At 43.2% G+C, this 72,089-nt stretch overlaps 1 protein-coding gene across 1 annotated transcript; it reads right to left on the bottom strand.

The window, feature by feature from the left end:
* Positions 1 to 21,086: 21,086 nt before the first annotated feature.
* Positions 21,087 to 45,582, bottom strand: LOC147443852 (uncharacterized). The gene is made up of 3 exons (XM_086526662.1): positions 45,429 to 45,582; positions 21,484 to 21,572; positions 21,087 to 21,401 (listed from the first exon to the last, which is right to left on the bottom strand). The coding sequence occupies exons 1-3, from the start codon at positions 45,459 to 45,461 to the stop codon at positions 21,251 to 21,253; spliced, it is 273 nt and encodes a 90-aa protein (XP_086382788.1). The 5' UTR covers positions 45,462 to 45,582; the 3' UTR covers positions 21,087 to 21,250.
* Positions 45,583 to 72,089: the final 26,507 nt, after the last annotated feature.

Here is a 72,089-nt window from a genome sequence, read left to right as displayed (position 1 = left end):
TGGACCAGAAAACTAGAGGAGATGTCAAAACAAATCGTTGAGATTGCTAAAACGAGACCTTCAGTCAAGAAAATGGAAATTTGGTGCCCCAAGTGTAGATTCAAAGATCATACGTTCAATGAATGTTCACAGTGTACTTATTGTAAATCCTATGCCCCAGGAAGTGGAGGAGTTTAATATTGGCTCTCAGAAGAAAATCCCAGAATGATCAAAATCAAGCCAGAGATTAAGGAGAAAGCCAAGGAGCTGTTATAGAAGTACAAAGACGTATTTGCCTAGGAACACACGGATTTGAAAGGAGTGGATCCAGAGGTATGTCAACATGAGACACCATATGCCAGACCAGTTAGATTACAAAGGTACACAATGAATCCCAACTATGCCAAGAAACTGAAAGAGAAGATTGATGATCTTCTCAAAGATGGGTTCATCACAAAAGTTGCAAGTAGTGACTGCTCTTTCCCATAGTGGAAGTACCTAAAAAGAATGGGAAGATACGGGTACCCGTGACTATAGGAAACTGAATGCACAAACAATTAAAGACCCTTTTCCACTACCCTTTACAAACATGTTGTTAGATAGGCCACGAAATGTATAGCTTCATGGATGGATATACTGGCTACAATCAACTCAGAATTGCACATGAAGACAAATCCAAGATCACATTCATCACTGAATGGGGAGCCCTTATGTATTTGGTAATGCCATTTGAGTTATGCAATGCTCCAGCAACCTTTCAGCAATGTATGATGGAGATTTTTGGTGAGTTTTTGCATAAGTTCTTGGCTATCTGAGGGTTGTTCAAAAACTTCATTAAGAAATTAGCCAGTAGATGTTGATTTATTTCAAACTATAGCTAAGGAGGAGCCAAACCCAGAGTGGCAAGATGTCTATGAGCTGGGACGTTTTCCAGAAGACTCGTCTCAGAATAAGAAGAAGACATTGATCATCAAAGTCTGATGTTTACCATCATTGTTGGAGCACTTAATAGATTAGGAAGATAATGTATTTTGTAGATGTGTGCCAATGAGAGGATGAACGCAGATAATCATTGAAGTTCATAATGGAGATGTAGGAGGACACTTCTCAATTGACATTACATATAAGAAGATCCTCCAGGCAGGGTTATGGTGGCAGACAATGATGGCCAATGTCACAGCTTTCTGTAAGACTTGTGATATTTTCTAGAGGATGGGAAGGACAACAATAGCTAATATGACACCATTAATTCATGTACAACCACTGGGAATATTTATGAAATGGGGTTTAGATTTCATGGGGCCATTCAACAAAGTCACTCCCAGGAGGAACAAGTATATTGTTATGGCCACATGTTATGTCAGCAAGTGGGTTGAAGCCAAGGCCTTACCAAACAACACAGCCACATATTTGTATGAAAATATTATATGCAGATATGGATGCCAATCAAGATTGTCTCATATCATGGGACTCACTTCATCAATGAAATCATTCAAATATTGACTGAGATTTTCTCAGTAAATCATCAAAAATCAACTCCTTCCTATCCTAGGCGCAATGGTCAGGTTCAAAGCAGCAATAAAACTATCAAGAAGGCTCTCACAAAGATAGTTCACAAGGAACCACAGAAATGGGGTTCCAAACTCCAATCAACATTACGGGCCTACAGAATTGCCTATAAGGTTACAACTAGAATGACACCTTTCAGAATGATGTATGGCACAGAGGCAGTAGTACCAATGGAGTTTTCCGTTCCCAATCTCATACTGGAAATAGAACATGGCATGGAATTTAACTAGGATTTGAAGAGTAGGTTAGATGAGTTATTGAAGTTGGATGAGGCCAGACAAAGGGCAATGTTGGAACAAAAATTTATTCAGCAAAGGAGAAAGCAATGGCATGACAGCAAGATCAAGGTCAAGGAATTCAAGAAGGGTGACCTATCATTCACCTTCACTATGTATGGGCAGGAGGAAACTGTCTGAGCAGATGAAAGGCACAATTGAAGAAAGTTTTGCACAAAATGGATCCTTGATGGGTTCAGTTGCTAAAGCAATCAGTAAAATGGCACACAACAAGATTGCTAAGTATGTGTTTCACAAAAAAGGAACAGGCTAGTTGAAGCTATGGCGCTTGGAGGTGATAGTAGATGCATCCAGGATACCATTTGATGCAATCATCACCCAACAGGTACTGGCAACATTCCATTTAGACAAGGGAATTGCAATAGTCAATGGGGTTTCACTAGAATTGACCATGGGGGAATTGGTCCACGTTTTCAAAAATACGAATGTAGCAAAACCTACACTAGCCACTGTTGATGCAGTTAATAAAGTTTTGAAGGAAGATGAAAAGGCAAACAAGAAGAGAAAGGACAAGGAATTCCAGTAGTTGCACTAGAATACACTTCAATATATAGGTTAATAGGTGGAGCAATCAATAACCATACGTATTTGTTTGAGAAGTTCTTTTCCATGCTACTTGCCAAAATTCAAGATGTAGAGGCTAGCATTAATATCAACGGGTTTTTATATACCGGTGTTTAGAAGCCTTTTCAAGGCTTGGTATGTCTGGCAGTTTTTATACTGGGCGAATCAGTGCACTCTAATGTTCAAACTATCATCACGGCCAAGGCTAAGTTTAGAAGCCTTTTCAAGGCTTGGTATGTCTAGCAGTTTTTATACTGGGCGAATCAGTGCACTCTAATGTTCAAACTATCATCTAGGTCAAGGTAGCCAAAGAGAGAGCACTCAAAATTACAGTTTCATCCTATGAAAGACGTTCAAAAGGGCCAAGGGGACAAAGCAAAGGACATTGCCACAAAGCTGCCAGTAGAAGATAAAGGGAAAGGGATAATACAAGCTGGGGTGCGAAGAGACCATCAACTCACGTAGAGATAGGGTCATCTAGTTAAAAGCAAAAGACAATAGATTTGTTGAAGAAATTTTAGGTTAGGACACAGAAGCCAGTAAGCACTAATGAGCCACCAGTTGATACAGCCCAAGGATAGACTAGTGCATAGTAAGATCCTAAGGAGATCACTGGCACAAATACCAGCACAGATCAGGATCAAACTAATGCCCAGATAGATAGAGAGAAGAAGCAGGCATCGGGTAGTGGTTCAAAAATGGCCCCAAACACCAGTCCAATTCCAATTGTCATATTGGAAAAGCTTCATCCAGAAGCAGTTGTTCAAAGGATGACTAGTTATGAAGAAGCGCGGTAGGGTTGCAGTGCACTATGCTTTTTCCCATGACGGCATATGAGACGGATTAGACAGATCCGAAAGTCATTACACAAGGGTGTGTTGCAGCTATCTAGTTTGGTTGGAATACAATTGTAAATTCAATAGGCCAGATGATGGAAGCGCAGACATCCATTTCCAATATTGAAGTGGACAACCTCAAGAAAGAACTAGAAAAGACCAAAGTTGAAGGAACCGCTCAAAAAAGAACGCGTTGAAGCAGCAGCAACACAATAGAGAAGTGGACACTCTTCAAAAGAAGATAGATAAAGTAACCACTACAAACACAGTCATGGAGGAGGAGAAAAGGATTGCTCAGCAAGCAGCTGAACGCATGGAGGAGGAGAAAGGAATTGCTCAACAAGCAGCTGAACGATCCAAATCAATGTTGATGAATGCAAAAAAGGCAAACTATAAGAAGCTTCACCAAAGGCATCATGTAATGAAAGAAGGCATCCTGGAGAAATACATTTCTCATTCCTTAGTACATATAATAGACAAGAAGGGAAATCCCTGGAGAAATGCATTTATCATTCCTTAGTACACATAATGGACAAGAAGGGCAATCTGACATTAAATCTGAGTGACCTAGAAAATGTAATCGAATCAATCAAGTTTGATTTACAAGAAAAAGCTAGTGAATACATTACAGCTCTGGTCAATGAGGCTCTCTCTGGCTATTTGGACAATCAAAAGAACAGAGATGAAGAATATGATAAGGAGGATGATGACCAGGAAGATACAGTGGGAGACCAGTCTCCTAAAGATGATGATGATGATGATAATGATGATGAGGATGATGCCCCAGGGAACAACAGGCGGCTCAGCACCTACACGAGTACAGAGTTCAGACCAGACCAGAGATGGTCAAAATAAACATCCCCAACCCACCTACAGCAGCTGGCTCCCAGCAGCACGACCCACCTGCCAACCAGCAATCGACTGGACAATAGGTAGTTAGCACAAGGATGCTGAAGGCAAGAATGTTGTTATAGAGTCTGACTCTGAGCCTGACCATACCTATTCAACTGAATTGATCACGCTCAATAAGTTCTTGATGAAGAAAAATCATCTCCACATTCAGAGGTATCTAGATGATGAAACAGTTTACTCGAATCTGGATTTTAAATGCTATATGTGGGGGCCAAGCAGATGGCACTAGATTGGAAATCCGTGAGCTATCATTATCAGGCAATATGCAAACTTCCTTCTTCAGCTAACATTCAAAGCCGTGAAGATACCTAAGAAAGACTTGGCTAACAAAGCATCCTCTGAACCTCAGCTCAGAGAGATGGCTGAAATTTTGTTCGAAGCCCAAATCAAATGCAATCAGCCACTACCTCAAGGATGGATGCACACAGCTTCCTACTGTCATAAGTTTGTGAGGGCCACGCTTACTAGGGGCAAATGTACATTGTATGACACCAAAACCCAAAATTCACTAACACCATATGAAGTAGAAATGAAGACGGCAAGAAAAGACCAATTGGAGTAAGAGGCTCTCTACATGCTAATTCAGAAAGATAATGTTGTTTCAAGTGCTTCAGAAACTTTCAAAATACTACACAAACCCCCTAAGCAAAAGGCACCAAATAGCAAGAAAGTCAGTTGGGATAGACACTGGATGAAAGCAGTTGACTTCTTGAAATTTTGGTACATACCAAAATTCAAGAAAGGGGAGGAGGAATGTAGACGGCGGGAATGGCCCTTAGCATGCGGATAGTGAATGGTTGGAGTGGAGTCTTCTAGAAGTAGTAAACAATGGATAGTTACCATGATAATTGATACAGTGCTCAATCAGTCAGAACCTAGTCATGAGGACTATAATAGGACCCATTACTTCATATCAAGAATCTGATCCTTGAGTCCCCAATCCTGAGCTTAGCATCTTTGTATATTAAGCCAAGAAATGTTGTACTTTGTAATCTTCATCAAGCTAGAAGCTCACTTGTTACTCTGACTTCATGTACACTTACTGATCTAATTAATACAACTCCAGTTTCAGTTTCCAATCTCCGTGTCCATCTCTTTTGACTTCCAGTTTTGTCTTTCAGTATACTTAGAAGTCTCTTATCTAATCTGAACTAACTCTAATTGCCAATCTGGAATAGCTGTTTGAAAGTGTCTAGCTCATTCCAAGTAACTTATCTTTCATTTGTGCATTGAACAATACACTCTCTTTTCTGTGCCTTGAGCTTCTTCATCTTCTCCAAGTTGTGTGTGTTTCATAGATTACGGCCTTTTCAAACCCTTCCCACACCCCAAGCCTTTCTCCTTCTTTTGCCCTTCCTCTTTGTTGTGGTTTACGTCTCTTGTTTAGCAAGAGTAGCCTTTTCGAAGTACGTAACCTTTGCGGTGGTTATGGTGCATGCTATTCTTCTCTCTAAAAGAGGTCAAGTTACAAATGAAGTATTGGCCTTTATATAGTCAAGAAATAAAAATAAGGGCAAGTTCACATTATTAAAGTCAATTTTAAACATCATCTAATTACTTGCTAAAAACTAACCTAGGGCTAATTGTGATGCACCCAAACGCTCCCTTAGTGGATCCTTGTGGCACGCCATGTGCTATGTCTTTGTGGCCTTCGAGACATATGTGTGTCAATAGTTATTAATGTGGCAAATTCTTTGAACTCAATTAGCAATGGACAAATTATAAGCACACTCCCTAGTTCAAGCGCACCCAAAGGTAGTCCAAGAAAACCAATCGAACATCTCAACAAGATAATGAGACAGTGTATGACCTCTTCCATGGTGGGTATTCTTGCAATAGACCCCCTTTGCATGGCAATGAGATTTCTCCATTCCTTGAGTGCTCTGCATATATACCAATCCAAATAATATGTATTGCACACATCCCGACCACACATCGTCAACTTAATAAACAATTTGAAATGTTAAAAAAGGGAGATAATTAACCATGTAGTGATTTATAGACTTCTCTTGCTATGAATTTACGACAGCAAGAGTAAGTTTGTGTAGGGACTTTTTAAGCTCTTACAGTTGCTATGGAATTTTTCTTGAAAGATTCATTAGTTGTTGTGGAGTTGTACTCAAAAGATTCATTGATTGCACCATCTTTGCGAAATATGCCAAATTATTGTTGGTCCCATTACATTGAGAATACGCATTGGCGCAGTTGCACGTAGACCGCACCTTTTGAAAGTAAGGTCTTGTTTTATCACCACTCATAAAATTTTTGAACCAACTCCCAAATGTTGTCTCTGCTATTGTCTACTAATAAAGAAACGTGACCCTTTTGACAACCAATAGAGTTGAGTAATTTTTTTATCTCCCTCAATGAATCCATTGAACACTTAGCATTTTCTATTGTGAAAGCATATTCAATGTGCCGCATAAGCAAACGCTCAAACACTTGCATAAATGCATGAAGCGCACAAAAGTGTATACAGACTAGAATAATGAGATTCTAGGAGCTATCTTTTACAAATCCATTGGTTTCTGAAAGCATCACTTAAGCATTGATCCTTGCCAATCAGCTATGGACAAGTCTTCCTCATATGTGAATGGTCTAGTGTTTTTTTCTACATCACCTTTGGAATTTTGCTTAGATTTGTACCCTCTAGTACAAAACGAACAATGCAAGAGGGTGTTTGCACCCTTTGACAATCTAAGCTTCATCCACCTTAAGCACAAAACTCAATTTCCCTCCAAGCACTACAAAAGTACAAAAACTTACACTTTATCCATTCCACATTTCCCCCCTTGGGCAAGGGTGGTGGCTTTAGTGTTGCTCTTCCACAAGAACCGTTTGATAGGCTTCAAAAATTGTTTCAACTTGGGTTTGCTCAATTTTAGCAACGGAGACACAAATAATGCAAGGGATCATGAAAGCATTGATCACAATAACTTTGATATGGAAGGGGAAAAGCACAAAATCTTATCTTCTCATTTTGCTATTGATCTTGTTCAAAAGCCAGTCGAATCTCTGCTTATCCATTATGCACACCCCTAGTGGGGTGCCTAGGTGCCTGAACACAGTGCCCTTACCAATAACTTTCCGGTCTCTTTCAGAGAGCAAAATCAATCTTGATTTCTCAATATTGCACATTGAGCCGGAAGCAGTACCAATAGTTGGACAATCTCAAGGACTCTTCTTAGTATTTCTAACTTGGCTTTTAAGGAAGAGTAAAGAATCATTTGCAAACAACTTTGTAAGCAATTGTTTACCTCCAGGAAGTGACTAACCTTGCATTTCCCCTTTTGCCGCACTGTTCTCGAGAGCGAGGTTACTAGAGAGTGAGAGCCAATAGCAAAGAGCAGCCCCGGGCAAGGGGGCAGCCTTGCTTGATCAATCACTTGATCTCAAACATTCTAATTATCTTGTTGCTGGAGAGCAACTCGGAGTAACTTCCCTCCCCAAGTGTGTGAATTATTGCACACATTTCGGGTCCTCTAAGTAACTTCCCTCCCCAAGTATGTGAACTATTGCGCACATTTTGGGTCCAGAACCCCAAAGCCTTCATGACATCAAGTAGTGCTTTGGCCTCAAGGCATCTCTTGTGCTCCACCTTTGAAGCTCTTCCTTCTTGCTTTCTTTTGGAGAACCCCTCTACTTCTTCTTTCAGCTCCCTATTTGTGACCTCTTGAGCCTTTTTCACTAGAGGCCCTAGTCGTTTTGTCGTCGCTAATTGGATGTTACGCACCAAGGAGGACCAGGCACAAGGGTCTGTTGCATCCACATCATGCTTCAATTTGCAAAGAGCCTTCTTAACAAGGGACCTCAAGAGAGGGTCCGCAAAGAGATGTTCCCCAAAGACTAGTTTCTTCTTCTTAAGGGGAAAGTGATCATCAACGAACTCCTAGGGAACACCTTGCTTACCATGAGCCATGGCCAAAAATAATTACAAAGATAATATGTAGTTCTGGGCTTATCTTATTAATGTTCAATAGACATAACGGAAGATAGGAGTTTACGAGAAAATGATAACATGCAAAGGTTTTATAAACCCCAACTATTTCTGTGCAGGCTTCCATGTGCAAAATCAACACCAAATATTTACGGACCTTGCCAATGCTACATTATTATGGTAGTGATGTCTATAGACACTACGGATCATCGGGTACCAGGAGGGTTTTTTTTCCTTGTCATTGTATATACGCACATCATTCTTGAACAACAATAATTCTTGTGCTCATGCCCTACGTTATATTATCGTGGTGTTGTTTGCTTTGAGCTTCTCCTTTTCTAAGGTTTTGTGCATTCTTGCAAGACTTTAGCTAGCATTTGGTATAGGAGTGCACTATAGGTTCTAAAGCATTATCGCTAGAGCGCAACACGCTTTGCTAAGAAACTCCACCATACCAACACATTTGGTGTGCAGATGTGACAGGTAGGCTAGGAGGGCTTCCTCACAATGAGTCTTAAACAACCCGAAGAGAAAGTGAGAACAAGGGTCTTGGGCGGGGCTAGGGCAAGAAGGGGCTATGAGCCCACATGGCATGGCAAGGGGGCTTAAGGTAGCTAAGAGGCTATATAAGCAATGGATTTGCAGTGATATAGTATAGTGATACTATAGTGATATAGTATAGTGATATAGTATGTCAATCCCTCTCTCAATTCAAGGTAGGACACTTGACCTTTCCCTTGAAATCAAAAGTGCTAGCTAGAAATTAAGCGTACTGTCCATAAAGACCTTTTACTCATGCCATTGGAAAATGGACCCTCTTGTCACTTATTGGACCCTAGTAAAAATCCTTTAAATAACAAATGATTTTGAAATCACAAGCCTTGCTCGTTGGTTGTGTGAAATGTGAAAAGTTTAGGAAGAGGCATGCAAAGATAAAGGTTTGAAACGTTGTTAGCATCTCTAGCAATGTTGGTCATGGATCTTTAGTAAAGACTTAGGTTTCCTCTCTCTCTCTACAAGCATCAATCTTTTCTAATATGTCCCAACGATTTTGCAAGCAGGTCTCATTAAAAAAAATCTACTAAGATGCTCAAGTAGATTGGAGGAGAAAAAGGCACAATTGTCACATGGAGGAGATAGATAGGCAGAGAGAGAGAGGGGGGGGGATTGTCGTGCATCAGGAGTCCGTTGAGAGAGGGATAGATTTTTGTTGAAGACGACGCGTGAGGTACATAGGAGGACTCGAGACGATGCGCAAGGTACATGCAAAGTTGCGGCTCTGAGCTCATACGCGGTTGTTTGCTCTTGAGACGGTTCAGGCATCCAAGGCAGCATGTCCCAGAGAGAGAGAGAGAGAGAGAGAGAGAGAGACAGAGAGAGAGAGAGAGGGAGAGAGAGAGACGGGTTGGCGAACACCCGACTGGCAAAGAGGTATGCGCAGGCCGTGTTGAGTGAGTCGAGCATCATTTTTGAGTTTATGGCTTAGAGAGTGCATTAGGAGAGCATGGAGTGGGAGGCAGAACTGGCGTGAGGGAGGAAAGGCCGGGGCTACAGAGGAGAGCCAACCAGAGCCACAAGGGGAAGGGAGAGCAAGAAAGCAATTTGGTGTGGCCCTGCAACATGATGAATGCAGGCGACGAGCTGCGGAGGTATGGTCACGACCATAGGCAGGTGTGTGTGCAGAGCCAAGATGCTCGCAGGCTTATGGAAGAAGCGAGGGGGCGTCGAGTGTAGCATCGCGATGCAGGCGACTGTCGATGCCGATCGCTGAGCAAGCGCAGGGGGACGAGGGGGAGGGTGTGTGACGTGGAAACTCACTTTTGCTTTTCAATTCATGATTCCAAAGGAATCATCGACGAAAATTAATTAATGGTGTACAAAAGGACCCAATATGGAGCAAATCTTTTCTAATAGGTGTGTTTAATTTTGCAAAGTGCGTTTATTTGTGCAAATGTAAGAGGATGCTTCTATGCCTTTGAGTGGAAAATGGGAGCAAATGGGACGTGGAGGGGAGAGAGAGAGAGAGAGAGAGAGATTTGTGTTTCTTTACTTCTATCGTTTGCAAGTATCACTCGTGATGGTCTTGTTGTCTTGCTCTATCGCAATGCATGTGCGAGGCACTGCTTGCCTTGAAAATTACCTGCCTTTTACATTACTTAAAATTTTAAAAATACATCTACGAAGAGAAAAAATTATGTCATATAAAAAAGTTAATTTTTAAATCAAAGAAGTATTCTTAAAGACTAGATAGAAACTTCAGAATCTCATTTAAATGCAATATCAAAAATAGAATATACAAATCTATAATTGATGGGCAAAGCAAATTTATTTGATTATAAGAAATCTTAAACAAAGGAATCTCATCATCCTTCTTGTTAGAGAAACAAGAAAGCATTTTAACTCACGGATACAAGTGTGTAGCTCGTCCTATGGAGGGGGGAGGGAGGGAGCTTCCCTTGCCGCGGGGGGGGGGGGGGGGGGAGAGAGAGAGAGAGAGACCCTTTTCTTGCTCTGAACTCCCCACACCCAAGGCTTCCTCTTCTTCTTTCTTTGCCTTGGCCTGCACTGGCCTTCAAGGTGCATTAGATAATATAGAGATTTAGTCAACTCACCGCTAAAACAAATGATCATTTTGGCCTTGTTCATTACTTAAGAATTCTTTTTTCTAAAATCTTGGAGAAACTACATGACCAAAAAAATTCAAGACTAGTTCAAAACAATAATCTTGCAGTTTTTGGTGATTTTTCTACACCTAGTCTAGTGAATTTCAAAGTCTGCAGGGTAGATTACACTAGACCTAAAAATATGATCCTCCAATATAAATGGGGGAATATGTGACCAAAACAGGCCTAAAGTGGGAAATGTGTTGAACAACCATGAGTGTGCCTGAGATCCTTGTCCAGCAAGTGTACGGGTGGCCAACACACTGTTGGGGTATAAATCCCAATATGGTCGCCCAGGTAAGTGGGCGGGCGGCCAAGTATGTACACATATTCTTTTGTTAAAACCTAATAAGAACTCACTATGCTCTACACATTACAGTAGAGCGAGTTCACCATATCCTCGTGCTCTTCTTCTCGCACTCTCTCTCGCGTCGCACTTCCACTCATACTCCTTCAACTGGTATCAGAGCTCAAATCGAGGCTCGGGGCAGCACTGCAGGAGGCTAGAGTCACCAGCTCAGATTGGAGTGAAATTCGACAGGCAAAGACACGGCCCCAAATCTCGTGGGACCACCCGAAGGGCTATGTGTTGTCAGAATTTCATTCTGAGGTCATCTCGGCCACCGTTCGGCTTCGACAAAGGTCTGCGCAAGCCATTTTCGACTACGTGGTCTCGACGGGTGCAGATCCGCCGACTCTGCAAATTTGGGGTTTTCGGCCTACGACTGCAGGTGCTGAGGATATCGACACTCCCAGAGTGTTGATTTGTGGTTGTCTACACATCGAAGGACGGCTCACAGTTCTTGGAGGCGTGTCACATACGACACGGGCGCATCTACACACAGACTGTAGGCGACATCCACTAGTTCATCGGGTAGCTTGTGTTTGCTGCTTGATATTCCAGATTTGATCCTGACATTGCAGGTACTTCCACATAGGATGAATTGTCAGAGATGATGTATGTCTGTTGAGGGTTTGCTGGCTGTGAGTCACGCAGCAAACAACCGCCGCAGCAGGTACAGCATACAGTGGGAAATTTGTGGATGTATGACTTTGTGGGAAGTCTATGTACTGTCAGATTTACTGCAGCCTTTGTTGAGGGTCGAGTGAGGTTTTATTGAGCTGTGGGATTCTCGAATGTTGAGATCCTTTCGGTGATACAGGTCTCCGAGCGATCCCTCAAGCACCCTTAGATAGGCAGCTAGGATGTATTGACTGTGAGTTAGACAGTTGGGATTGCATCTTTGCTTTACTGCCGTTGAGCCATTGTCGCAGTCTATGCTCATAGGACAGTGACAGGATAGTGAGAGACAGTCCAGGTGCAGGACAAGTTTACCCGCAGCTTACAGTGTCAGAGAGACAGTGTTTTTTGAGCTATTTTTTGGTATGTTTTTAGTACACCAGAGCCATTTTACAAAGGAGACTCTGCCGAAATTTATGCAGAATCTGAAGCTTTCTTGGTTCATTTGACAGGTTGATATTGGTTCAGAGGTCAGTTTATAGGGGAAACTCTGCCGAATTTTTCCCAGGAAAGTAAACCACTGTGAAGCGTAGCTATGGCTGGATCACAGGACACTGCTCTTTACAATATGAAGAAGCTAGATGGAACCAATTTCCCATTGTGGAAAAAGCAGATTTGGCACGTGTTAGTACAAAAGAAGCAGATAAAACCTATAAACCTCAAGGGGATAAAACCAGAAGATATGGACGAAGATGAATGGAGCGAAATGGATGAATTGGCACTTTCTACCATTATGCTAACTTTGGCAGAAAGCGTTTACTTCAATGTAGCAGACGAGATGTCGGCTTATCAAGCATGGTTAAAGCTGAGTGATCTTTATGAGAAGCAGAGTGCAGCTTCACAGGTATACTGGCTTAAGAAGCTTGTTGACTTGAAGATGAAAGAAGGGACACCTATGTCCAATCATCTGAATGAATTCAACACAATCTATAGTCAGTTGTCAACTCAAGGTGTCAAGTTTGATGAACCTGTTAATGCTATGTTCCTGTTGATCACATTGCCGGAAAGTTGGGACACTTTTCGCACAGCTTTGAGTAATTCTGCACCTCCAGATGGTTTGAACATAGCAGGTGTAGAAGAAAGTCTGCTTACTGAAGAAACCAATAGAAAGACAATGGACAAAGGCAAAGGAACAGCCTTAGTTTTCAGGGGAAGGACAAAAGAAAAGTACAAAGGTGGAAAGAGGAATCAGTCTCGTAGCAAGTCCCGCAGTGCTAAAGGCAAGAGTGACATAGAATGCTACCATTGTGGCAAGAAGGGTCACATGAAAAGAGACTGCAGAGAATGGAAAGCAAAAAAAGGCAAAGAGAAAGCTGAAGACCATGGTGAGAAGAACAAGTCCTCAGTGAAGATTCAAGAAATAAATGTGACAAACACTATTGCAGAGGATGACAGTCTAGTGTCAGGAGACATCTACTTCTTGAAGAATACGATGGACTCAGCTCTTCTTACAGCATCTGATGGAAATGCACTGAGTGATTGGATTATAGACTCAGGGGCATCACTTCATGTGTCTCCAAACAAGGAGTGGTTTACTTGTTATGTGACCACTAAAGATCATGTTCGGCTTGGCAATGGGCAGACATGTGAGATCTTAGGTGTTGGAGATGTTCAATTGAAGTTTCAGAATGGCTCTTCTTTCACGCTGAAGAATGTGAGACATGTTCCCGCAATTACAAAGAGCTTGATCAGCACAGGTTTACTTGATGATGCTGGCTACGTCACCATTTTTGGACAGAACATGTGAAAGATATCCAAGGGTTCTATGACAGTAGCACATGGAGTAAAGTCATGAGGACTTTACATGATTAAAGTATCAAATGTCTCTAAAAATGTAATCAATGTAAAAGAGCAGCCGAACGTTTCTTTGTGGCATAGCCGGTTAGGACATATGTCCAAGAAGGGAATGGAAATCTTGTCTCGTTCTGGTTATTTGCCTAGCTTTTCATTTAATGATTTTGAATTCTGTGAACATTGTCTGTATGGTAAGCAAACACAGCAGCCACATAAGCATAGAAGCAGTAGAAGAGATACACAGTTGGCACTTGTTCATAGTGATTTGTGTGGACCTATGCCTAACCTATCTCTAGGGAGAGCTTCTTACTTTATGACATTTATAGATGATTACTCGAGAAAAGTATGGGTTTACTTTCTCAAGCACAAGGATGAAGCGTTTAGTGTTTTCAAAACGTTTGTGACACTTGTGGAGAATCAGAGTGGCAAGAAGCTTAAATGCTTACGCACTGACAATGGTGGAGAGTATGTTTCAAAGGCCTTTCAGGACTTTTGTGAGTCAAAAGGTATAAAACGTGAACTTACTGCTCCTTACAATCTTCCTCAAAATGGTGTTGCTGAGAGGATGAATAGGACCATACAAGAGAAGGTCAGAAGTATGTTGTCTAATGCACAGCTGCGAAATGGGTTTTGGGCTGAAGCTGTATCAACAGTTGTTCATCTTGTAAATAGATCTCCTAGCAAGGTTTTGCAGAAGGATTCAGTGCCAGAGATGGTATGGTCAGGCAAAATGCCCTCATACAAGCATCTCAGAGTCTTTGGTTGTGAAGCATATACTCACGTTCCAAAGGAATTTAGGAACAAACTTGAGCCAAAGAGTAGAAAGTGCATCTTTCTAGGCTATGGTAATTCTGGTGAGATGGGGTACAGACTTTGGGATCCCGAATCCAGAAAGATTGTCCGCAGCAATGATGTTCACTTTAATAAATCCAAATATCATTCTAAACCAGAGAGGGTTGAGGAGATTAGAAGAGTTGTCTTCCAAGAAGATGGACCTGCACGTGCAACACAAAATGTCAGGGCTCAAGAGGAGCAAGGACAGGATAGATTGGAACCACAGGTTGTGGCTGAGCCTGAGCCACCTATTGTACGTAGATCTGGACGTGTCACGCGACCTCCTGATAGGTTTGTTCCATCTATGAACTATGTCATGTTGACTGATTGCAATGAGCCTTCATGTTACAAGGAAGCAGTGCAAATGAAGGACTCCGGGAATTGGCAATTGGCCATGCAGTCAGAGATGACAGCTCTGCATAAAAACAAGACATGGAAGCTAGCTAAATTACCACAGGGCAAAAAGGCTCTACCTTGTAAATGGGTTTACAGGTATAAGATCACCGCTCATGATAGTCAGCCAAAGTACAAAGCAAGGCTTGTTGCCAAGGGCATTAAGCAAGAACAAGGCATTGACTTTGATGAAGTCTTCTCTCCGGTGGTCAAGATGACTACATTGAGATTCTTTTTTGCATTGGTTGCCATATTAGATTTGGTGTTGCACCAAATGGATGTCAAGACAGCGTTCTTGCATGGTGATTTAGATGTGGAAATTTACATGCAGCAGCCAGAAGGGTTTGTTGAGAAAGGCAAGGAAGATTGGGTATTAAAGAGTCTTTATGGCTTAAAACAATCACCGAGGGCATGGTACCATAAATTCCACAAGTTTTTGCTTTCTCAAGGCTACAAACGTAGTGAGTTCAATCACTGTCTATATACAAAGAAGGCTAAGGATGGTAGTTGGCTGATCCTTATTTTATATGTGGATGACATGTTGATTGCTGGCAAGCACTGGGAAGAAATTTCAGCTTTGAAGTCAAAGATGGCAAAATCGTTTGACATGAAAGACATGGGTGAGGCAAGTCATATACTTGGTATGCGCATTGAGAGAGACAGATCAAAGAAGTTGATTTGGTTATCTCAAAAAGAGTATATTGACAAGGTTTTGCAACGTTTCAATATGGAGAAGGGAAAGGCACTGAGTGTTCCATTGCCACCATATGTGAAACTTAGCAAACACGATTGTCCTGTGTCTGAGGAAGAACATGCTGAAATGGATAAGATTCCATATGCGTCTGCAGTGGGTAGTTTGATGTATGCAATGATTGCTACTCGCTCAGACATTGCATTTGCAGTGGGAGTAGTAAGTCGATACATGTCAAACCCAGGCAAGAAACATTGGGAGGCAGTGAAAGGAATATTGAGATACCTGAAAGCTACAAAGAGTATGCGTATATGCTATGGGAGTCAGGAGCTAAGTGTAAAGGGTTTTACAGACTCAGATTATGCAGGTGACTTAGACAACCGAAGGTCTACGTCAGGGTATGTCTTTACATTGGCTGGTGGAGCAGTATCATGGCGTTCTAGATTACAAGATTGTGTTACTCAGTCTACTACAGAGGCTGAATATGTTGCAGCATCAGAGGCATGCAAAGAATCAATTTGGCTTAATCGACTAGTAACAGATTTGGGAATCAAAGAAGAGATGTCTGTGTTATATTGTGATAGTCAAAGTGCTATACAATTGGCTCGCAATCCAGTTTATCACTCAAAGACAAAGCATGTGGATGTGAAGTATCATTTCATCAGGGAAATGCTCGAGGATAAGCAACTTCAGCTTGTCAAAGTTCACACCACAGAAAATCCTGCTGATCTACTTACAAAAGGACTTCCCTCAGAGAGCTTTGCGCATTTTCGCAAGCAGTTAGGTGTAGGGTAGTACATCACTTCTCTACATCTCTTGTATATTATCTTGTATAGTAGCTTCTCTCACACTTAAAGTACCACATTGGACTTTAAGTGGGAGGTTGTTGGGGTATAAAGCCCAATGTGGTCGCCCAGGTAAGTGGGCGGGCCGCCAGGTATGTACACATATTCTTTTGTTAAAACCTAATAAGAACTCACTATGCTCTACACATTACAGTAGAGCGAGTTCACCATATCGTCGTGCTCTTCTTCTCGCACTCTCTCTCTCGCGTCGCACTTCCGCTCGTACTCCTTCACACACAACCAAGGGCCAGTGCACGTGAGTGATGAGGAGCCTGTATAGACAGTGTGCAAAGCATCTGGAAATGAAGAATCTAACAACCCCCCTCAACAACATATGTAGAGAAGCTACCAAGGAGAATGCAGCACGCCTAGTAAATCTAGAGAAGATAAATCCTGAGAGAAAGGATGAGGAGGGGCAGCCAAACAACACAACAATCCATACAGCACCAATGTGATGATGACCAAGGGTGAGGAAAGGAAGCTGATGGAGTGGCAAGCTACAAAGTAAGTCGGTGAAGAGGATTTATATGAGGAAGTAGCCTAAGATGAGTGTCCAATAGGCCATCGGTGATGATCGCCACTAGGATGGAGGGACCCAGCATAGCTGCAGGAGAGAAGACATGGGGAACCCCCCTGAAGAGAAGCACTCTGACCAAGAGGAGAGGAAAACTGCCGAGGTGGGAAACCGGTAGCATATCCAAGTCAAAGAAGCTCGAGCAAAAGAGGGAGGAAGCAGAAAGAAGAGGCTCAACAGGGAAGGCATCGTCCACCATAGTAGACAAGATGACGGGATAAGCAATCTATCCATGTAGAGACCGCAGTATCTACAATCTTCCGGGAGAGGAGTCGTCTCAAGGTATATATAAGCTGCAATATGATCTGTCTTTCCATGGCAGACACACAATATCAGACAAAAGAGTCAGAAGAGATCCTGGGAAAAGTCAACCTGTGGGAGCACATCCACCACCGGGGTCTGGACAAAAAATCCAAGAGAGAGTCTGCAAGTGCAAGTCGTGAAGACATGTGACATAGGAGAACTCTCGCCCTGGGAAAGTAATGGAATGTGGTGAGGTTAAGGATGGCTGAGAGGATGCATCAAGAAGAATGAACAGTGACGTAGAAGTCATAGCCTCGGAGTAGAGCAGCAAAGCAAGGAACATACATGAGGTCTTCATCGTGTAAGTATGCATAGGTACATCGAAACTGCAAGTGGAGGAGCCACAGAACCAAGCAAAAGCAAGGAAGAGGCTCTACTCAGTAGAGGCAAGGCAAAAGAGCCACCATGGATAGTGTGCAGGAAGAGACCCTGCAGGCATCCAAATGCCAAAGGATACTCACATCTAGGAGTACAAGTCCAAAAGAAGTGTTTGACGTGCCAAGAGGCATGGGTCTATCATAGAGAGAACCAATGAAGGAGGTGGATAGGGCAATCCCAAATAGAGAGAACAATCGAGAGAGAGGGAGGGAGGGATATTGAGGAAGAAGTAGCGGTGGAAACCACAAGCCACATCCACATAAGTACCCGTACCAATCCAATCCCCTGCATCTTCCCGAGGGCAAGAGAACCTCGAAGAGGGAAGATCTCTAATGTCGAGGGAGATCCATCCATTGTGCCAAAACCTATATCTGAGTCCACGTCTCAGTGTCGAAGGAGAATGAGCAAAGGTGAGAAGAGGATCTGAATAACCGCGCCGGATAGAACGCCAAATGACCGCGAAGTAGGGTGTAAGTGACGGGAGAGGCAAGGGAAACCCCGAAGGGATGCTGAAAAGGCAAAGTAGAGGTAATGTCCAAAACTTGAAAACGCAGTAAAAGGGAGCTGGAAGCACCGCGAGAATGCAGGGGTTTGAGCAAAACGCCAAGTGATGGAATCACCGGATGCCGAGAGTGTAAGGTGAGGGCTGTAAATACAACAATACATGCTGAAAATCAGTAAGGGATAAGTCGGGAAATCGTCGGCAAAGTCACCAACTATTCAGCTTCCAAGTGGAGAGACCAAGGGGCAAGGAGCGGGGCTCCGAGTGTCCAAGATCGGGAGAAGGAAATGCTGAAGCAGAGGGTAAAAAACGATGGTCGAATGGTGTCCTGGCTGTCACAAAAAACGTAAGAACAACTGGTTGTTGTCTTGTCCAAAAACGCTAGGGTATAAGACTGAAAAACGTAAATCGGTGGCTGTCTTCCTGTAAAGAACACAAGACCAGAAGCTGGCTGAAAAACGCTGATGCAAGGGACTGAAAACGCAAGGTCAACACGCTACCCTCCTGCAAAAATGCTGGTCCAAATTTGGCTGAAAAACGTCAGGCAGAGGAGAGAACAGGTGGTGGCGATGAGGTAGAGAGAGGGAGGTCAAGAGCAGAGGGATACAGAAGAGGGTACAGATCCACAAAACGCTAGGATTGAAGCCAAAAACGTTGATCCCAAAAACGTTGATGGAGATGAAGCAATTCTTCACTATCATTAGGAAGACAATGGGGTCTAGGAGGGTGTCTTTCTTTCACAGTTTAAGGGGTTCAAAGCTCTAGTATTAAGAAAGAAATCAAAGAACAACTTTTGAATTCAAACAAGCAAAATGGCTAGTTTATTTGAATTAAAATTTTCCCCCCAAAATGAAATTTAAAATCTAGCGAGCAAAATTATATCATGTAACATATCTACGGAAAGAGCTCAACGTGTAGATTATAGATCTATAATCTCCGCTCAAATCGGAAATCGCATGTAGGAGTTATGGAAGGCAAAAAATCATAAAGATGTTCCCCCCCCCCCCCCCCCCCCCCCCCCCCCCCCCCCCTTTTTAGAGGGAAAAAAGTGCATCCTTTGACCATTCTTACACCTCTCTCACACCCACCATTCTTGCACACATGGCATGCACCTATTCGTCAAAAAGTTAATCACCTCCATAATCTCATGGCAAATAAAGAGGCCCTCCTAGACCTCACCCTCTTCCTAATGTGAAATCCTCCGCAGAGTTATCCCAGGTGTAGGCGATGGCAGATCCAAGCCTAGAGCTCTGATATCATGTCAGAGTGTGCAACGGAAGGTGAGAGAGAGAAAGAGACAATGACGAGAGAGAGAGAGAGAGAGAGAGAGAGAGAGAGAGAGAGATGACAAGAGACCACATGGTGGAAAGGCTGGCAGCCCAATAACTCCATATGGCAAACTCTACATGATGATGAGACAAGGTGCCCCCCCTCCTGAATAGGGGCTGATCGGGCAATAATCCTCAATAGCCCGATGACCTAAAAATATGACCCTCCAATATAAATGGGGGAATATGTGATCAAAACAAGCCTAAAGTGGGAAATGTGTTGAACAACCCTGAGTGTGCCTGAGATCCCTGTCCAGTAGGTGTACGGGTGGCCAACCCACAACCAAGGGCCAATGCACGTGAGTGATGAGGAGCCTGTAGACAATGTGCGAAGCATCTAGAGATGAAGAATCTAACAAGAGCTTCCCTTGTGGGGAGAGAGAGAGAGAGACCCTTTTCTTGCTCCGGCCTCCTTAAAAGAAATCTTAAACAAATGAATCCCATCATGCTTCTTTTAGAGAAACAAGAGAGCATTTTAACTCATATGCTGCTTATTGATTCGAGTGTGTAGCTCATCCTATGGAGGGGGGAGGGAGGGAGCTTCCCTTGTGGAGAGAGAGAGAGAGAGAGAGAGAGAGAGAGAGACCCTTTTCTTGCTCCGAACTCCCCACACCCAAGCCTCTCTCTTTTTCTTTCTTTGCCTTGGCCTGCACTCCCCCTTCCAATTCCTCTCCCTATGCCATGTGGCAGGGGGCCTTCAAAGGTGCATTAGATGGTATAGAGATTTTGTCAACTCACCGCTAATACAAATTATCATTTTGATGCCCCCCTCATCATGGTCCTTCCCACAAGCCAAAAAACATTGATTTCTCTCTCCCCCACAAACATCAGCCAGGTCTTCAATGTTCGTTGGGGTTGAATTTAGGTCATTGAAATAGACGATGAGCCTTGTTCATTACTTGAGATTTTTTTTTTCTAAAATCTTGGGGAAACTACATGACAAAAATAAAATTAGACTGGTTCAAAGTAATAATCTTGCAGTTTTTGTTGATTTTTCTACACCTAGTCTAGTGAATTTCAAAGTCTGCAGGGGAGATTACACTAGACCCAGGTATTTTTCTAGCAATGGCGCCTTCTTCTCCTCTCTCTCTCTCTCTCTCTCTCTCTCACATTGAAGCTTCACAACAGAAAGACAAACAACTAGAAAGAAAAAGCATACACTAGGGATCCATAGTCATCTGCCTAGTCAGCTCTCAAGGCAAAAAATCCTCCAATATATACAGAAAAGAGAAGATTGCATGCAAAAAAGGAGAAGCTACAAGCTACGACTCTTAAGCTTGCTTGTCAGTGCAATCCATACAAAATAATAAACGGGGGAAAGGGGGGGGGGGGGGGGGGGGGGGGGGGGGGGGGGGGGGGGAGAGGAGGAGGAGGAGGAGGAAAAGAAACAAGATTTTTTAAACATCATAAAAACACCCCCAGGGGACCTCAAAGACCTATCTGACAAGTCTTAAACTGAAGACCTGATACTCAAAAGAGAGGAAATGGGATAACCAATCTACCACACTTGGATAATCAAAAGATATTTCCATTGTCCTCTTATTCACACACACACAATCAGAGAAGAATTCTTAACTTCATAGGAACAATCCAGAGAGAGAGAGAGAGAGAGAGAGAGAGAGAGAGAGAGAGAGAGAGAGAGAATTATGGAAAAAAGGAGAAGAGAGTACCAAGAACCATATTTTATTGACTTGTTAATAACCCACACATTGACTCCATTGAAATAGCTTAAGCTTTTGAACACTGCTTGAATCCAACCCTTAAAACAGTTGAGTTTCTGCAATTTCCCATCCGCAATGTCAGAACAAGTCCTTTGCAAACCAGGATCTATTCACTCGTTGGGAGTACTGAAGTTTCTGTTGACGCCAGCAAATATATGTGGAGGGCGATGTTCCACCATCTTCCGCAAGCCATGTTGATGATAATGTTCTCCTTCTTTAAAGTTCTCCAGATAGCCAGCTGCTCGGTCAGCCTTGTTAATTCTGTCCATCCAAAATGGAAAAATCAGTGAGCCTGAATGAATCGGTGGGGCACCTTACTTTGTCAAAGAGAAAACATGCACACCTGACATCTGGATTTGCAAGGAGATTACGAGCCATCGCAAAACCACAAAGTCCAAGGGCTGCTCCTATAGCTGCAAAAAGTGGGTAGACCTACCACAGACAACAGTTCTTTACATGTAAACGGACTCTTTTATTTACATGATTACACCTTGCGCACACGAATTAACGTAACTTTCTTGATCCAAAAGCAAATAGAGCAATGAGAGGCCTAGGCCCTACATATACATTGATGATACTCTTTTCTCTTTGCAATTTTCTGCAGTGCACACACATACATACACTTTTCATATGCCTTAGGTCGATGAGCCCAAGAATCGGTTAATTAATTCGAAAAGGTGTGGAGTGTTGGAGTTTGCTATTGTTACTTCGAATGGTAGAAGAATAACTCAGCCTCAACACCAATTGAGTCATGCCCTGTCACCACATGTACATATATAGCAGTCACCAGGCATAGTGCGGTCAGCTCAGCACCCCGACAAAATGTCATAAGACACAACTGGTTGATTCTATCCTTTGATCTATGACAAGGTAGTGAAGTGGCCCCCCTCTTGTGGATCAGGCACTGCACCACACTCAACAGCACTACACCTCTAACAACTAGGTTATCTGCTGCTACTCCATCCACTTGGCATCAAGAGCAGGGTAGTTCCTAAACTTGACAAGTATTTCCAGACCGCTTTCCCTTCACTTTCCTTCCTTGTGCGCTAGAATCTGCTCAGACAGAAGGATTTCGTCTCTTTTCTACCTCTGGCTGCTCCTCTGGCTCCAAATCCTCTAGCACGTGTCCCTTAAAAGGTTGTTGAAGACTCGCGCGAAAAGCAATGTGAATCCCCTTAAGGATCTAGCAACTTCAATCTGAAGCATACATCATTGATCTTCTCTGAAATCTGAAAAGGTCCAAATTATCTGATACTCAGCTTTGGGTAAAGCCTATCCTTTCCCTTCATCTTTCTCAATCTGATGCTTACTGCTGCTCTCTTATGCATGTCTTGAGACTTCTGCAAAGCCTCCTTAGCTTGGCCAAAGATGTCACTACATTCTCGACAAAGTGATATACCTGAAAGATCTTCTACTCGGTGCACAAGATAGGCCAGACCTCCTTGCCATTCTATACTATCTCAAAAGGTGCCTTCCCGAAAGACGTGTGAACAGTATTGTTATAAGCGAACTCCACCCATGACAGATGTTTGTCCCACTGAGACTTCTGATCAGAGATGTAGTACTTCAACAAGTCAGCACGACTAAGCTGGTAATCTCTGCCTGCCCATTTGTCTCTATGGAAATGATGAGAGAACTTAAAGTTGTCCCCAAATTCTTGCACACTAGCAGCAGCCCTCCAAAACAAACTCGTGAACCTGAGGTCTCTGTCTAATATAATAGACTAAGGCAACCCTGATCTTTGAAGATCTAGGCGGATTTAGTCAATAGATCATCCTTCAATGTCTTGGTACAAAGTGAGCCTACTCGCTCCATCTATCTGCTATAGTCCAGATACCATCAGGCCTACCCTGAATCTTGAGGAGATCAAAAACAAAACCCATGGCAATACTCTCCCACGATTCTTCTGGAGTCGGTTAAGGTTGTAGTAGTCTTGGCGCTTTATGCCTGTCATACTCCACCTTCTAGCACACCAAGCAATCCGCACAAAAGCAATCCAAATCCTTTTTGAGCTAAGACAAATAGAAGTGGCTTTCCACTCCTTGGACATCGCCTCAATGCCTCTATGCCCAACAAAAGACGGATTATGGCACTGTGTCAACGAATTTTATCGCAAAGCAGTAGTCACACATAACTTTTCCTTGCACATCACGTAACCGTCCTTGAGAGGTTAGCCCAAAACTGTCTCCCAAATTCTACAATATGTCAAATATCACATCAAAAGTCTGCATATGAAGCGTACTGCTCCCTCACATCATCGAAATCTTGATGAAAAACTATTGCGATCGCAGAAGTATGTGGCTTGCAAGATAATGCATCTGCAACCACATTCTTCTTGCCCTCAACATACAAATCGGAAATTGAAACCACGACAACAAGTTTACCCATCTCATCTAGTTGTCGGACAACTTACCTGTTTGGACAAAAAGTACTGTAGGACTTTGATGATCTGTGTGCACTATAAAATCTGCACCATGTAATCATTTGAAAATCAGATGAACCAGCCGAACACACCTTTGATAACTGAAAAACTGGAACTAAACACGAAAATCCACACTTCTTAGATGACACCGGAAAGGCGTAGTTCCCCTCTGGAGAAGATTGGCCCTCAAGTTGAGCACCCCTAGCGGTATTTCTTTTTTAATTAGAAATCAAGTTTACAACTGTTCGTTCAAGTATGCACCAGTAATCTCCCCTAAAACTAAACCCTGCCCATTATCGTATAGGATCTTGGCCTTCCAAAAGTGAAGTAAAAATCACACGTAATTAATAAAAAGTCTTAAGTCAAGACTCAACTGCTTTCAATAACTTTAGTCCAAGAAGCTCTTTAGCGTAGTAGATATATCATTCACAAATCGTCCGTACCCTGTCTGTCTATACAGCCCAACTTTTGCAGCCCCAAATGCACCATCTTTCACGGAGTGCTGAGTTGGCAGCTCTCCTGTCCTACTAGCTACGGCAAGGGTGCTGAAACTGGTGGCGCAGCTTATATTGACATAATTTGTGCTTTGCTGCCAAGCTAGTTACCTCTTTATGTTTTTCTCGTCTTAGTTAAATCTGTAACGGGATGGCACCAGTGCCAACGCGAAAGAACAGATTCAACAACTTCAAATAACAACGGAACTGAAAGAGATGCACGACACACGAGACAGGGAGTGGCCGAGTTCCACCTCAAGAGATGGCCCCAAACCCCTTTCGGTATTTCTTTATATTGCATCAACTAGGTACAAGCCGGTACTTTGTCCTCTGCGGAGATGTGCCAGATACTGAGCCCATGGCACATATTCAAAGGCCTTGGGCCTATTCAAGAGCAATACATGAAAACCATCCAGTTCTAAAAGCATCTAGTGCTCAAAAGCTTGCGCAGAGGGCCGTCCGTACAACCTGCCACATCATCACCTGCCCGCGCAAATTGCGGAAATCAGTACAGTCTGCCACGTCATCAACATAAAACACGGATGTCCATATAGCTGCCACATCATCAACAATTTACGCATCTTCTGTGTGTATGTGGGTAAGTGGGTCCTGCTTTCTTTAATGTCTCTAGGTCCACTAGGCCCCATCGGACAGGGTCCCATAAGTTAGTTGGAACTTCTTTTAAAAACTCCCCCACTCGACGAGGTTCTGTAAGTTGATAAAACTTCTTTTGTTGCTTCTACTTAGGGTTTAGGCCCCTCGGTCGGGATTTGCAGGGTTGCTCTGTTCTTCAACGGCTTGACACTTTAGCAATTTGTGGCATTCCCCCTTCTTGAAAGAAGAGTAATCGCGTTTACAGTATATCTGCAAAACAGCTCAAGTTAGCTCAAAAATTCTCGAGGGTCATTCCAAGGGACAATCAGTTTTCTCATTCCAAATCGGAGCTCTTGATATCATGGGTCGTTGACTTCCGAGAGAACTTTGTTATTATCACACTTTTTAACAACCACAAAATAGGATGTAAATTGATGCAACCAAGAATAAATGACAATAGCCATCTTACCGTCATACTTACTGAACGTGATCTTCTGGGGAATTGGTTCATTGGTCGTCCATGTAGCAATTGTTGCCTCAGCGATGCTCTTTGCAAGCTTTTCATGATCGGGCTCCAAAAAAGGAGTATCAGATCGCACCGCCGAGGTGGTGATGAGATCACCAAGATTGCCCTTTCTTGCCTACGCGCTTCGGCCTCGGCCTCATGCTCCCGTTGACGGGCCTTGGCATCCGCCTTGCGCTTCCGTCTACGAGACTCGGCTTCGGCCGCCAATCAATGTTCCTCTCGCTCTGCCGTTTCCGCGCGCTCGACACGTCGTGCTTCCTCTTGCTGCATCATCATCTCCATCATCATCCGCATCATAGAATCCATGGGATTTGGTGGCGAAGAGGGAGGGGTAGGGGGAGGGCTAATGGGAGGATCCGTGGGTGGAACTTGCTCGCCTTCTTGATTGATGGAGGTCTCCATACCGCTATGGGTCTTGACCATGCAAGGATTTCTCCTCTTGGTTCAAGGAAGGTCGTAGACTAATCTTCGGGAGACTATCTACCCCCTCGTCGGCGCACCCCGCATGCAACACCCGCTATACAATTGGTTGCTATTTTCCGACACTCAAGGCACATGGCTCTACACACAATGGTAGCCTACTGTTTCAAGAGAGGGAGGAGTATACACTGAAGGGCTGCCAACACAACCAAAAACACAAGAGAGACAAAAGACTTTTTGGGGATTAGCGAATTAGTGCAAAATCTTCAAAGCTCTGATACCAATGTCAGGTGCAGCGAAATTGAAACGGTGAAGATCTAGTTTTACACTTCTACAAAATCCTTTCTTTCTTTCTTTCCTTGCGTTAGTGATTCTTTGTGCTTGAATGATGGTTTCTTTTACTTTCCCCTGAAGAGAGGGGTTCAGAAAATGCAATAGAGATGTGTAAAGGGAGAGAAAAAGAGAGAGAAGAAGAGAGCGACACCCGATGGGGTCCCAACCAACCCTCTCAAGGGCCCCCCACACCATTGCCATGTTGTATTTGCTTTAGATTGCGTACATAGAATGTACACACAATGCAATACCTCAATGCAGACTCTACTAACTCGAACGATAGAAATCACCTTGGTAACTCCTCAAGATGAGACACCTCCGGGGCTAATTTGATGCACCTTCGGATCCTTCTCAATGTGGGATTGCGGATGGCCACAACGCTGATTTGCACTCCCGAGGTGAGAGGAATGAAGGGCTGAAAACGCAGAACTCGACAATGTTGATGATGGACAGCAATGGAGCACTCGATGCCAACGAGACGTCGGGAATGGCTCGTTGGATTCCTCTAACCTAGAACTACATGCACGTCATGTCAAATGCCCACCGTAGTGTAATAACATCTATCAAAACGTGCGGGCAAACTATTTATGCAAGAGGGTTCCAAAGCTGGAAAACCTAATCTAATGGATTTGTCCAAACATGTAGGTCCTGCGAACAGGCTCACAAAATTGCCGGTACTACTCCTAGGATTCTAGACACTCCTATCTAGGAAGAAGGGGAAAACTGGCTCTGGTAGTCGATGAAGCATAAGGCTCACAAAATTGCCGGTACTAATCCTACTAGGATTCTAGACACTCCTATCTAGGAAGAAGGGGAAAACTGGCTCTGAAAGTCGATGAAGCATATCCACGTGGCACACAGAGCCATCTGTACGTGACACTAAGATATGTTGAGAAATTTCAAGTTGTAATTTGCTAGGATTTCCGTGGCAAGCATTTCACGATACCCCACTCTGCAGAAGATGCACTCCGAAGGAAGGCATGTAACTTTGGGCAAAAAATTTCTTGAAAGCTTGAGAAGTCCTTGGAGTGTGCGGCTTGGTAGCTATAGACATCCACCACTTCATGGCCCTACCTCTTAGAAAAACATTGGCTCAAAAATAAAAATCTTTGATTCTTCTCTTACAAGTGATCTTGGGTTCCTTATGGCTTATGCCCATAAGACAGAGCGATAAAGACGGGAGCGCGCCTGATGCTCGATGGACTAAGAGTGGGAGTGGCTAGTAAGTCCGGGGCAGGGACACGAAGATTCTTTGATAAAAATTTATGTAAACTTTGGAAGCGCCATCTTGCTCTATCTGCTCTTTCGTACAGAAAAGCACAAACCTAAAGCTCTGATACCACATTAACGGGACAAGCACCAACCAAATGCCAACGGAAAAGAACAGACTGAGCAGACTTTTAAGCACTTCAAATAACATTTGAAATGAGAGAGAGAGAGAGAGAGAGAGAGAGAGAGACAGAGAGAGAGAGTGCATGACACACAAAACGGGGAGTGGCAGAGTTCGAGAGCATTGGCCCCAAACCCTGGTGCCCCTTTCGATAGTTCTTTATATTGCATCAACTCAATATAAGCCGGTACTCTGTCCTCTGCACTCCCACGCGGAGACCTGCTAGAGACAGCCCATGGCACATATCTAAAGGCCCTCGGCCTATCCAAAAGCAGTACATGAAAAGCATCCACTTCTAAAAGATTCTGGCCTTCCAAGAAAAGCCAGCGCCAAATTCGAAAATCCGTACAACTACCACGTCAGCATGCGCAATTTGCGGAAGTTCGTATAGGCTGCCACATCATGAGCACAAATTGCGGGCATCTGTACAGCTGCCACATCATCAAGTTTTTACGTAGGAATTTTGTGTGTGAGAATTGGTCCTGCTTTATTTATCATCTTTAGGTCCCCTGGGCCCATCAGACGGGGTCCCAAAAGTTGGTGGGAACTTCTTTAAAAATTGCCCCACTCGATGAGGCTCAATAAAACTTCTTCTGCCGACCTAAAGATCCCGATCGAGGGGCCTAAACCCTAAGAAGTAGTAGCAGAAGAAGATTTACCAACTTACAAAGCCTCGCCGAGTGGGGCAATTTTTAGAGTAGTTCCCACCCACTTATGAGACCCCGTCCGATGGGGCCCGACGGACCTAAAGACATTAAATAAAGCACGACCAATTCTCGCACACAAAAGCCTTGCGTAAAAACGTGATGATGTGGCAGTTGTACAGACGCCCCAAATTTGCGTTGATGACGTGGCAACCTGTACAGACTTCCCCAAATTACGCATGTTGACATGGTAATTGTACGGATTTTTGAATTTGGCGTTGGCTGTTTTTGGAAGGCTAGACGCTTTTAGGCTTGGATGCTTTTCATGTACAGCTTTTGAATAGGCCGAAGGCCTTTAAATATGTGCCATGGGCTCAGTCTTTGGCACGTCTTCGCCTGGGAGTGCAAAGGACAGAGTACCGGCTTATATTGAGTTGAAGCGATATAAATAAGTATCGAAAGGGACACCAGGGTTTGGGGCCAGTGCTCTCTTGGGGTGGAAGTCCGTCACTCCCCGTTTCGTGTGTCGTGCATCTCTTTCAATTCGGTTGTTTTTGAAGTACTTAAAAGCTTGTTCACTCTGTTCTTTCCCGTTGGCACTTGGTGCCTGTCCCGTTACATACTATAACAAGATGTCACCAAGTGCTGACGGAAAAGAACAGATTGAACAACTTTTAGCACTTCAAATAACAATCAAACTAAAAAAGATACATGACATACGAGACAGGGTAGTGACGCACTTCCACCCCAAGAGAGCACTGGCCCCAAACCCTGGCGTCCCTTTCGATACTTATTTATATCGCTTCAACTCAATACAAGCCGGTACTCTGTCCTCTGCACTCCCACACGGAGACGTGCCAAAGACTAAGCCCATGGCACATATTAAAGGCCCTGGGCCTATTCAAAAGAGGTACATGAAAAGCATCCAGCTCTAAAAGTTCTCAAAGCATCCAAATTGAACAACTTTTAGCACTTCAAATAACAACCAAACTGAAAAAGATGCATGATACACGAGACAAGGAGTGGTGGAGTTCCACCCCAAGAGAGCATTGGCCCCAATCCCTAGTGTCCCTTTCGGTATTTCTTTATATTACATCAACTCAGTACAAGCAGGTATTCTATCCTTTGCACTCCCACACGAAGACATGCCAGAGACTAAGCCCATGGCACATATTTGAAGGCCCTGGGCCTAATCAAAAGCGATACATGAAAAGCATCCAGCTCTAAAAGTTCTCAAAGCATCTGGTGCTCAAAAGCTTACAGAAAGGGCCATTCGTACAACCTGCCACGTCATCACTTGCTGTCACAAATGGGTGACGTGGCATGCTCCTGGACACACTCACAGAGTCGCAGCAGACCCGGGGACACATACACATTGACACATGGCAGTACGGACCCGCAAAAAGCGCTAACAGACTGCCGTACGAAAATCCCGAAATTTGTGGCGCAATTCGCGGAGCTACTAACGTGGCCTCCCATACGGATTTCTTGCTTCTACACTCGTTGAAATTCGCTGGCTGATTTAGCACTGCTTTAGGGCCATTGCTTTAAAATTAAAAGCTTTTAAAAGTTGAATGCTTTTGGGGCTCTGGTTTTGGGCATCCCTTGTACCAATAAACAAGTGGGCAGGGAGGGCCTCACTTCTCAGAGCATCTAGATGCAGAGTCTGAGAATGAGCACCTACCCACTCTCTTGTACTTTGAACACATATTAATACAAAAAGAAATACCGAAAGGGGCGCCAGTCTTTGGGGCCAATATCTCTAGGCACAAAACTCACCGGGCCATGTCGACTTAATTGTGAAGTGTGAACTGTTTTGAAGTGAATCTCTGATGTGTCGCGGTAGAATCTTGACTTGGGGTGTCCAAGTTTGTTCCAATGGTATCAGAGCACAGAAAGATTCTTCTTCTACGGAGGACCCGATCCTTTTACAGCACTTAGATGTGTAATTTTCGTGTCCCGACCTTGGACTTATTAGACACTCCCACCCTTCATACACCGGGCGCACTCCTGTTTTCATCGCTCTGTCTTACAGGGCATAAAGCAATAAAGAATCCCAGATTACACATGAGTTCTCGTGAAGAATCTGACAAAGATGACACCTGTCAGTGGGAAGGCAAAGAAAAGTTGAAATTCCGGTGCAGGAACTGAACAAAAGAATGAAGATTTGGGCAAATTTTTCTCGGACAAGTTTGCCAGAAAGGAGTACAAACGTCGACTGCAAAGTGGCATATGTGTGAATAGATTGATTAAGTACTCTAGGGACCCGAGATTGGCGAAACACCTGAAGAATTACCCGATTGATAAGATTTACTCGAGATGGCGTATGGCCATCACTTCTCCTCTCAAGTAGGGAGGAAAGCCGAAAAGACAAACGAGTGCACAAAAGCGGAAAGACAAGGACAAGCACTCTTGAAAAGAAGCACTTCTACAGAGCCAACCAATATGACTTCCTCAAAGACAAGAGCAAGAAAACAAAAAAACTTAAAGGTGGACAATCGATTAAATTTGAATCCTTTTTTGGGTTTCGAGATGCTCGAACATGGTGGTCCACTCTTCTTCTAAGGAAGGAAGCTCCAGTTACATGGTTGAAATTCAAAAGGCTCTTTATTTTCTTCTTGGCTGACTCGGGAGTACGAAGATATACGAACCGCTTTGGAATCATCTTTGGACGCTTATTGCGAGAAATTTTGGAGCTCTTTTCTGCCAGCCTCTTCATTTAAGAAGGTCTCGTTTAAAGAACAGATTGAGAGGTTTTATTGCGGACTTCCTACAAAGATCCGAGACTACTGCTTGGAACAAAATTCAAATTCTATTCAAGAATTGATGGGTCATGCGAAACGAGATTTTGCCATACATTCAAGCAATATAACTTACCCCACTGATGGGATCTTGACTCAGAGAACCCAACAGACTTCATGAAAGTAGAAAGAGAAATAGTTCCCAAGAAAAGAAAGACAAGGATTCACGACCCCCGCTCTCTTCGAGAGAGTGCCAACTACATCAAAGAGGGGAAGTGTTTCGGATGCGGGGAACATGGGCACGTCTCCGCGAAGTGCCCTAAAAAGGCACAGCAAGAACAGAATGAAGACAGGCCAGAGAGTTCGAGAGCAGCTGAGGAACGTGGAAGAAAAGGCAAGATGAAAGCAGGACTAGTTCCAGATAGAATGGGTACTGACCCAAGCACGATTGACGAAAGTACAAAACTTTGCCGCACTTAGGGCAAAGTGAAAGATCAGGAAGCCCTCATTTTTCTTGGATGGAGGAGCCAAGGCCAACTTCTTGAATTGGCGGCTCGACTTGGAATTACGTTCGACAGGCTAAGGCCACAGGCGGAGGCAGTTCTAGCGGCACCCGGACAGGATGTTGCCATTACACCGATCATTGGCAAACTTCGTTTGCAAAGTCAGGGGTTTTTAGGGCACGAGGACTTCTACGTAATGCCCTTGGGAGGTTGTGACGTCCTCCTCGAAATCCCTTGGTACCACAAGAACAACGCCATGGTTGACTATCGGGCTGAGAAAGCGACTTTGGCAAGTGAAGGGTAAAGAGATTGTACTTGATGAATTCAGTTTCTTTACTCGATTTTCTAGAGAGAACTGAATGATGATTGAAGGTCGAATATGTTTTGACCTTGATAAAGAACGCCAAGATTTTCTCCACACTCATGCCGATTGCTTTTCTGAGGGCCTGCCAGGCGAGTTGCCACCATCTCGTCTTGAGGATCATACTATTGATCTGATACCTGGAAGCACTCCACCGAACCAGCCACCTTACCGTGTGAGCCAAGCCCAGAATGAAGAGATTATGCACCAAGTAAAAGACCTCTTGGAAAAGGGTCTTACCCAGCCGAGTACTTCACCCTACTGCTCTTCGGTATTGTTGCTTTTGAAGAAAGACGGATCTTGGAGAATGTGCATTGATTATAGAGCTCTCAATAAAATCACCATCAAGAACAGATTTTCGATTCCGAGGATCGATGATAGATTACAGGGATACTCTTGTTTCAGCATGATTGATTTGAAAAGCGGATATCATCAGATCCGAATCAAGCCAGGAGTTGTCTACAAGACAGCTTTTCGAAAGAGCTTCGGTTTATATGAATTTTTGGTGATGCCTTTCGGCCTTACTAATGCTCCAGTGACTTTTAACCGAATAATGGACAAGATTTTCAGAGTACAGATCTTTTGTTGGCACTTTCTTTGATGACATTATAGTCTTCTCCAAGGATGAGGCTGAACATAGACAACATCTGCTACAGGTCTTTCAGGCATTGCGAGATCACAAGTTGGTGATCAATGCCAAGAAGAGTGAATTTCTCTTACCGGAGATACACTTTTTGGGACACATCGTCTCAGTAGCAAGAGTACAAAATTCAAATGGACCCGGCCAAGATTGAGACTATACGTGATTGGCCCGATTTGAAGAATGTCCATGAAGTTAGAAGCTTTTTGGGCCCATGTTCTTACTACCGGCGGTTCATTAGAAAGTTTGCATTGGTTGCTTCCCCTTTGCATATCTTGACACAAAAAGGAGTCCCTTTCTCGTGGGGACCCATAGAGGTGACTGCCTTTCAAACTTTGAAAGAGAAATTGACTACAGGACCAGTTTTGACTTTGCCGGATTTGCAAAAGTCATTCGAAGTATATTGTGATGCTTGTGGTCGTAGTCTATGTGCGGTCTTAATGCAAGAAGGCCATGTCATTGCCTATGAGAGCCGATTGTTTTCAAGGCCGGAATTGACAGCACAGATTTATGAGAAAGACCTTTTGGCGGTTATCCATGCTCTTACTCAGTGGCGACACGGGCTAGCTGTAACAAATTGTTGACGTGTCAAAGCCCTGAAGAAGGGAGCCAACTTGCAGATGTCGGCCGAGGGGCCTAAACCCTAAGAAGAACAAGTAACAGAAGAAGTGATGATGTGGTTGCCCGAGAGCAGAAACCCTAACCCTAATTTTTGCCAAAAACCCTAACTGCTGAAACCCTAATTCTGAAAACCCTAACCCTAAAACCTGCAAACCCTAATTTTTGCAAGAAACCCTAATTGCTGCAAACCCTAATTCAGAAAACCCTAACCCTAAAACCTGCAACCCTAATTTCTGCCAAAAACCCCAACCCTAACCCTAAGGCAGCAGACAAATTCCGAAAATTGCGCTGACATGATGACGTGGCAGGCTGTACGGATTTTCGTAAATTGCGCTGGCAGCTTTTGGCATTGCTTTTTGGACCAGAAGTTTTTGAAAACTTTTTATGTTTTTTGGACGAGAAGCTTTTGAGTTTGAAAGCTTTTCATATAAACTGCTTTTCAGGCCAAGGGCCTTTAAATATGAGGCTAGGGCTCATTCTCTGGCATGCTTCCTGGAGAAGGTGCAGAGTCTGGAGTACCGGCTTGTACTTTGATGATGCAATATAAAGAAATACCGAAAGGGGCGCCAAGGTTTGGGGCCAATACTCTCTGGGGTGGAATTCCGCCACTCCGTGTCGCCTCTCTCTCTCTCTCTCTCTCTCTCTCTCTCTCTCTCTCTCTCTCTCTCGCAAGCAAAAAAGTTCAAAAGACGCATAAAAGCAAGATCTTGAGCACGGGATGGATGCAAGACATAAAGAAGTGGGATGGGATGCATTACACTTGCTACATGATGCTTCAATTGACTCTCAAGTGAATGAAGCTTTTCTACAACGCCAATGTATTACGGCTTGGGAGAAATCCGGTGGGTCACGCTTCATACATTACACCACCTATATTGCCCCCAACTACAAAACCATGTTCTTCGCTGAGAGAGGAAACCGTACTCACACTTACATGCTTGAGCCTATTCCCTTGTCTGCGATACGCACTATCGCAGCAATTCGGCTTAGCTCCCATTTCCTTCGATGCGAGATAGGGCGTTGGGACAATGGAGAAGAGTCAAATCGATTGTGCACATTATGCTCACTGCAAGTTCGAGAGTCTGAGTACCACACACTACTAGAGTGCTCAGCTTTTGATCACATCCGAACTTGCTTCTCTCACATTTTCAGCCATAACTTAGACCTACACACTTTCCTCTCCCAGCCAAAGTGTGGGCTCTCCATTGCGACTCTCATCACTACAATTTTGGAGCATCGAGAGTCACTCATCAGCCGTACACATACTACATCACATGTAACTTTGGTCCCATAGGTCATATTTGACCTCCGAGGACGATAATAAAATCTATCTATCTATCTCTCTCTCTCTCTCTCTCTCTCTCTCTCTCTCTCTCTCTCTCTCTCTCTCTCTCTCTCTCTCTCTCTCTCTCTCTCAGTTCAGTTGTTATTGAAGTGCTAAAAGTCTGTTCAGTCTGTTCTTTTCTATTGGCACGTGGTGCCCGCCTTGTGACACTGGCCACCCACTGCATTTCATGTTAGGTCACATTATTGGATGGTGGCGACTTTGGTCAACGCCCACTTATCTGAGTCCCCATTGAGGGGGCGCCCTATTTTTCACTTGTCTAGAGCATAGTAACATGGAATGGCTCTTTTCAGGTTGCCGTTCCGCGTTCCCAATCTAGCTTCCCGTTCCAAAACCCCGTTCCGTGTTTCAGACGTGAGTGTCCAAAACAAGGAATGGCATTTTATACCAGTTGCCGTTCCCCATTCCCCGTTCCGATTAACCGTTCCTAGGAACTATGAGATTCTAGAGATTAGGCCAGTACCCCTTATATATGAGGGGTCTGCCACACATCTCACATATAGACTGACATTGTATTGACAAATCTTTAATGCTCTGGTAGTCAGGGGGGCAATCCCCTACACCAGCGTTATGTGCTCTCTCTCTCTCTCTCTCTCTCTCTCTCTCTCTCTCTCTCTCTCTCTCTCTCTCTCTCTCTCTCTCTCTCTCTCTCTCTCTGTGCACAGGCGCACTTCTGACAATCTGCAAGTTGGCTCCGTTCTTCAGCGACTTAACACTTCAGCAGTTTGTGACATTCCCCCTCCTTGAAAGAAGAGTAATTGTCCGCGATTACACTAAACAACTCAAGTTAGCTCAAAAATTTCAGAGAGTCATTCCGAGGAACAATCAGTTTTCTCATTCCAAATCGGAGTTCTTGATATGGTGGGTTGTTGACTTCCCAGAAAATCTCATCCAAAAAGGAGCATATTCTCATTCCAAATCGGAGCTCTTGATATTCCGCCGTAGCAAAATAAGCCATCACACCCAAACCGCGTTGATCTTGAACGGGTGTTTTGATGCACTAAAATTACATACCCAAGCAACCTCACCCAATTAGGAATATTCAGTGGTTGGCACATCACAAGGCAACACAAATGCTTACATATGCATGTTACAAGACAGAGAAACATATAGTCGCCGATCAATACTCCCTCTGCAAATAACCATCCCGTTCCAGGACATGAGCTGTTCAACGACTCCTTTCTCACTCCTCCCACAAATAACCTAAAGAGCTCTGGGCCATGAGATATAGAGGCCTTTTACAACCAAACGCTCCCCAGACCGTAGCTTGCGTCGCTTGGAGGTGCAAAGAGTAACCACTGCTCAAGACTTAATAATACACCCCCCCCCCCTCCACACACACACACACGTACTGTAAATAACTATCCAGGCCGAGGCCATGAGTAACAACACCACAAACAATACTCCCCCCGTAAATAACCACAAGGGTTCGAGCCATGAGTATGAGCAAGCATTCTCAAACATCAATTTTCTTCAATACTCCTCTCGGGAGTAAATCACCAAACATTGAAACCGGTATCAAAACCAGAGTCAAACAATTCAAATCGGGACCAAGACAAGTTTAAAACAGATTCCATCAATTTCAAACAAATTTCAAATAGTATCAAAGCTCAAAAGTATCTAAATACAAACGAAAAATCAATCGGGTTTTTGTTCGAACATCTGAACTTTAAGGATGACTAGCTTGTCGTTCTGCATCAAGGTAATGGTTCGGTTCCAGATCTAGAGAGTCGCATCATTCTTGTCATACCAAGGCATGCCAAAGAGAACGTCACAATTGCCTAACTTCATATCATGGAAATCGGCTTTTCCATGATATCCTTGGATAGTTACTGAAAGAGCCCCAATGAGGGTACCACTTTCTCCTTCAAGTTCTCCACCCTTTGCATCATAATCAAAGTGTCTGCTTCAGGAAGTCTGGATGGATGAAGTTCTCTGTAGCTCACGGGTCAAAGAAGATCAGGGCTTTGAAGCCGTTGACTTTGCCATATGCTCAACACAATTCATTTGTACTTTCAAGGCTTATGCCATAGATGTTAGGTATAAGGCCAATGGCCGGTTTAGCTCATTTGGTTGGAGATGGTCCTAGGGTTCTGTCAATCGTCGGCGCGAGCGTCGGCTCCGCTGGGCGCTCAGTGCGAAGGGGACAGCCAAAACAGTTATGCCTTGTTTACAAGCATCCGCCTTTTTGTAATAAGGTGTCTCGTTGATGAGGCATCAAACGAGCCCTTTGCACTTGACTTTCACGAGAATCTCGAGAATTTATTCGTTGTTGCCGAGAGTTCTGATTATTGGCTACAGTTGGTTCTGTAGTAAACTCTAGCTTTCCTTTCATCAGCTTGTAGCCGACCACGGCATGGTCCATAAGCTCTTGCATGGTTGAGACTTGCTGGACAGACAATATTCCTGCAATGGTGATAGTAGTCCAATGGTGTATCGCTCGCACAGGTCCTTCAAGGGAATGAACTTAGAGGAAGATATCGTAAGGTAAGACGTCGAGAACCTTTGGTTATAGTCATCCATGGTCTCCATGGCAAGCATTTTCAAGTTGCCCCATTCTGACAAGTCCAAGAGAGAAGTCATATAATTGCATGCAAATATTGTCGTGAAAGCCTATCAAGTCCTTGGAGCATGCGGTTGTGTCGCGATTGAATCCCACCACTGCATAGCACTATCTTTGATAAATCTTGCTGCTCGAGAAATCTTGGATTCTTCTGTATAGTTCTCCAATGCATAGATATTGTCGACTTGCTGTAGGAACTGCAATGCTTTCTTCTGATCTTTCACCCCAGAAAAGGTGAAAATTTTGACTATCGTGCTGCCATCTTTGAAATCCTTCAATTAATTAGGCACATATCCCGGGTACGGATAGTAAGGGTATCCATACGAGCTCCAACCATTGTAGCCTAGTGGAGGTGGTGGTGGGGGGTGGGGGCAACGCCGGTGGCAAAGGTGGTTGCACTGGATCAGGATCAGATTGCTTCACCATATTCCTGAAGACTCCCTCAATCGCAACACACAGCTAGGAAGGTTGCCAATTGGAAGCTCTCGCATTTTCTGGTGTCGAAGGAGGAGGTACCACCTAAGGCATTTGAGGAGGTAACATGTAATTTAGAAACTATTGGAAACCCTGCAGCATCGGGAGATTCTGTTGTGGATGTCGTGAAAGAATGTCGCGATTCGTGAAGCTCGTCGAGGAGAAACTACAGGTATTCTGCCGAATCCATGAACACAATGTGGTTTTGGGTTCTTTATGAATTATGCCCTGTAAGACAGGGCGATGAAGACGGGAGCACACCTGATGCGTGATGGACTAAGGGTGGGAGTGGCTAATAAGTGCGGGGTAGAGACACGAAGATTCTTTGATAACTTGCTTAACTTGCTCTGTATGCTCTTGAAGGACCAGTATGCTTTCAGAAAAGCACACGCTTGAAGCTCTGATACCACTGTAACGGGATGGCACCACGTGCCAACAGAAAAGAATAGACTGAACAACTTTTAGTACTTCAAATAACAATCGAACTGAAAGAGATGCACGACACACAAGACAGGGAGTGGCAAAGTTCCACCCAAGAGAGCACTGGCCCCAAACCTTGGCGCCCCTTTCGGTATTTCTTTATATTGCATCAACTCGGTATAAGCAGGTACTCTGTCCTTTGCACTCCCACGGGAAAACGTGCCAGATATTGAGCCCATGGCACATATTTAAAGGCCCAGGGCCTATTCAAAAGAAGTACATGAAAAGCATCCAATTCTAAAAGCATTTGGTGCTAAAAAGCTTGCGCAGTGGGCTGTCCATACAACCCACCACGTCATCACCTTCTAGCGCAATACGCGGACATCCGTATAGCTTGCCACGTTATCAGCCTGCCACGTGCCAAATACTGAGCCCATGGCACATATTTAAAGGCCCTGGGCCTATTCCAAAGCTGTACATGAAAAGCATCCAATTCTAAAAGCATCTGGTGCTCAAAAGCTTGCACAGTGGGCCGTCCGTACAACCCACCACGGCATCACCTTCCAACGCAATATGTGAGCGTCCGTACAGCATGCCACGTTATCAGCGTAAAACGCGGACATCCATATAGTTGTCACATCATCAACAATTTACGCATCTTCTGTGTGTGTAAGTGGCTCCTACTTTATTTATTGTCTTTAGGTCCCCTGGGCCACATCGGACGGGGTCCCATAAGTTCGTGGGAACCCCGGAACTTCTTTTAAAATCTCCCCCACTCGACAAGGTTCTGTAAATTGATAAAACTTCTTCCGTTGTTGCCACTTAGGGTTTAGGTCCCTCGACCGATTTTGCAGGTTGGCTCCGTTCTTCAGTGGCTTGACACGTCAACAGTTTGAGACAAAATCTGTAACATCCTTGCCACTAGTTGCCGATGGAGCTTCACTTGATGACCTCGCTTACCGATTGACCAGCTTTGCTTATGGTAGAAAATTTGCTCGACTCCCTATCAAGGCACATACAGCGATACCAGTTTTCCTCTTCTTCAATGTTGAGGGTGTCACGATTTGTACATTTACTTGTTGGACCGACATTTTACTGGCCTAGTGGTGTTTAAGACAATGTAACAAGAGGGCACCACGTGCCAACTAAAAAAGAACAAACTGGAACACTCTTAGCACTTCAAAACAACTGAACAAAGAGAGAGAGAGAGAGAGAGAGAGAGAGAGAGAGAGAGAGAAAGAGAGAGATTGGATTATCGTCCACGGAGATCAAATATGACCCATGGGACCAAAAACAAAACATAGCAATCGCTCCAAATATGTGAGGATGTTTGATACATATGAGGGTCCATCAAAAGGATAGAAGAAAAGAACAAAAGCCTATGGGGGCTCAGGTGAGGAGATAGACGGTTTGGGAGTTCAAAACCCTTGAACAATGGCTTTACCGCCTCGATAGACTGCCCATTTACCTTGCTTGCGGGCTTCATGCACCCTCTTGAGTTCATTTGTTTTCATCTTGAGTTGCGTCATGGTTAGTTCTTCAGCGATCCACAACTTTGTTCCCTTCAAGGGTCGGGATTGGCGTAGCAAATTGATCCGCTCCTCTTTGTCCTTGAAAGTGAGGATGCATTGCTTGGGTGGCGCATGCCTATGTGTGTCGATCCAAGAAACAATTTCGGGCTCAATATGAATTGGTAGAAGAATGTCATTGAGTTTGGTGATCGCTTCTTCGAGGGTATCCTCGTCAGAGCACCATGCGGGACACAGCCCTCCAATCCTGACCTTGAGGCCAAGAGATTCTTGTAGTCGGCACTCTTGTAGGGCCGCTTGTATCTTGGTGTCGATCTTCTTCTATGCTTCCTCGTGAGCTTTCTTTTGTACCTCCATGACACTCTCGGCGAAGGAGGATTCGACTTCCTTTGCTTTTGCAAGCAAAGCTTGACTCTCTACTTCTTTCCCATCCTCCAGTTTACACAAGCGCTCCTTTAGCTTCCCGTTCTCCTCGATGAGTTCTTGTACTTTAGCCTCCAGATCTGTAATTCTTGCTTCTTGTCGAGCGGCAAAGTCCTTCCTTGGTGCACCTACTTCCACCGCAAGAGAAGTCCTGCTTGTGTGAGCAATTGGAGTACCATTCGACATCCTGACTGTGTGAACAAGGTCTAAGGACCCCTTAAAATGGACCTACCCTTGCCACTAACGTAGATTTCTGTGAAGAAGATGCTGCGACAGAGTCGTTGATGAATGGACAGAGTCGTTTCTCTGAAGAAGATGCTACGACAGAGTATTGGCCATCGACTGAAAGCAAGTGAGACTTGGCCTCGCCACTAACGCAGCCTTGAATGCTGCCAGTACAGTGTATTGGTGGAGATGTAGAGGAAACCGTTGTAGGGTGCTTTGTATTGAGCCGCTGTCTGAGCGCGAAACGCCCTGTTTTGAGCATTGGCTGAGCACGAACTGCCTTGTTGAGAGCACTAGTAAGAGCCAGCTGCTGAGTTGCAAGCCGTCGGATGTGAGCACTAGTTGCTAAGAGCTCGAGTATGAAATGCACTAATGTTACACGGCATATCTTAGATGCTAACACCTCCCCACAAGCTGCCCATCGCCCGGGGGAGACCCACACATATAGGGTTTACATGTCGTACGTAGAGAGAGAGAGACACGGAGTGGCACTCCCATATTGCAATGACCCAAACCCTGGCGCCCTTTTCAATATTTCTTTATACTGCTTCCACAATGTTACAACTCTGGGGCGCTGCTCTACTCCTTCACAAGGTAGGATGCCAAAGAGAGTGCCTTTCATACATATTTAAAGGCCCTTGGCCTCCCCAAAAGCAACTACTATGAAAAGCAATATATGCAAAAGCACCAAAATCAAAAACAAATGTGCAGAGGGCACTGCCACCTCATGAGCCACTTCCGCAAAACACGGTCTTGTCATACACATCAGCCACGTCATCTTCTTATGCAATTTGATTGTGCTTCTGCTTTTGCTAGGTTTTTAGGCCCCTCTGCCAAAATTTGTAAGTTGGTAAGGGTTAGGATTTTTAATCCTAACCCCCTTTGGGTTTTACGCCTCCTAACCCCCTTTCGGTTTTAGGTCCCTCGGCCATCTTCAATTAGTTGGCTAGGTCGTCTTCTTCTTCTTCTTCTTCTTCTTCTTCTTCTGTTAGGGTTTAGGCCCCTCGACCATCTTTTGCAAGATGGTTAGGTCTTCTGGGTTTGCCACATCAACAGTTTGTGACATAGCCCCCTCTTGAAAGAAAAGTAATCGTCCGCAATTAGGCTTGCAAACTCAATCAAGTTAGTTCAAAAATCAGAGGGTCAATCAGTTTTCTCATTCCATTCGAAACTCTTGATATTCTCGCATAGCAAAGTTCGCCATCACACCCAAACCGTGAGGATCTTTGAAGGGGTGTCTCGATGCACTAAACTCACATACCCAAGCAATCTCTCCCAATTTGGAATATATTTTATGGTTGACACATCACGATGCAACACAGATGCAATCACAAGACATAGACATAAATTTTCCAATGAATACTCCCCTTGAGTACCGAGGTCCCAAGCCATGAGAAATTCAAAGGCACGCTTCCCCATAAATACTTCCCCCAAGAACCGCAGTCTTGGCCATGAGATTCACAGGCCTGATACAACCAAACGCTCCCCAGACCGCAGCCTGCGTCATTCGAAGGTTCCATTTACAACTAAACGCTCTCCGTACTCTTTCCTTACATCGTCTAGAGGTTTCCAATTACACATTCACATGAATACTCCTGTAACAGACTTGGACACTCCAAGTCAAGAATCAACCGCGACAACACCAAATAACCACTTCAAAACAATTCACAGATCACAATAGATTTGCACTGGCCCGGTTGATTCTTGACTTGGAGTGTCCAAGTCTGTTACAGTGGTATTAGAGCGCAAATCTATTGTCATCTGTGAATTGTTTTGAAGTGGTTATTTGGTGCTGTCGCGATTGATTCTTGACTTGGAGTGTCCAAGTCTGTTACAACTCCTCCCATGATCAAGACTCGACTCATGAGCTATTCAATATTTTCAAGCACAAAGTTTACTTGAATACTCCTCCTAGGGGCTAGACACAAATGTCCGAGCCATATGTTATTCTTAAGGCAAAATCCAATCGAAACCAGAGTCACGCAAACTCAATCGAAGCCAAGACAAGTTCAAAAGATAAAGTCCATTTCGAACAAATTGCAAACAAAATTCAATAGTTTCTAAAGACAAAGCAAACTCCAAATCATGCGTCTTGGTTTGTCGAACTCAAAAGAGAACAGGCTTTCCACTCTGCGCTATGTTTCGGTTCCTTTCATAGGTTGTAGCCAATCGCAGCATATTTAATAAGCTCGTCTAAAGCAGAAACTTGCTTGGACAAACACTACTTATATAGCGGTAATGACAATCCAGTGATATAGCATTCACACTGATCCCCACAGGTTATCAATTTGAAGAGAGACATCTAAAGGTAGATGTTTAGGAACCTCCGATTGTAGTCTGGCACAATTTTCGTGGCAAGCATTTTCAGGTTACCCCACTCTGCCAGAAGCTGCATGTCACAAACGAGAGCGTATAACAATGTCAACTACAGAATTTATCACTTAAAACTGGAGTCGATTGATGTATAGAGACGAGAGAGAGAGAGAGAGAGAGAGAGAGAGAGAGAGAGAGAGAGAGAGAGGGTTGACACGGTATTGAGGACCAAACAAGATGGGCTAGTTCCCCCTCCCCGTAAAGAGTATCTTTATTACTCGGGAGAAGTCATCATACAAGCACTTGAACCAAACATATTACCACATCCATTCTAGATCTCAGAGTCACTCAAACTCCATGGAACTCGGAAGCCTCTGCTTCCTAATCTCAGGGCAAAACTCTAGTCCTTGGAACCTCTGTTCCTCACTCAAAATCCTCAAGAACCAAGGTTCTCACCTCTGGAACTCACCTTCCAGTCTCAAGGCATGGCATCCCTATAACTCTATTCTGACTCTAATCCTAAAGTCCTCTTCTGTCAAAATCTTGGCATCAACTCTGCTATCTTGGACACATGCAAGCACACAAAATTGGATCTCGGCTGAAACGGTACACATCAGCCCCTCCTTGCCATCAAAATGCATCCATGAATGCATCCTCTTCCTGGCCAAAAATGCAGTAGCACTTCTTGGAACGCTCGCCACTGTAAAACAAGAATCCACAAGGGTTCTTTGTGATGAGTCGAGACAGAACACTGACACCCCTCTCTGGATGCTAAAACAAAACAGAAGGAGACATCTCCGCGACAAAAAAACAGCCACAAGTCGTCCTACAGCTGGCTGGAAATCAGAACCCCAATCAGCACCTTTTCAAAACACACCCCTGGCGTTCGCAAGCATAGGCTCTGATGCCAAGTCAAAGTGCAACCGAAAGGGTGAAAACATCAGAGCACTGCCAAGTCAAAGTGCAACCGAAAGGGTGAAAACATCAGAGCACTGGCGAAGGACAGAGGCAGGAAGGAGAGACTTGAGAGAGAGAGAGAGAGAGAGAGAGAGTAAAACCGGCCTGTTAACTTCAAAAAGGGCGGTAGACTTTAATTCAAACCTTGATTTAGCTTTCACCCATTATTAGTCATCTATTCTACCTGTGCTATAATGACACAAGAGAGGGGAATGGGATACAGATGCTAGAATGCATCTGTATGCGAGTCAGACACCAGATTGGCCCCTAAATAGGCGTCCCTTTCGGTATTTCTTTATTCTTTAAAAGAGGGAATAAAAGCTGTGGTTCCCTACAAGCTGCCCCGCACAATCTGGGCTGAATTTCTTCTGTTCTGGCCCGATTTCGGCAACATAACTATACTAGGACCCTTCACAATCAATATCCCCACGCATTGGATGACTTTCCCGACGCATACGGGCACTTTGCAAAACCTGGCGAGAATCTGCAGCACGCTGAATTCTCTGTTTTCTGCCCCAAAAATGCGCCAGATCACTTGTACGGCGGTCCCCTCGCGTCCCTGAACCTCCCGGGGATATTAGGGTCCGTTTAGGGCCAAAACCCTAAACCTACAAAAATACACAGCAGGCTGTAATTCACTGTTTTGGGCTCCGTTTCGCGTGCCGGTCGCATCCATAGCAAGTCCTCGAGCTCCCGCACCTGTAGGGCTACTTGCCCTTTGAATCGGACGAGATTTCGCACGTGAAACCTCTCCGAATCACCTGTACCTGCGGGGGATTAGCCGCTAGCTTATCCAGTACCTGTGCAAGAGGCTCTTGCCTCGTCAATCGCGCATGAACCCACACAACTGTACATTGGTCAATCTGATGAGCCCACTAGAGGGGCATAACCATAAAGAATAGGGGAGAGAGAGAGCAGTGAGAGGTGTGCAAGTCATGACATCCTGCACCTCACTTTACATAGAGGGTAAGCCAACACTCCATTGAAGCTCTCCCACCTGTGACAGCACTCAAAAACGAGCTCATAGCTGAAAATCACGTTTTTGCCTTCTCTTTAAGTAGTAAACTGGCCTCAAAGTGCCAAGTGTCACTCATTTGTACATTTTCCCGCTTTAGACCCTCGGGTCTAAAAATATCTCACCTGCAGCCTCTGTTGACTTGGCCACAGAGTAACAAAATGATCCCCATGTCAAACTGTACGTAATGACGCGAAGACATTTTGCCGTCCAAAAATAGCATTCCCTAAAATTTAGGAGTTTTTGCCATTAAATTCTTCTAGGTCATCTGACCCTCTTTGTACACTGCAGCCACACCCAGAACTGAAATGTAGCCTATGTAGCAAAGGATTCCGCTTTGGCTGGCCAATGACCCCACTTTGGCTAACCATAGTCCTTGTCCAACCTTAGTGCTCTTTAGCCCTCAGGCCTGGACTCTCTCTGAACAGTTCCACACTCACTATGCAATGCAAGGCAGTTAGATTTCCAGAGGGGTGTTTCCAAAAGGTAAAACAAACGAAATTCCCCAAAGAAAGAGAAAATAAACAAAAATGGAATTGCCACTGGCTGGTGAGAGAGAGAGAGAGAGAGAGAGAGAGAAAAGAAGAGTATTTTAACGTCGTGGGAAACTATTCCAAGAGAATTGAGAGACTTGAGAGAGAAGCACAAGCCCTGCAACTGGCACCACCAAAGATCTGCCGATAGAGAGAAACCTTGCAAGGCTCGGCGTAGCCACAAAGAAGCCCTCCTCTCTCCCTTGATTTAGGAAAAATACCCGGTAGATGACCCCCAAAACTCTAACAACTTAAAGATGCCTCAGACTAAAAGGGAAGTGTACAATGAATCAGAAGCTTATTTTGAATAGAACTTTGTACAAAGTGGCGGACCAAAGTAACCAAATTAAACACAACCATGAAATATTGATGCAGTAATCCCTAGCCAACCTCCTTTGCAACATTTGCACTTCTTGGAATAAAAGGAAGTTTGAAAGTAGGAACAAACAAATAAACAATTTCTGTGCACATCAAAGACGCCAACTTATAAGATAAATTAAACCAGAAAAAGCATTCCATTTCAACTAAGACAGAGGGTTGCTCAAGAAATCTTCCAATGGGGGACTGCCATCAATTGAATCTGAGCGTCAATGCAGCCTTCCCACCTTGGCACATGGGTCTACTGTATACTTCGTGAACATGTTGGAAAATTCAGCGAATACATACAGCTAATGTCAATAGAAAAGCGATGGATCGATCCCTTGAAAAGGTGGACAATACGTCAAACAGAGATTTGACAATTAAACCCTAACCTACGAAAGGGGGGTCGGCAGATCAGAAGCTTCAAGAAGAAGATGAGCACCTCAGGTCGGATCCAGCGGTTGCCTCCGCCCATTTTGATTCCCTGCTGCCGCTGCTGCTATTAGTCCGCAATATGCCCGAATGGCGATTGCGCAATGCAAAATTTTACCATTGAGTGTTGCACACGCGGCAACGTTACACATATACATTATCAAACTGGTGCAAGACCAAAAACAAGGCCTCCCCCTTTGAAAATGGGGGCGTCGGAAGACTCACGGCCCTCCTCACTATTTGACATGGGATCTTAAATGAAGTGAAGTGGAGGAGGTGGGATCACGGCGTTAAAGTGAAGCATGTTTTTTACGAAGCTCGGACGTCATTCGATTTGTCCGTGTTTTACTTTTTTTGTCTATGTTTACTTTTCCCACTGTTCGAGTTCACTTTATGTAGCCTTGGCTTTGGGGATAAACAATCCCACAAGGGCATGTGGTTAGAGCATCGGGCTGCCAAGCGTGAGATTCCGGGTTTGAATCTCCGATGGGGGTGATGCAAGTCAACGTGTCGACTTTTTTTTGAGTTGTTTGTCCTCCTCGAAATTCCCACAGAAACCTTGCAGTCATCAATCCCACTGCCTTGGGTCCCCATATTACATAGTGTCATGGGACTCGTGGAACTGTCCCACAACAACAACAACAACAAAAAAAAGGATCCCACTGCCTTGGGATCATTAAGACCCCGTGTTAGATAGTGTCACGGGACTCATGGAATTGCCCCACAGCAAAAAAAAAGACAAATAAGAAAGTGCAGATGTTCTCTCTCTCTCTCTCTCTCTCTCTCTCTCTCTCTCTCTCTCTCTCTCTCGGGTTCTTCTTCTTCAACAAGATCCACAACCATTGTGGAAAATGATCCAAAATCTCCTAAGTGTGGAGATAGCAACACAACCACCCAACCAACGACATCAAAAACCATAATCATGGCATACTTGGTATCGTTGCAAGAGACCGTAAACAAACAAGGCGAAGACTTACGGGCACTTACAATGAAGAATGGTACACTAAGGGTACTTGTGGTTGAGAATGAGAATCTCAAGAGGACACTTGAGATGCAAACAACACGTTTGATGCAACTTGAAGAGGAAGTCAAGGAATGTAAACGCTCTCTTGTGGACTTAAATGCTTTGAGGGAGCACATGAGCAAAGTAGAGCATGACCATGTATTGAAAGAGGAGAAATTTGACACCATGAGTCAGGATGTATGCGACATGAAAAATGTATACACAAACAAGTCTTGGGCTGATGTATGTGGTAACAATGTGGTTCATAATTCCTTACTCATGCAAGCTATGGTTCAAACAAAGAATGTTGAGGATGTGGATGTGAATGTGGAGGAGTTAAAGGAACGGGAGCGACGTTCCAAGAACATTGTTATTCGTGGAATTCCCAAAGAGAAGTTAGAGACACCTCCTTCTCTTGCCATTTTTATCGAAGATTTCTTCAAAACCCACTTCGGCATGTCTGGAGTTATGGTCTATGGAGCACGTAGAGTGGGTAAGCAAGGAGCTCCTCGCTTGGAAGAACACCTAATTGTTTGCACCATGCTAGATGAGACTAAACGAAATATTATCATTGATAATACTTGGATCTATTTGAAGGATACAAAATGTTTTGTATATGAAGGTCGCACTATTAAGCAGAAAATTATGCGTCGCAAGGCATATGAGGAAAAGAATAAGAAAAACAAGGAAATCTCTCACGAAGAAAATGTGCCCAAGGAGGAGGGCAAGTTCCTCGAGCAAACAGGGATGCGTGACCTATGAAACCGAGTTACAATTGAAAATAGGCTTTTGGAATCGTAATGGATACCCATGGAATGCGGGGGTTGGCATTGATGAACTAGCAAGCAAAGCCAATGTAATGGAAATGGCCTATTAACTTGAGAGTAGCGGAAATTAGAGAGAGTACTTTTGTGAAATTACTTTGTGAGCATAGCGGGTGAACATAATTGATGGTAGCAACATAAACATAGCATTCAGTTAACTTGGCATGAACAATACTTTTGCAAGAGAGAGAATTTAGAGAACATGACAACAGTTGAGAACCGGATTTATGCGGAGCCAGTCCCCCCTCCAATAGGCATTTGTATTATGATTTCTCCCATCAAGAGAGACTTGTTACAATACAATCTTTGTGTTCCTTGTGACCTAGGTGATGCAATGAAGATGGAAAGCTTCATGCATCACAAGCATAACATAAACTTTGTGGAAAGCTTTAACTATCCCAAGCCTCAGTCCCAAGACCTCAAACACCTTCGAAGGTGGAGAGAGCTAGCAGGGAATGAGTGTAGGGAAGAGAAAGAAGAAACATTTCATAGGAGAAAGAACTAGTTCCTCACTTATCATCACTCTTCTTGCTAGCATACATAATAACATAGTAATGAAGATGGAGAAGATGGCAAGCTTAAGCATTGAAGCATGGCTCTTGGGTTGATTTGCATTCCATAGCCAAGAGTGTTGGTGTGGGCTCTCAACCTCTCTACTTGCTTGGAGAAGGAGTGGGAGCTCTTGCACTTTGCACTTCACACAATGAGAGAGTGTGTGGGAGAGTATACCCCCTAAGCAGGTCCCCCTACTTGCTTTGGTCGACCCCCCCTTGTAGCTCATGCTTCAAGCTCATTGGACCCCTCCAGGCCTAGCCAATCACAAGCAATAGTCATACCAAGCAACAAGGGTAGCCTTGAGACAAGTGTCCCCCTTTCCCCTTTGAGAGAGAGGGCTTGATAAATGCTAAAACAATTAATTAAATCCACTAAATTATCATTGGACCCCTTGGAAGGCCAACCAATAGGCTTTAGGCACACCATGAGGGTAACCTAGCTAGGTGCTTGACATGTGTCCTACTTGCCCCTTGGGCAAGGGATGCCCTTTGGGAGAGAGAGTGGTCAAGCAACCACCCCCCCTTCTTGCATGGCTCGCCCCCTCCTTGTAGGGATTCATTTTGACTTCTGTGCCACCTCAAGCCCCTCAACCTTGGGCCTAGTTCTCACCACAAGCTTGGCCCTTAAGCCCCTCAAGCTTGGGGTAGGTTCTCACCTCAAGTACAGCCCTAGCATCTCAAGCATGACAGGCACCTCAAGCATCTTAATCATCAAGTACCTCAAGCATATCATTCATCAGGCATGTCAAGCACCTTAAGCTTGGGCCGGGTTCCCACCTAAAGCACAACCCTAGCTTACCTAAGGTCAAAGGACTTTTAATACTAACTATCGGAGGTCTTCAATGAAGCTAACCCTAAGGTTTTTATGCTTCATTGGTTAGCCTTGCTCTTTGATAGACCATCTCTCATTTGGGCCCCATTACCATTGGCCCCATGTTGAGATAGATCTATAAGCACATGTCTATATTCTAACCCTTGTTCCCGTTTATTCTCCCACATTAAATGATCAATTTAATATGAGAAAACCATTTGGGTTGGTTAGATATTAGATTTTATGACAGCCGATGTTGTACTTCTTGTTGAAACTTGGGAGCATGATACACAAAGGATTACCGGCTTGGAGGATTACAATGTACATTCATTGATGTGGTCAAAGAATCTCAAGCAACGAAGAGGGTAAGGAGGGGTAGCATGTATGGTTAAGAAAGGATTGGAAGATTTTGTATCAATTGTGAAAGATGACAAGTATAAACGTTATGTATGACTGAAAATTATGACATAAAAAAGAGCACCCATTTTTGTAGCCGGTTGCTACATTCCTCATCATGATTCCCCCTGTTATGCCTGCATGGATAGAGATCATCCATTTTTTTTATTTAGAATAGGAAATTGCTTTTTCAAAGGTGAAGGTGATGTTATTGTATTTGGGGATATGAATGCTCGCACAAAAACATTGCAACATGATACTCAACAATTTGATATGCCATACATTTCAAGGGAGTTGGAGGAAGTTCACTTGTATGATCGTACTTCGATGGATGAGAAAGAGTTGGATCACTATGGAAAGTTACTTTTACACATGTGTAATAGCACGGGTATGCTCATTGCCAATGGTATATCTTTGTGGAGTGGAACCAATGGATTTACATGGAGGAAACATAACAAGGGTAGTGTGATGTAATGGAAATGGCCTATGAACTTAGAGAATAGCCGAATTAAGAGAATTAGAGTGAGCAACTTTGAGAGCATAGATGGTGAACTTAATTGGTAGTAGCAACTTAATCATAACACTTAATTAACTAGGAATGAGCAATACCTTTGCGAGAGAGAGAGAGAGAGAGAGAGAGAGAGAGAGAGAGAGAAAGATTTTAGAGAATATGACAACAATTGAGGACCGGATGTATGTGGAGCCGGTCCCCCCTCCAAAAGGCATTTGTATTATAGATTCTCTCATTAAGAGAGACTTGATACAATACAATCTTTGTGTTCCTTGAGACCTCTTTGGCAGTATGGAGGTGGAAGCTTCATACACAAAGCTTTTGCATAATATCAACAATCAATCTTAGCTTGAAAACAATCAAGAACTCGTGAACATCATTAGTCTTTGTGTTCCCTAAATCATTTGAGTGCATGAGGATGTATACTTTTATGCATCAACTTGTGCCTAAAGCAACCATTAATCTTCCTTGCAATACAATTAATCTACTTGCATTAAGTAACTAATCTACTTGCAATAAACCATTAGCCTTCTTGCAATAAGCATAACATGCACTTTGTGAAAAGCATTAACTATCCCAAGCCTCAGTCCCAAGACCTCAAACACCTTTGAAGGTGGAGAGAGCTAGCAGGGAATGAGGGTAGGGAACAGGAAGAAGAAGTATTCCATAAGAGAAAGAAATAATTCCTCACTTATCATCACTCTTCTTGCTTAGCATACATAATAGCATAGTAATGAAGATGGAGAAGATGGAAAGCTTAAGCATTGAAGCATAGCTCTTGGTTGGATTTGCATTCCATAGCCAAGAGTGTTGGTGTAGGCTCTCAACTTCTCAAGGAGCTTGGAGAAGGAGATGGAGCTCTTGTACCTTGCATAGCACACAATGAGAGTGTTTGTGAGTGTGTGTGGGTGAGTATACCCCCTAAGCAACCCCCTAGCTTTCTTGGGTCGACCCCCCCTTGTAGCTCATGCTTGAAGCTCATTAGACCCCTCCAGGCCTAGCCAATCATAAGCAGTAGGCATTACAAGCAGCAAGGGTAGCCTTGAGACAAGTGTCCCCCTTTCCCCTTTGAGAGAGAGGACTTGATAAATGTAAAATCAATTAATTAAATCCCCTAAATTATCATTGGACCCCTTGGGTGTCCAACCAATAGGCTTTAGGCACACCATGAGGGCAACATGAGGAGGAACTTGACAAGTGTCCCTTTTGCTTTCTTTGTACCATGCATGCCTTGTGTGAGTGTGTGGGTGTTCTCTCTCATCCCCCCTCATGTAGGGCTCACCCCCTCCTTGTAGGGATTGAATCTTTGACTTTTTGACACCTCAACCCCTCATGCATAGGCCCAGTTCCCACCACAAGCTTGGCCCTTAAGCACTTTAAGCTTGGGCCGGGTTCTCACCTCAAGTGCAACCCTAACATCTCAAGCATGTCAAGCACCTCAAGCATCTCAATCATTAAGCACCTCAAGCATCTCAAGCACCTCAATCATCAAGCACCTTAGTCATCAAGCATGACAAGCAGGACAAGCACCTCGAGCTGGGTCGGGTTCCCGCGCCTCAAGCTCAACCCTAGCTTACCTAAGGTCAAAGGACTTTTACACACATTATTGGAGGTCTTCAATGAAGCTAACCCTAAGTTCTTATGCTCCATTGGTTAGCCTTGCTCTTTGATAGACCATCTCTCATTTGGGCTCCTTTACCATTGGCCCCGTGTTGAGATAGATCTATAAGCACATGTCTATATCTTAACCCTTGTTCCGTTTATTCTCCCACATTAAGTGATCAGTTTAATATGAGAAAATCATTTGGGTTGGTTAGATGTTAGTTTTTATGACATTACCTCTCTCTTGAAATCATAATCGTCCTCGACTATGAGGTAGAGATGGTAAAGTCTCACCCATTAGTCCATTGATCTTAGCAGGTAGAGGATCCATTTTTACCCTACGACATCATTCCAGAGTGGATGACTAATCCACTTGGTGCTTGAGAGACATTGTCTGCCGCAAGCATGTCTGCTCTTTTTAGTCCATATCATACTTCCAAAGTAGAGTGACAAGTTCTACTTGATGTTTGGGAGACGTAGTCACCACAAACATGATCCTAAGTATGCATACTTCTTAAAATTTGTGCAAGAAACATAAAAAGAGAGTCTTATAAGACAAAAACATGGATCATTTAAAATGCATTTCTTATACATTTGCTTACTCTTTTGTGTCATTGTAAGCATCATTAACAAGGTTCATATTATCCTTAAGCTATGTTCTTCACATGCATTTAGCATCTTTGAAAGGATAATTCTTAACTTAAATAAGACATTGTTAGTAATCTTACCATTTCTTAATACCTTGTGCTCGTGTCGAAGGATGAACTTGGGTTGGAGCTCATTTGCTTCATCCTCGATCTCTGGTGGGTCTTCATTTATAACCTCTATTGGTGGCTCTTCCTTAATAAGGCTCGAATAGCCTCTCATGAAAAATGATATATATGAGCCAGTAGTTGGGTAACTTTAATTGATAAGCCATCTAATGAATGGGCTTGAAATTTTAGAAGGGGCCATAGTATCTTTGTGCTGACCTAGCATAATACTTTTAATGGCCCGTAGGATTCTCGTGTATAATTTGCCTTAGATGAGCCTTGGGGAAGTTTAGTAAGACCCATCTTTTTTTCTTTTTCTTTAAAGGATAAGGCTTTTTTGTGCCTAATGGTAGAGCCTCTTTTGCCTAGCTAATAGATGGATATAGCCTGTTTAATCTTCTAAAAAGATTCGTTTTGATCTCGGCTATACTCCTTTGCAATGAAGATCTTCCTAGGTACCTTAAGCTACAAGGGACTTTTGGATCTTCCGTCTTTAGCCTCGAAAGGTACTTTCCCCTTAGAAGTATGTTCATGCTATTAGAGACATAATGTTGTTAGGGTAAGTACTTCTCCCATTTTGAGCATTGATCTACTTCGAATCACAAGCTTTTAGTAGATCAAAGATCATTAGTTTTGTGATTTTCCTTTTGGCCATCCGTTGGAATAGTAGGCCAACATAAGAGGGTTATTCTGGTTCTGATAGAGACTCTATCAGAAACTAGTGCTCATGGTAGGATTTCTATCCGACACAATTAGATGTTGGCAAGCCATGGTCCTTCTATCATATTGCATCTTTTGGTACACCATACATTTTGAAACATACTCTTGTATGTTCTCGTTTCTTGGTACGCCAATACAAGTATGCTTTTACTCCTGGCAGAGTAAATTCAAATTCCTCTTTGCCCCGCATATGGGAGGATCATGGGAAGTGAGGAAGATATAGCCTATTGAGGTATGGAAGATAACCATCCTCTAACGTGAGTGGTTCTTTTTCTTCCATTTGTAAAGTCTATTATCATATCCCTAAAGCCTGGGTTAGAAGCATTTTTAACTATCATAAAACATAGTTCATTGTAAGTTGCCATTGATACCCTATCTACCCTTGGCCATCGGGAAAGTGCATCGGCTACATGTTTGTGCTTGCTAGCAATGTGAGCAATGTAAAATTTAAATTGCAAAAATAAATTTTCCCACCTCATTTGATTGTCGAAGAGCTTGGTTTGTATCATGGATGGAGTCCCCAAGAAGTACTTCCATGTGTCAACGGCATGTAAAACAGCTCGTAGTTCCTTTTGTATATGTCTAGCATTCGCTCATTGGATTTGAGTCTTTGAATCTTGTATTCTATGGTATTCCCTTCTTGAAGCAAATTTTTGCTTGAAGGCATGCATCCAGGCATTACATTGGACCTCAAATAGCTTTGAGATATCCCGTAGTGTAAGCATAAGTTGAGAGATAAGTTTCTCTTTGAACTTTTCAAAAGTATTTTTCTCTCTTTGTAGTCCATGTACACTTAACGTTCTTTTTTGTTAAGTCATGTATTGGACCTGCTATAAGCATGAATTTTTCCTATGAAGCATCTCTAGTATGCACTCATACCTTTAGAGTTTCGCAACTCATGTAGACTCCTTGGATTAGGCCATCTTTTTATTACCTCTACCTTTTGTGGATCCATACAAATACCACCTTTAGAGATAATGTGACCTAATTATTGAATCTCTTTTTAAAAAATCCACTTTTCTTTTGGTTAGAGGAAAGCCCCTAACCTCTCTCAAAACTTACCAGTTCATGCTATTGCCTTTTGAACTCCTCTTGTGGAGCTTATAAAGCTCAATAAGGAGGCTTATTAGGCAGTGAGCTTCATGGTAAAAGCTCCATTGCATGGTCATTGTCCCCTCATTGTGGAGATAGGTCACGGGGGTATCATCAATAAAAACATTTTGGAATCCATTTAGGAATGTAGAAAATTCTAATTCCTCTTGATTCCTGTCTTTTTTTATATTGTTATTGGTTGAAACATTGAATTCATTTACAGACTTTTCAACAAAAATCATGTATATGAATATATAGATTTTCATTAACTTACAAAAAGCATGCATAGTTACATGGTATAGGATGCTACCCGACTCATAAACATGTATGTACATATCTCTTAGCTTAGGAAAAACAAAAGCCTTTTGCTATGAGCATCCTCTTTTGGAGTTTCCAGCATAGAAACTCAAGGTGGATTTTTGCGTGCATTTATTTGGGGACAAGCACGATAAACATGCCCTTGCTGTCCACACTTGTAGCATTTTTTATCCTTACGATAACACTCTAGCTCTGTTGGAGAGAGTCTATTCTTACCTTTGTAGACTCCTTTCTCCTTAGCGTTGTTATCGGTGTTGCTAGAGTTGCCTTTGGAGGAAGTTTGAGCATTATTCCTTCCTCTAGGCTCATTTTGATCCTTCACTTCCATGGGCTTAGAGTTTCTCTTAACCCCTTGTTGGAAATTGATTTGAAATGCGACCATAGTATGGTGTATGACCGCCGATATGGCATTAGGCCTTTGTGAGTTAATATACTCGGCCATCTCTTCAAAAAGACCCGCACAAAATTGTTGCTTTTGCTCCTCAAAGCCTATCTTTTTGTAGACACTGGCTTTGAGAAGTAAATCCCAAAACTTATTTACATACTCCTGGATAGACTCGTAGGGAGAGAGTTTCAAGCTTTGCCATTCTGTGAGGACATTGTCTTTAGTGCTGCTTGCCAGAAATTGTTTCATGTTGGAGGCTCTTAAAGCCTTCCATGTCCTTGGAGCTTTCCTTTGGGCTCGTAGGCTAGCCCACCAATGACGAGTGGAGCTCTGAAAATGCATAGATACCTGACGCAGTTTAGAGGACTCCATGAAGTCCTCATCACCAAAGGCCACATAAAACTGTTGGATGAAGGCCAAGACCTTGTCCGTAGCACCAAAGGTGCCATCATAGGTAAGAAAAGTGGTGTCCTTTCCTCCCTCCTTAAACTTCTTCAGCTTCTTGGACCTTCTCCATACCGGATAGGACTTGCGATGGCCTTTCCTTTTGGGCTCTTTGAGAGAAGAGCCGCTACCTTCATTGGAATATGAGGAAGGTGATGAAGATGGAGAAAAGTGTGACCTCTTCCTCTCCTTTTCCTTCTTTTGGTACTTCTCTTCCTTTTGGTGATAACGAGGAGGAGGACTTTGCGGAAATCTTTCCCTCTTGGGGGGAGTGGGAGATCGTTGAGGCTATCGTCTTCTTGGAGCCACATCTTCGGAAGTATTGGGAGACTCACTTCTTTCTCCTTCCCTTGGTGAAGGCTCTATAGTAGAGACTTCACCTCTCTTCTTGGATGGAGGTAAGCCCGCTAGTAAACATTTAAGCGCTTCGTATGGGTTCTCCTCTACTCTCACCGTAGAGAGCCCTCTCTTGGAAATCTCTCGAAGAGAATTCTCAGGTGCTCTCTCTTTTGGGGGAGTTTGGAGAATCCCAAAACTATGAAGTTGTTGGAAAACTTCACCTTGTGGGGATGGGTTTCCCATAGCTTGTTGCAGCTTAGAAACAAGACAATTGATAAACATGGGAGCATCATCATTAGCACCTTCATGTGCAAAATCAAAGTTATCAATACTCATTCTACTCTCTTGATTATTGTCAGCCATGTTAACAAAATTTATGTATGTACTTAGTGTATGATTTGGCAATTCAAAACCTTAGTTGCCACTCCTCTTAGCCTTTGAAAATCGGCTCTTAAGTATCTACACCCATGGCTCAAAGTGGTTAATTATAGAGATTAGAGGAGTAGGTCTAACATAGCAGAGTTGCCGAGAGTTAGCTCCTTTCGGACTTCTTATGGCTCAATAATGGTAAAGCCGTAGGCAAGTCTAAAAAGACTCCATTATTAAGTCCAAAGCTCCCGAGGTGTGCACCATATCCCACATAGTGGGCTCAACAAAACCGATAATAGATCCCAGTTCCACTTACCCTAATATAATTAACAAAATCAACCATTTATAGGCTACTTAAGGACCTCTCTTCTTAAGCAAGAAAAGAGAAACCAAATGCTCTGATATCAATGTAATGGAAATGGCCTATGAACTTAGAGAATAGCGGAATTAAGAGAATTAGAGTGAGCAACTTTAAGCTTCATACACCAAGCTTTTGCATAATATCAACAATCAATCTTAGCTTGAAAACAATCAAGAACTCGTGAACATCATTAGTCTTTGTGTTCCCTAAATCATTCTAGTGCATGAGGATGTATACTTTTATGCATCAACTTGTGCCTAAAGCAACAATTAATCTTCCTTGCAATACAATTAATCTACTTGCATTAAGTAACTAATCTACTTGCAATAAACCATTAGCCTTCTTGCAATAAGCATAACATGCACTTTGTGAAAAGCATTAACTATCCCAAGCCTCAGTCCCAAGACCTCAAACACCTTCGAAGATGGAGAGAGCTAGCAGGGAATGAGGGTAGGGAACAGGAAGAAGAAGTATTCCATAGGAGAAAGAAATAATTCCTCACTTATCATCACTCTTCTTGCTTAGCATACATAATAGCATAGTAATGAAGATGGAGAAGATGGAAAGCTTAAGCATTGAAGCATAGCTCTTGGTTGGATTTGCATTCCATAGACAAGAGTGTTGGTGTAGGCTCTCAACTTCTCAAGGAGCTTGGAGAAGGAGATGGAGCTCTTGCACCTTGCATAGCACACAATGAGAGTGTTTGTGAGTGTGTGTGGGTGAGTATACCCCCTAAGCAACCCCCTAGCTTGCTTGGGTCGACCCCCCCTTGTAGCTCATGCTTGAAGCTCATTGGACCCCTCCAGGCCTAGCCAATCATAAGCAGTAGGCATTACAAGCAGCAAGGGTAGCCTTGAGACAAGTGTCCCCCTTTCCCCTTTGAGAGAGAGGACTTGATAAATGCAAAATCCATTAATTAAATCCCCTAAATTATCATTGGACCCCTTGGGTGTCCAACCAATAGGCTTTAGGCACACCATGAGGGCAACATGAGGAGGAACTTGACAAGTGTCCCTTTTGCTTTCTTTGTACCATGCATGCCTTGTGTGAGTGTGTGGGTGTTCTCTCTCATCCCCCCTCATGTAGGGCTCACCCCCTCCTTGTAGGGATTGAATCTTTGACTTTTTGACACCTCAACCCCTCATGCATAGGCCCAGTTCCCACCACAAGCTTGGCCCTTAAGCACTTTAAGCTTGGGCCGGGTTCTCACCTCAAGTGCAACCCTAACATCTCAAGCATGTCAAGCACCTCAAGCATCTCAATCATTAAGCACCTCAAGCATCTCAAGCACCTCAATCATCAAGCACCTTAGTCATCAAGCATGACAAGCAGGACAAGCACCTCGAGCTGGGTCGGGTTCCCGCGCCTCAAGCTCAACCCTAGCTTACCTAAGGTCAAAGGACTTTTACACACATTATTGGAGGTCTTCAATGAAGCTAACCCTAAGGTCTTATTCTCCATTGGTTAGCCTTGCTCTTTGATAGACCATCTCTCATTTGGGCTCCTTTACCATTGGCCCCATGTTGAGATAGATCTATAAGCACATGTCTATATCTTAACCCCTGTTTCCGTTTATTCTCCCACATTAAGTGATCAGTTTAATATGAGAAAATCATTTGGGTTGGTTAGATATTAGTTTTTATGACATGTGATTGACTATATGCTACTCTCCGAAGCCATCATGTACGCATAAAGAGTTTTATGTTTGGCCAATGGACCCTGGAATCCGACCAACCTAATGTATTGACCTTTCATGTGGAGAAGAAACTAAGCATTATAATCTCATCCAAAGGGAAGAGAAATTATCACCATGTATGGATTTCAAACGGGCACAAGTGTACAATTGCAGTGGTTGAACAAAAGTTATGGATGACAAAGCTTCAATATGTTGCACCATTGGAAACTAAATGGGAAGCTTTCAAGAAAGTTATTTATTCTTGTGCCGAAGAATGCTTTGCCATAAAGCATATCCATGGTATCAATAAAGATAGATCACGCAAAAGGTGGTTTGATAAAGAATGTCAAGATGCTCGAAAGTCCTTGATAAAGCTTGATGCAACTATAGACAAATATCAAAGTCATTTGCATACATACAAGGCATGATTCAAAAGAAGAGAAGAAGATGAAAAGTAAAGCAACAACTTTTTCAAGTCTAAGAAAAGGCACATGCATGTGGAAGATTTTGGAGAGATTTTGAGGGGCAAACGGGTTGAGAATTTTGGTAAGTTGATTCTTGTGGATATGTACACACATTGCAAGCAATTATATGAGCAAGCAAATGCTGAAGAAAAGCCATTTTATGGTTCACTCCTATGTATGCCCTCTTTTTTTACTATTGACGATGTATGCGGTGGTGGTATTGAAAAGTTGGCCACTCGCAAAGCGGGAGATCTTCAAGGTATCAAGCCGGAGATGATCAAATGGATGGGATATTTTACCCATGAGTGGATGTGTGATCTGTTCAACCTTGCACTTCAACATGGTATGCCTTATGATTGGAGTACTAATTGGGTTAAGCCTTTGCACAAAGGAGGGGATGTAAAGGATGTAAACAACTACCAGACTATAATGATTGGGTCTCTTACGGAAAAGTTGTTTGGGTGCATAATGGAGATGAAATTTCGTGATTGGACTGAAGATAATGACAAGCGTGCAAAAGGACAAGCAGGTTTTTGTCGATACCATAGCACCATTGATCATCTTGTCATTCTTCGTGTTCTCATGGAGGAAAGCCGGTTGAAAGGCAAGCGATTGTATTGTTGTTTTGTGGACTTTAAGAAAGCCTTTAATATGATTCCATGTAACAATTTGTGAAGGATGGAAGAACTCCAAGTGCCAAGTGAGTGTATGCTCGTGGTTTCTTGAATCTATGAGAAGGTGATTTGTAAATTGGGCATGGGAAGAGAAATTTCAAAAAAAATGTAAGCACTATTGGGGTTAAACAAGGATGTGCGTTGTCACCAACTCTCTTTGGTCTATGCATCGATTACTTGGAACATATGGTACTTGACTTTATGCAAGAAGAAGGCATTGAAGAGGTCACTATTTGCAATGCTGTAATCATGCTTTTGTTGTATGCAGATGATGTAGTGCTTCTAGCACACACTTTAGAAGATGCACAAAAGCTTATGGCTGTCCTTGAGAACTTTTGCTTGCATAGTGGGCTGATTGTGAATGAATCCAAAAGAAAGGTTATGCTTGTGAAAACCAACCATAAGGAGAAGCCATGCATTGTGTACAACAATGAGACACTTGAAGTTGTTGAGAGATATAAGTATCGTTGCCTTGAGGTTCCATCCAATCACAAGTGGCATGAATGTGCTATGCGTCATTTGGAAGCGAGAAAGAGAGCATATTATGCATTTGAGAACATGTGCAATGCGGGAAACACCAAGTGTTGGGCTCTCAAGAAGTACCTTTTTGATGCATTGGTGACACCGGTTCTTCTTTATGGAGTTGAAGTGTGGGACGGGAGCATCTCAAGTCTACTTGGAAAGAGTTTGAGAATGTCCAAAATCGTTTTCTTACAAACTTTCTCCAAGTTAAGACACAAACACCATATATGCTCCTACTTCTTGAGTCAGGATCTCTTCCAATTGAGGTTATGGGCATGGAAAGGGTTGTGGAGTACATGATAAAGATGCGTCAAAACTCCTCACATCAACTTCCTAAAATTGCATGGGAAGCAAGCAAAAAAGTTCAAAAGATGCATAAAAGCAAGATTTTGAGTACATGATGCATGCAAGACATAAAGAAGTGGTTTAAGAGATGGGATGCATTACACTTGCTACATGATGCTTGAATTGACTCCCAAGTGAATGAAGCTTTTCTACAACGCCAATATATTATGGCTTGGGAGAAATCCGGTGGGTCATTCTTCATACATTACACCACTCATATTGCCCCCAACTACAAAACCATGTTCTTTGCTGAAAGAGGAAACCATACTCACACTTACATGCTTGAGCCTATCCCCTTGTCGGCGATACGCACTATCGTAGCCATTCGGCTTAGCTCCCATTTCCTTCGATGTGAAACTAATCTAAGTCCAAAACAACATGTAAATCTGGTGGCAATGATCCCCCCTTGGGATAAGAAAAGCCAAGATGTAAAGTGCCACTCAAGTAGCAAAAAATCCTCTTGGCAATCTGCCAATGCTTAGACCTTGGGCTATGCATGAATCTACTGACCTGTGAGACTGCAAACGGAATATTTGGCCTCCTGATGCATACATAAATGAGGCATCCAATAGCAGTTTGGTAAAGAGTGACATCGGCAGGATCACCAACATCATGAAGACTCAATTTCATATCTGTTTCCATGGGAGTGGCAGTAGGTTTGCAATCCTAAAGTCCAAACTTACATAGAAATGTCTCTACGTAACTTGTCGAACACAAGGCAATACCACCATCACATTGCTTAAACTGTATGCCCAAGTAATGATGAGACATCCCCAAATCTTTCGTCTTGAAAGTAGCATTCAAATCAGCCTTAAATTCAACAATATGTCTTTCATTTGGTCCAATGATCAGAAAATCATCCACTTAGAGAACGACAATGAGAAGTACATCACCCTCACGCTTTACATACAATGTGCTTTTTGTTGGGCTGTTATGAAAGCATCGTTTGACCAAATGAGTGTCAGCCTTCTCATACCAAGCACGAGGAGATTGCTTCAACCCATACAAAGCTTTCTTACATTTGCACACTTTATCCTGTTGTCCTTTCTTGACAATGAAGAAGTACGAGCGGAAGTGCGACGTGAGAGAGAGTGCGAGAAGAAGAGCACGACGATATGGTGAACTTGCTCTACTGTGATGTGTAGAGCATAGTGAGTTCTTATTAGGTTTTTACAAAAGAATATGTGTACATACCTGGTGGCCCGCCCACTTACCTGGGCGACCACATTGGGCTTTATACCCCAACAACCTCCCACTTAAAGTCCAATGTGGTACTTTAAGTGTGTGAGAAGCTACTATACAAGCTAATATACAAGAGATGTAGAGAAGTGATGTACTACCCTACACCTAACTGCTTGCAAAAATGCGCAAAGCTCTCTGAGGGAAGTCCTTTTGTAAGTAGATCAGCAGGATTTTCTGTGGTGTAAACTTTGACAAGCTGAAGTTGCTTATCCTCGAGCATTTCCCTGATGAAATGATACTTCACATCCACATGCTTTCTCTTTGAGTGGTAAACTGGATTGCGAGCCAATTGTATAGCACTTTGACTATCACAATATAACACAGGCATTTCTTCTTTGATTCCCAAATCTGTTACTAGTCGATTAAGCCAAATTGATTCTTTGCATGCCTCTGATGCTGCAACATATTCAGCCTCTGTAGTAGACTGACTAACACAATCTTGTAATCTAGAATGCCATGATACTGCTCAACCAGCCAATGTAAAGACATACCCTGACGTAGACCTTCGGTTGTCTAAGTCACCTGCATAATCTGAGTCTATAAAACCCTTTACACTTAGCTCCTGACTCCCATAGCATATACGCATACTCTTTGTAGCTTTCAGGTATCTCAATATTCCTTTCACTGCCTCACAATGTTTCTTGCCTGGGTTTGACATGTATCGACTTACTGCTCCTACTGCAAATGCAATGTCTGAGCGAGTAGAAATCATTGCATACATCAAACTACCCACGGCAGACGCATATGGAATCTTATCCATTTCAGCCTGTTCTTCCTCAGACACAGGACAATCTTGTTTGCTAAGTTTCACATATGGTGGCAATAGAACACTCAGTGCCTTTCCCTTCTCCATATTGAAACGTTGCAAAACCTTGTCAATATACTCTGTTTGAGATAACCAAATCAACTTCTTTGATCTGTCTCTCTCAATGCGCATACCAAGTATATGACTTGACTCACCCATGTCTTTCATGTCAAACGATTTTGCCATCTTTGACTTCAAAGCTGAAATTTCTTCCAAGTGCTTGCCAGCAATCAACATGTCATCCACATACAAAATAAGGATCAACCAACTACCATCCTTAGCCTTCTTTGTATATAGATAGTGATCGAACTCACTACGTTTGTAGCCTTGAGAAAGCATAAACTTGTGGAATTTATGGTACCATGCCCTTGGTGATTGTTTTAAGCCATAAAGACTCTTTAACAACTGGCATACCCAATCTTCCTTGCCTTTCGCAACAAACCCAGAACTGTTGCATGTAAATTTGCACATCTAAATCACCATGCAAGAACGCTGTCTTGACATCCATTTGGTGCAACACCAAATCTAATATGGCAACCAATGCAAGAAAGCATCTCAATGTAGTCATCTTGACCACAGGAGAGAAGACTTCATCAAAGTCAATGCCTTGTTCTTGCTTAAAGCCCTTGGCAACAAGCCTTGCTTTGTACTTTGGCTGACTATCATGAGCGGTGATCTTATACCTGTAAACCCATTTACAAGGTAGAGCCTTTTTGCCCTGTGGTAATTTAACTAGCTTCCATGTCTTGTTTTTATGCAGAGCTGTCATCTATGACTGCATGGCCAATTGCCAATTCCCGGAGTCCTTCATTTGCACTGCTTCCTTGTAACATGAAGGCTCATTGCAATCAGTCAACATGACATAGTTCATAGATGGAACAAACCTATCAGGAGGTCGCGTGACACGTCCAAATCTATGCACAATAGGTGGCTCAGGCTCAGCCACAACCTGTGGTTCCACTCTATCCTGTCCTTGCTCCTCTTGAGCCATGACATTTTGTCTTGCATGTGCAGGTCCATCTTCTTGGAAGACGACTCTTCTAATCTCCTCAACCCTCTCTGGTTTAGAATGATATTTGGATTCATTAAAGTGAACATCATTGCTGCGGACAACCTTTCTGGATTCGGGATCCCAAAGTCTGTACCCCATCTCACCAGAATTACCATAGCCTAGAAAGATGTACTTTCTACTGTTTGGCTCAAGTTTGTTCCTAAATTCCTTTGGAACATGAGTATATGCCTCACAACCAAAGACTCTGAGATGCTTGTATGAGGGCATTTTGCCTGACCATACCATCTCTGGCACTGAATCCTTCTGCAAAACCTTGCTAGGAGATCTATTTACAAGATGAACAGCTGTTGATACAGCTTCAGCCCAAAACCCATTTGGCAGCTGTGCATTAGACAACATACTTATGACCTTCTCTTGTATAGTCCTATTCATCCTCTCAGCAACACCATTTTGAGGAGGATTGTAAGGAGCAGTAAGTTCAGGTTTTATACTTTTTGACTCACAAAAGTCCTGAAAGGCCTTTGAAACATACTCTCGACCATTGTCAGTGCGTAAGCATTTAAGCTCCTTGCCACTCTGATTCTCCACAAGTGTCACAAACGTTTTGAAAACACTAAACGTTTCATCGTTGTGCTTGAGAAAGTAAACCCATACTTTCCTCGAGTAATCATCTATAAATGTCATAAAGTAAGAAGCTGACCCTAGAGATAGGTTAGGCATAGGTCCACACAAATCACTATGAACAAGTGCCAACTGTGTATCTCTTCTACTACTTCTATGCTTATGTGGCTGCTGTGTTTGCTTACCATATAGACAATGTTCACAGAATTCAAAATCATTAAATGACAAGCTAGGCAAATAACCAGAACGAGACAAGATTTCCATTCCCTTCTTGGACATATGTCCTAACCGGCTATGCCACAAAGAAACGTTCGGCTGCTCGGTTACATTGATTACATTTTTAGAGACATTTGATACATAAATCATGTAAAGTCCTCCAGACTTTACTCCATGTGCTACTGTCATAGAACCCTTGGATATCTTCCACATGTTCTGTCCAAAAGTGGTGACGTAGCCAGCATCATCAAGTAAACCTGTGCTGATCAAGCTCTTTGTAATTGCGGGAACATGTCTCACATTCTTCAGCGTGAAAGAAGAGCCATTCTGAAACTTCAATTGAACATCTCCAACACCTAAGATCTCACATGTCTGCCCATTGCCTAGCCGAACATGATCTTTAGTGGTCACATAAGAGGTAAACCACTCCTTGTTTGGAGACACATGAAGCGATGCCCCTGAGTCTATAATCCAGTCACTCAGTGCATTTCCATCAGATGCTGTAAGAAGAGCTGAGTCCATTGTATTCTTCAAGAAGTAGATGTCTCCTGACACTAGACTGTCATCCTCTGCAACAGTGTTTGTCACATTTATTTCTTGATTCTTCACTGAGGACTTGTTCTTCTCACCATGGTCTTCAGCTTTCTCTTTGCCTTTTTCTGCTTTCCATTCTCTGCAGTCTCTTTTCATGTGACCCTTCTTGCCACAATGGTAGCATTCTATGTCACTCTTGCCTTTAGCACTGCGGGACTTGCTACGAGACTGATTCCTCTTTCCACCTTTGTACTTTTCTTTGGTCCTTCCCCTGACAACTAAGGCTGTTCCTTTGCCTTTTTCCATTGTCTTTCTATTGGTTTCTTCAGTAAGCAGACTTCCTTCTACACCTGCTATGTTCAAACCATCTGGAGGTGCAGAATTACTCAAAGCTGTGCGAAAAGTGTCCCAACTTTCCGGCAATGTGATCAACAGGAACATAGCTCTAACAGGTTCATGAAACTTGACACCTTGAGCTGACAACTGACTATAGATTGTGTTGAATTCATTCAGATGATTGGACATAGGTGTCCCTTCTTTCATCTTCAAGTCAACAAGCTTCTTAAGCCAGTATACCTGTGAAGCTGCACTCTGCTTCTCATAAAGATCACTCAGCTTTAACCATGCTTGATAAGCCGACATCTCGTCTGTTACATTGAAGTAAACGCTTTCTGCCAAAGTCAACATAATGGTAGAAAGTGCCAATTCATCCATTTCGCTCCATTCATCTTCGTCCATATCTTCTGGTTTTATCCCCTTGAGCTTTATAGGTTTTATCTGCTTCTTTTGTACCAACACGTGCCAAATCTGCTGCTTCCACAATGGGAAATTGGTTCCATCCAGCTTCTTGATATTGTAATGAGCAGTGTCCTGTGATCCAGCCATAGCTACGCTTCACAGTAGTTTACTTTCCTGGGAAAAATTCGACAGAGTTTCCCCTGTAAACTGACCTCTGAACCAATATCAACCTGTCAAATGAACCAAGAAAGCTTCACATTCTGGATAAATTTTGGCAGAGTCTCCTTTGTAAAATGGCTCTAGTGTACTCAAAAACAGACCAAAAAACAGCTCTAAAACACTGTCTCTCTGACACTGTACGCTGTGGGTAAACCTGTCCTGCACCTGTACTGTCTCTCACTGTCCTGTAAGCATAGACTGCGACAATGCCTCAATGGCAGTAAAGCAAAGATGCAATCCCAACTATCTAACTCACAGTCAATACATCCTAGCTGCCTATCTAAGGGTGCTCGAGGGATCGCTCCAAGACCTGTATCACCGAAAGGATCTCAACATTCGAGAATCCCCCAGCTCAATAAAACCTCACTCGACCCTCAACAAAGGCTGCAGTAAATTTGATAGTACATAGACTTCCCACAAAGTCATACATCCACAAATTTCCCACTGTATGCTGTAACCACTGCGGCGATTGTTTGCTGCGTGACTCACAGCCAGCAAACCCTCAACAGACATACATCATCTCTGACAATACATCACATGTGGAAGTACCTGCAATGTCAGGATGAAATCTGGAATATCAAGCAGCAAACACAAGCTACCTGATGAACTAGTGGATATCGCCTACAGTCTATGTGTAGATGCGCCCGTGTCTTATGTGACACGCCTCCAAGAACTGTGAGCCGTCCTTCGATGTGTAGACAGCCACAAATCAACACTCTAGGAGTGTCGATATCCTCAGCACCTGCAGTCGTAGGCCGAAAACCCCAAATTTGCAGAGTCGGATCTGCACCCGCTGAGACCACGTAGTCGAAAATGGCTTGCGCAAAACTTTGTCGAAGCCGAACGGTGACCGAGATGACCTCAAAATGAAATTCTAAGCACACCGCGTCCTACGGGCTCATTCACACGATTTTGGGCCGTGTCTTTGCCTGTCGAATTTCACTCCAATCTGAGCTAGTGACTCTAGCCTCCTGCAGTGCTGCCCCGAGCCTCGATCTGAGCTCTGATACCAGTTGAAGGAGTACGAGCGGAAGTGCGATGTGAGAGAGAGTGTGAGAAGAAGAGCACGACGATATGGTGAACTCGCTCTACTGTGATGTGTAGAGCATAGTGAGTTCTTATTAGGTTTTTACAAAAGAATATGTGTACATACCTGGCGGCCCGCCCACTTACCTGGGTGACCACATTGGGCTTTATACCCCAACAGACAAAACTGCGAGGCTGCGTTACATAAACTTCCTCAAATATGTCACCATTCAAGAAAGCAGTAACAATGTCTGATTGATGTACATCCCAACCAAAATGAGCTGCCAATGCACATAGAAAATGCACAATAGTCATACGACAAGTGGGAGCAAAAGTCTCTTCATAATCTATGCCTTTTTGTTGTGTATAACCCTTTGCAACAAGTCGAGCCTTATAGCGATCAATCTCACCATCCGGCTTGCGTTTCAACTTGTAAACCCACTTTGTACCAATGGCATTTTTTCCAGAAGAGAAAACACATAAAGTCCATGTGTCATTCTCTATGAGTGTATCATATTCTGATTGCATGGCAGCCATACAATTTTTTGAATTTTGTGCTTAATCAAAAGACAGAGGTTCCTCAATATCACATAAGTTAGACACAGCCAAAGCATAACAATCTGATGCATAAGATGCATGGTGAGAACTTGAACGAGTACGACTAGACAAAGGTGCATCCAATTTACTGACACAAAAAGTATGCACCAACCATTTTGGCATACCTCTAGCCTACTCATTCTCAACCCTTTCCTCATAATGTACATCTGCATCAGTAATAGGTTGATCTGTAACATTTTCAAAAACCCCCATAGGCTATACATTTTCTATCATTGTAATTTACATTCGAACTTCCACCACCGAAAAGAGGCAACAAAGTGTCATAAAGGTCCTGTGAGCTTACATTACTGTCTCTTATACATGACAGCAAGGGTTGAATAGAATCTTCCACAAACACAACATCTTGTGAGACCAAGATACGCTTTGTTTGCAGATGATAAAATGTATAACCTTTGCTTTCAGCACTGTAACCAACAAAAATACATTCGATAGTCTTATCATCAAATTTCCTGCGCTACGTTTGTGGCACCAAAGCATATGCCAAACATCCAAAAACACGCATGTGCTCAACAAAAGGCTTTCTATCATGCCATGCTTCATATGGAGTCATAGATTACAAAGCTTTCGTAGGACACCTGTTAAGTACATAAGTGGCGCACATGATGGCCTCAAGCCAAAACAAATGTGGCAAAGCTTGACTTTTGACCATACATCGTGCCATTTTTGTAAGTGACCTGTTTTTCCTCTCACAAACACCATTTTGCTGAGGTGTATAAGGCACTGTACATTGGTGTTTTATCCCACAACTAGCAAGAAATGCATTAAATTCATGAGATATATACTCCCCCCCTCGATCAGAATGAAGAGTGCCCATAGTACATTTTGAGACATTTTCAGCCATAGCCAGAAATTGTTTGAAGCACATAAACACTTCAAACTTTGCTTTAAGCGGATACACCCATGCATGCCAAGAGTAATTATCAATGAAATTCATGAAATAAAGGTAATTTCCCAAGGATGGAGTTTACATGGGCCCACAAACATCACTATGCACAAGCTGCAACTTGCATGTGGCCCTAACTGAACCATCCTTTGGAAACTTTGAACACTGGAACTTACCCAAAATATAGCCTTCACAAACATGTTCGATGGGTGCTTCAAGAGGCGGCAAAGAAACAACCATATCAGATTTTTGTAAATGCAGCAAACTGGCAAAATTCAGATGCCCAAAACGTGCATGCCAAAGTTTTGCATATGAATTAGCATGAGTATCCACAACTACATTTGGAAAATTCTACCCACATTTTCATACAAAGTGAGCTTATACAGCCCACAACATAAAATGCATAATGCAACAATCTCATCACCAAAACTGAGATCATGTACTGTACATCTGTCAACCACAAATTTGACTACAAGTCCAAGTCTAGCAAGTGCAGATACAATCAAAATATTCTTCTTGATCCTAGGTACATACAATGCATCAACAAGTGTGAAAGAACTACCATTTGCAACAGTAAGCACAATCTTTCCAACTCCCTGAACCGGATAAGAGGCATTGTTGGCACAAGTGATTGAATTCCCATGAGGGACAGACTCAAGAGAGGTAAATAAATCATGATGCGAAGTAATGTGCTCTGTAGCACCACTATCAAAATACCACACATGTGAATCTAGAGCAACTGACATGCATGCATCATGGACAATAGGATCATAAGTGCACTTTGCACTAAAAGCCCATTCTGCATCAAAATCAGCATCACAATCTCCTTTCACAGAAGACTCAACAATAGCTGCATTTGTAGTGGAACTAGCCTCTTTCTTCTTAGCCTCTTTTGCCTTCAACTTAGGACATTGCTTGATCAAGTGATCATTAACTTTAAAAAATGGCAATGTATCTTCTTTTTGCCCTTATGAAGCTTTTGTTTATGATGTCAGTGAACATTATTTTCACATGGGAGGATCTTCAAATGATAACCACTTCATCAATTTCTATTTTGATAAAAAATGCAAGGCTTCTTATTTTTACATAGATTTTGCCAAGAAAGAAAATGTATTCTTTTGTTGTTTTTCAAACAAGCATCCAAAGAATGATTGTGTTGTTATAGATAGGATAAAGACAAAGGCAAGAACAAGGTTAGGAAAAAGCTTTTAGTCAGCTCTTGTTGCTAGATGATTCTACAAAGTTCTCTCAAGTGGAAGACTTTCACTATGATGAGGCTCACAAATGCTTATTACTTGCTTTAATAAGGTAACACACAATGGATGCATAGGTACATTGCCAGAATGGCGCAAATTATGCTTGCTAAAAGTCAATATGGTCTTGCAAATCAATGAGACCATTGTCATTGTTGAAGCTATCTTCATTGGTAGCATCACACATATCTACATATCCAATGAAGCAAACCCGAGTACTCAATTTCAAGAAGGTGATGTGCTAGTAGTGGTAGTTGATGATTGGATGCAATCAATTAACAATTAACTTGTTCTAATGAGTAACCACAAAATAGATGGTATCGATTTATGAGCAATCGATACCACCCAAAAGCAATCAAGTGTGCATTTTAAAGCCCTGCTTGAGAAAGAACACCTAATTGGGGGGGGGGGGGGGGGGGTCTTTAAAAAGGGCCCCCAAGCTCAAAGTTCTCTAAAAATATGAACTAATATGCTTTATGAGGTGGCGATGGCAAGCCTTAGAACAATGAAAGAGAAAGAGAGTTGCAACATTATGTGGGGTCAAATTGGATGATATGGCCACGACCAAAAAGTGAATGACAGGGCAAGCAACCCCTGTCGATGGCACTTTCAAGGGAATGTATGCAAGTCATTCCCATGCTTCCTCCCCTCATAGTTTTCGCTCTCACATGCAGTGAGGTGCTTGAGCATAGCACCTAGTTTTCACACGTAGGGAGAGAGAGTGTAAAAGTGGATGTAAAATCTTTTATACGACTAAGAGAACATGAACAAGACCATGTGCACCCAAGCTCTCAGAAAGAGGCTAGAAGATCACATTGAAGATCCTCCTAACTAACCCCGTCAATAGGCAAGTCTTGCTCCCTATAATACGGCCCCCCTTGACGTGTATCCAACTCTTGGAATAGGACTAGCCCCAAGCCCATATTCCCATTGACTCTTATAACCACCATGTCTTGTGACTCAGCAAGCCTTTCTATGTTGTCACTTATTGGTTCACTAATTATTACTGAACCTATGTTGTTGTTGGGAAAATTATCATGGATTGCAAATTATGTTGGATCACTACATGTGCAATTTGTCATTGCATGGCATGGTTCTAACATTCAATATTATACAAATTGAAGTGCACTCATGGCGGCACTTGCGCAAATGCATAGTGTGAGAGAGAACAATAGCAGACAAGAGAGGTGGAGGAGCAACAGGGCCTGAAGGCTCCTTAAAGGTGTGCTTCCTTATTGCACTAAGTGACAACAAAAGAAATTTTTAGTGTGGGTGGCGGTGTGAGGCACGATTCCCTTCAATTAGCATTAATTTGTCAACTCTCTCTTTAACCTAGCATGAAATCCAAGGGTGGTTTTTGGTCCAATCTCAGCCTACAAAATAGACTTTTCCCCCCCTCCAGAGTGAAGGCTCAAGTAGGGGGTTTTATTGGGAAGTTTATTGAAAAATGTTGTAAAGCCGATGTGGTACTCAAGGGGAAAGAGGAAATTAGATATTGGAAAGGGACGGCTAGGCATTGGTTTTCATGGGGCCCAATTGTGGAAGATTTGAACCTTGATAACCATTGGATGGAAATTACTAGGAACATGAGTAACAAGGGCCTTGACACCTTGGATGTGTTGTGGAATGAAAAAAAAGGGGATTGGCAAACCTTGGCGCATCTAAAGATTTGTTGTAACCTCTTGCTCTAGGAGGCAGTCCTCATCGGAAGGCTTCTAGAAAAAGTATCAATCCTAACCCTTCCTCCCTAATTCACATTGTTGGATTGGAAAGCTTGGAAGTGGCATGGAGAGAGATTGTTTAGCTTGCCCAGGACTAAGATTATCTACAAAAAGCTGTGCTTTGTGGAGGAGTGGACTGATCACCTCAATAGGATTTGGTCCAAAAAGTGGGCTGCAAGAAAATGGGGTCAGGTTCTTGGGAACATCTGGAGGGCCAAGTGTGAAGAACGTGACAAAGTCTCTTTGGAGAGTTCTATTTGGCTTCATCTTGAGTGGTGACAAAGCCAAATCTAGGGGTCTTGCCAAAGGTTCCTGCGTCAAATGCAAGCAACCAAATGAATCCTTTTTGCACCTATTCTGGGCATGTCCAAAAATCAGCAATTTTAGGGGCATTTGTAGGAGGGTACACACACATCTCGAAACTCCCTTCTTTAGGCACAACCTTGCTATGGGCTCCAGGTTCATTGATGATGTGGATCTTCTGACTAACATATGGATAGTAAGAGACACAGTATTGAGAGCTATTTGGAAATCCAAGAATGCGCTATTGATTCAATCAAAGTGTGAGCCCCTGGACTCTAATGTGGTTCTAGAAGCATGTTGGTGGAGAATATTGCAGTAAGCCGTGCAAGTTAAAGATGCAAGGTTAATTTGGTCACCCTCTGATGTATTTTTTCTTTGATAACCCTATGCAAACGATATGACATGGCTCTTTGTACCTTTCTGAATTTTAAGCAATTTGAGCTCAACTAAGCACCTTAAAAATTTTGGTTTCACCTGAGACCTTTCTTAGGCATCATGTATTGCATATTTCATAAGCTTGAACTTGTGTTGACTAAATTTAGGATCTATTCCCTTCACGTCTATTTGATGCTAAGCCATAGTATCCTTAAACTTCCTCAACACTTGTTTCCAATCCCTTTTTTTTTTTGCAAAACTCACACACAATGAGTAATAAATTAAAAACCAAAAGAATTACAAGATCAACCATGCTCAGGTCAAGCCAGGGCATCAAATAGATCATCAAACAGATTCGTCCACGGGGTTTTACAGGGAGCCCCCAAACCCATATACAGAGCATGAGCTAAAAACAACCAAAGGAAAAGCATAGTGTCAAAGAAGCAAAGAGAGGAATCTACAAGGGGAATTCCACCATGATGGGTGGACTCTCACCCCAACCACCATGTCCACCATGCAGGATCAACATGACCAAAGACCACATAATGCCGTGAAAGGAGGGAGCCCTTAGTCTCCATCACCAGCCATAAACACCACCCAAGTCGGATCAGGAGGCCAAAAAAGGAGCATCCTTCATCTCAAGCACACAGTCTGCATCATATCCAGCCACATAGTAGAAGACCACATTGACCATCACCAACACCACAAAGCACAAGGCTACCGATGGACGGGGGTGCCACCAGGCAACCCTAGCTGCCACCACGGGGTGGCTTGCCCTTGAGCCATGGTATACTAGCATACCAAATGGGTAGGGTGAGTAGGATTTACCCCCAGATGAGGGAAGGGTTGCCACCATACCCCCTTGTAAAAAAATTGTTGTGCAATGGAGCTGCTGACAAAGTGAGGCACAGAGTGGCCAGGGCCCCCAACCCGACCAAGATCCT

Source organism: Adiantum capillus-veneris, chromosome 13 (assembly GCF_014529385.1).
Source record: "Adiantum capillus-veneris isolate H3 chromosome 13, ASM1452938v2, whole genome shotgun sequence".
Taxonomy (NCBI): Eukaryota; Viridiplantae; Streptophyta; class Polypodiopsida; order Polypodiales; family Pteridaceae; genus Adiantum; species Adiantum capillus-veneris.
The sequence above is the reverse complement of the archived record's forward strand: the minus strand, read 5'-3'. Positions and strand labels throughout refer to the sequence as shown.

Excerpts from the sequence above, each read along its gene's own strand:
- LOC147443852 (XM_086526662.1), bottom strand. The coding sequence starts at position 45,461 with ATGGGCGGAGGCAACCGCTGGATCCGACCTGAG. Across the intron at positions 21,573-45,428 it reads ACCGCTGGATCCGACCTGAG|GTCTACCCACTTTTTGCAGC; the intron begins GTGCTCATCTTC and ends TGTCTGTGGTAG. Across the intron at positions 21,402-21,483 it reads CTTGCAAATCCAGATGTCAG|AATTAACAAGGCTGACCGAG; the intron begins GTGTGCATGTTT and ends TTGGATGGACAG.